The sequence below is a fragment of the Castor canadensis genome, chromosome 13, assembly GCF_047511655.1.
Source record: "Castor canadensis chromosome 13, mCasCan1.hap1v2, whole genome shotgun sequence".
Lineage (NCBI taxonomy): Eukaryota > Metazoa > Chordata > Mammalia > Rodentia > Castoridae > Castor > Castor canadensis.
Window position 1 is genome coordinate 44,773,603 of NC_133398.1, and position 63,410 is coordinate 44,837,012.

At 36.7% G+C, this 63,410-nt stretch overlaps 1 protein-coding gene across 4 annotated transcripts; it reads left to right on the forward strand.

Annotated features, from left to right (window-relative positions):
* The first annotated feature begins 15,954 nt into the window (after nt 1–15,954).
* C9orf72 (C9orf72-SMCR8 complex subunit) lies at nt 15,955–60,077 on the forward strand. Of its 4 annotated transcripts, none has more exons than XM_074051672.1 (11): nt 15,955–16,039; nt 23,342–23,829; nt 24,919–24,978; nt 38,342–38,437; nt 39,210–39,274; nt 40,649–40,721; nt 42,428–42,544; nt 47,347–47,582; nt 56,960–57,044; nt 57,984–58,093; nt 58,210–60,077. In XM_074051672.1, exons 2-11 carry the CDS (start codon nt 23,386–23,388, stop codon nt 58,394–58,396), a joined length of 1,473 nt encoding a protein of 490 aa, XP_073907773.1. In that variant the 5' UTR covers nt 15,955–16,039; nt 23,342–23,385; the 3' UTR covers nt 58,397–60,077. The 4 variants fall into 4 exon arrangements, with proteins under 4 accessions (XP_073907773.1, XP_073907772.1, XP_073907774.1 ...); XM_074051671.1 differs by lacking the exon at nt 15,955–16,039 and adding an exon at nt 16,217–16,285; XM_074051673.1 differs by lacking the exon at nt 15,955–16,039 and adding an exon at nt 16,217–16,285 and having other exon boundaries at nt 56,960–57,017.
* The last annotated feature ends 3,333 nt before the right edge of the window (nt 60,078–63,410 follow it).

The window sequence follows — 63,410 nt, forward strand, 5'->3', positions numbered from 1 at the left end:
AATCATCAAGAGAATGCTACTGTGTCCCAACGATTAAAGTTATATTATCAAGAAAGAAAGAATACAGCAAGGATAGCCAGATAATTCACAAAATGAAAAGTTCAGTCCTCATTTATCTTTATTTTTAATAATTCCATTTGTTCGAGTATGTTAGATCACAAGGTCAAAATGTTACCCTTTGTGCTGACTTCTCATGTAAATTACAAATAAGTTTTTATGATAATGATTTGTAGGGTAAGCCATTCATCTTCCTGACAGAGCTACCTACAAAGAAGCAATTACTTTACCTCTGATATGGATTTCATAAAAGGAATGGTTTCTATATTCTTTGATTTAAAAGGCTTAAAATCATATATGCAACATAAAATTCCAAAGCAGGAAAACTAATCCTGTTAGCTGTCAAGATAGTGGCTACTTCTGGTGAAACGAGTCAGGGTCATGCTGGAGAAGGGGCTTTAGGGTCCCTCCTTGAGAAAGAGAAGCTGGCAATGTTATTTTTCTTCACTTGGATGGTGATTACCTAGATGTATTTACTTTGTGCTAATTCACTGAGCTGTGCACCTATGAAGTGTGCACTTTTCTTTATATGTGCTGTATTCTTCAATTTTAAAAGATGTTTACAAAAAGGAATGCAACAGACATAGGGCTTCCTATAATATATTAGTTGTTCACCTCCCCCCTCCAAAAAAAAGGAATTTATTCTCCCTTCAGGTAAACTGAACTAGCAGCTTTAATGTCACATTGACTATGGGGTTAATGTTGACCCTAAGAACATCAATCTTGATTTTCTCCAAAGTCATTGTCAGTTCTCTGGCATTATCAAAATGGAATACATTTCTATATAAATGATGATTTCTAGTCATTCTCAAAGAATAGCAAACACTAAGCATGAGTATGAGAAATATTGATCTTGTGTTGTAATGATGTTTCTATTGATGTGAAATAGTTTCTACAAAATTATAGAGTTACTGTCCTAACATACATAATTGGTCCTGGAATTGCGCTGTTTGGAAGACACCTGTGTTAGCTTTCCATCATCATAACAAAATACCTGAGATAACTTATTTATAAAGAGAAAAGGGTTATTTTGGCTTATAGTTTTGGAGGTTCCAGTTCATGAATGGTTTGACTCACTGCTTTGGGCTTTTGACAAGGCAGCATATCAGGGTGAAAATGTGTGACAGAAAACTTACTTCATGACCAGAAGCAGGGGCCAGGGTCTCATTATCCCCTTCAATGCTTCCAAATTCCTAAACATCTCTCATAAGGTTCTACTTCTCAAAAGTTCCTTCCTAATAATGACACCCTAAGGACCAAACCTTTAGTACAGGTGCCTTTGGGGGAAGTAAAGATCCTAATTATTTTCTTCATTAAGTTTATAAGTATGGATGCTGGATTCCCATCTCAGGACAGGTTAGTAATGTTGGATCTGGGGGATCAGAAGACAAAATGAGCCATCCCCCATGAGAACACTGTGGGCCCCACATCCTATAAAGGGATAGACAGTTTCACAAGTTATGGCCCCCTAAGGATGCCTCAAAATGCCACAAGGCTGATAAGCAGGAGGCTTTCGCAGAACTGTGTATACATTCCTGCAGAGATATATTAAGAGACCACTCCACTCCTGACTCCTGCACCTCTCCTCCCCAACAGAGTGTGTTCCTACCAAGATATGTCAAAAGGCCACTCCACCCCTGACTCCTAACTCCTCTCTCCCAACAAAAAGGACCAAATAAAACAACAGTAAGCCACCGGTTTCCAGGCTCCATTGCGCTGCTCTAGGTGTGGTTTTCCTTTCTCTCTAATAAATCCTACTTGAGTGCTGACCTTATCATCTCATGAGTCAGTTTGCCGCCTCACTGGCCAACTCTTTGGCTAGTGAAGGAAAGGACCTTTGCCACCAGCCTGCAACACTAAGGACTAGGAAGTCAGTAAATATTACCCTCTACCTATGCATGGTACAGAATAGAGGAAAATTCTGCAAATGGGCAGAGGTGATGAGAAGGGGATGAGGCAGAAGCAGACATATGTCCCTAGGAACCAGTCGAGCTGGGGACACTAAGAACATTTTTTGAAGTGCTAGCACCTAAAAACATATTGTGGACATTAAATTGATCCATGTGCTAAGTTTGCTTCCTTCACTACTAACTTTAGGTAGTGACTGTTAAAGATGAAACAAAGGCATAAGTGAGTAGACTTGTGTCAATGTGTAAGGGCTGGTATTCCCTGAGAAGAACTTCACTTCCCTGCAGTGTAGTGCCCAAAATGTCTGTTTTTAATGTCTTTGTTTAAGTCCCTGGAAGATATGAATGTTCTTGGAAAAATAAGTCTTTGCACACTTAATTAACTATCTTGAAATGAGATTATCCCACATTATCCAAGTGGACCCTAAATTCAAATACCATTGTCCTTCTAACAGACAGAAGAGAAAGTGATGTGCCATTGGAGTCTCAGAGATTGAAGTGATGCACCCACAAACCAAGGATACCTAGGACTGTGAAGTGTCACAGAAAGCAACAGGCAAGGAAAAGTTCTTTCCTAGAGCTCCCAGAGTGTGGGAAGACCTGTTAACACCTTGATTTGGACTTCTGTCCTCCAAAACTGTGAAAGAATAAAATTCTGCTGTTTGAAGTCACCAAGCTCATGGTAATTTGCTACACCAGCCCTAGAAACTAATATAACTCATAAATTTATCTTTAGCAACATTATTCAACAAGAAGCAGACAACTACCTCCTGACTGAAAAACACTCATACTTTGGTCAATTCTGGAATTTATTTCGTGCTCTGGGTGGCAAGTGGCAGTTTATCTCCCCAGAGAAACACAGAAGTTAGAGATGGTATGAGGGAAGAGCCATTTTCCCCACTCCCTTACTCAGGGAATCCTCTTACAGTAAGGGTATAATTATACCCTCCAATTCTTTCTTAACCTCTAAGTTATGACATTAAGTTAGTCACTGTAGAAATGTGATAGATTTCCACAAGTATTATCTAGCATATAATAACTTGTTTCTAAATTTTGAAAGAAATCTAATAATAGCTAAGTAAATAATGAAAGAAAAATGCTCTAGATCAGAAGAGACAGAAGTCCCATTGGCTGAACCAGTCCAGAAAGACTTCAAAGGAGGCAAAACTATAAATAGGTCTTCGATGTCATATATCGTGTACTTTATCAGGGTTGGAACTCAGGGCTTCATGCTTGCTGGCAGGCACTCTACCACTGGAGCCACACTCCCAGCCCCTTTGATGTCATATAAATGAAATATTTTCAAAAAAAGTTCTGCTTCAACTAGAACTTCCTTGAATATATTGATTTGTTCCATTCAATTATCGAAAAGTGAATAGTCCAGCAAAATTAGATTTCCCCCAATAGCCTTTTGTTCTTTTTTAAAATTAGTACTCAGAAATAAGAATTGGATCAAAACTTACATTTTTTAAAAAAAAATCTCACTTCTGTATTTTATTCCTTTCCAGTTTAAAATTTTATGTCATCTCAGAAGCTTCTCCCTTTGACAGCTGTCACAAATGTTTGCTCTGCATGGATTGAATCAGAAGAGAAATTGTAAGTTTCTGTTCCTGTCTTACACTTACAAAGGGGTTTCACTTTGTAAATGTTCTTTGGGTCACAGGAAACAAGCAGCATTGAAAAAAGAAACATGAACTCAAAGGAGTCATTAAGTCACCAGTCTCAGGATTGGAACATGGAATACCTGAATGACCTCTGTGACACAGATAGCTCACCCTCAAACACTGCCCTGACAGGAACTTCCTGTCACTGCTATGTGGATGCAGCTCTGTCACAGGTTCTTATGTTGAGATGAAAAATCTCATATCTTCAACACACTGAATGTACAGCCACCTCAGAACCCTCCAGACAAGACAAATTTATGTCACATGACTTAACCAATCACCCTGGAAGAGTCACCCAGCCTTGCATTACTGCAGTGAGGATGTAGGGAGAGGTGGCAGGAGAAGGAAGGAGATAATGTGTTTTGTTGTTGTTGTTGTTGTTTGGTTTTAAACTTTTATTGCTATTGGCACAAAAACAGATATGAAGACCAGTGGAACAGAATAGAGGACCCAGATATGAGTCCACACAGCTATGCCCACCTTATTTTTGACAAAGTCACCAAAAACATACAATGGAGAATACCAGCCTCTTCAACAAATGTTGCTGGGAAAAGTGGTTATCTGCCTGCAGAAAACTGAAATTAGATCCATGTTTATCACCCTGTACTAGTATCAACTCAAAATGGATAAAGGACCTTAATATCAGACCTGAAACTCTGAAGCTAGTACCCAAAAGAGCAGGAATACTCTGGAAGTAATAGGTATAGTCAAGGACTTCCTCAATAGAACCTCAGCATCTCAGCAACTAAAAGAAAGGATGGACAAATAGGACTACATGAAATTAAAAACTTCTGCACAACAAAAGAAATGGCCTCTAAACTGAAGAGACCACCCACAGAGGGACAAAGGACAAAGGACTGATAACCAGAATATACAGGGAGCTCAAAGAACTAAACTCCCCCAAAATCAATGAACCAATAAAGAAGTGGGCAACTGAACTAAACAGAACTTTTTCTAAGGAAGAAATCCAAATGGCCAAAAAACACATGAAAATATGCTCACTATCCCTGGCCATAATGGAAATACAAATCAAAACCACACTAAGATTCCACCTCACCCCTGTTAGAATAACTATCATCAAAAACACCACCACCAGCAAACGTTGGCAAGGATATGGGGAAAAGGAACCCTCATACATTGCTAGTGGGAATGTAAGCTAGTATAACCACTTTGGAAAATAGTATGCAGGCTTCTTAAAACACTAAACATAGATCTGCCATATGACCCAGCAATGCCACTCCTAAGGATATACCCAAAGGAATGTGATTCAGGTTATTCCAAAATGCACACACATTTATATTGCAGCACTATTCACAATAGCCAAGTTATGGAAACAGCCAAGATGCCCCACTACTGATGAATGGAGTAAAAAAATGGGGTATTTATATACAATGGAATTTTACTCAACCACAAAGAAGAATGAAATTTTTTCACTTGCAAGTAAATGGATGGAACTGGAGAACATCATCTTAAGTGAAGTTAGCCAGGCTCAGAATGCCAAAAATCATATATTCTCCCTCATATGCAGACTTTAGATCTAAAACAAATGCAGTAATATTATTGGACATGGGTCACATGCTAAGGGGAGGATACATACAGGAGGAACAGAGAAAGGTAGGAAACCCAAAACTTTGATGTGCCCACTGCAGAGGAGCTAATATAGTAACCTTAAAACAACAGAGGTCAATATGGGAAGGTGACTGGGAAGTAGTGAAGAGGTCTGGTAGAGGTGAATCAATTTGTGTTGTAATACACATGTGCATGAAGCAATGCTAGGAATCTCTCTGTATAACTATCCTTATATAACTATGTCTTTCTTATTATTGCTTATGTCTTCTCTTCAAAAAAATTGAAGAGGGCAAAACAGGTTCTGCCTGGAAGCGAGGGGGGTTGGGGGAAGAGGGAAGAGGTGGAAGGCAGGGGGGAGAAATGGCCCAAATAGTGTATGTACATATGAATAATTGAATAAAAAAATAAACAAACTTTTATCAATTTTGCATTTAAAATTAATTAGGTAGAAATTTTGGATATTGGAAAATAGGATATTAGAGTGTTTTATATTACATGTATGATATTACATGTATCTTATTAACCAAATGCACTTGACCATGTAGAATGGTTAATAGAATAATCACTGTCTTCTAAGTCTATACTCTAAAGGATTTCAGCAGCCCCCAATAGCATAGACCTAGATTGCTCAAAGAAACAAAATTTGATAGTGATAAACAAGAAACAAGTCTACTTCTCTTCCACTAGAGTTATGGCTACATCAAAATAAGGTGTCTGAATGCTTGTCATGGAGAATAAGAATTATTTTGAATAGAGTGCTGTCACTTAAGTTAGTAATATCCCCAAGCAAGTTTTATGGCTCTGTAAGAGAAGAATTAGCCTACTCATTTGGGAATTTAGTGGTGTTTGGAATGCAAAAAGCAACAATGAGACTGGAAATGGATTGGCTTTGGGGCTTGTTCTGCTTTATAAATAATAATGAACCTTTCCCAACATGCAGTAATGGGAAATGCAGAAAAAAAATCTGTCCCTAGAGTACAAAATTACCTCATAAACCAATTTGCATTTTCCACTCCAAGCATATTTTTTGAAGTTCTACTTAGAGAACAAAAGCTGCTGTATGATAATTAATTTTAACAAGCACTTGGCAAACTGAGGTGGGCAATGTGCAAACTGCCCTACACTGAGCAAGAATTTGAAATATAATTTTTACAGACTTTTCCCACATTATCTAAGTATTTAAAATTATCTGGACTGCAGTTCTATTCGTTTTTTATTCTTCATTTGGATTCTTTTTTTTTCTTCTAATTCTACTTGAATACATAGGCAGTTTGTAAAACCTCAACAAATGTGAGAAATAATTAGCTTGTGGAGTAGCAAAACAAGACCAGTCTTAGTATTTGCTATTCATTAAACAGACCACTTGGTTTTCTTCCTTTCTTTTCTGCTCTACATTCAGAAAAGAATAGTACACATCTCTTGACTTGTAATGTACAGTTAATTAGAGAGGAAAGTGCCTTAGAATTAGAGACTTATGTCATTTTCTGTGCAGTATCTTCAACCATTTCCTAAAGCACTATTTGGTAAAGGTAACTGACAGTCTTGAGATGTGATCTGCAATGTTCAAATACTATTTCTGTTTTATGTCCCTGAACATATAATATGGGCAAACAATGAGTCATTTCTGAGAAAGAAAATACATTTTGAGAGAATTAATACTATGATTTGAATGTAGTAACTTGCCTCCCACCTATCCATCTAGTTTGTTTGTTCCATACTAAATTATGGATGCATGTCTCCATGTCTATAATTTGTGAAGTTTTAGCAAATCTTAAATATGGCAAATTAGACATTCTATAATTTTTCAGGTAACTTGCTTAAGATGAATATCTCTACATATTTTGAGATGAAAAATAATGACCTAGCAACCCATTCATTCTTATGTTATTGAAAATAGACTTAACTACCTTTGACTCGGTTCCCTGATAACAACTTGTCAAATTCTAATATAAAGGTAATACTTATAATCTTTTATAACCAAATCTTAAACTGATCATAAATGCCTTTGATACAATTGCAGGTTTTAAACATGTGTCTGAATTTCTTATTCACTTTGCTTAGCAGTATATAAAATGTCTAATCTAGAAACTTGATGATTAAGTGGCCTGTTGTTTCATCACTTAAAACCTGCAGCTATGTTCAAGTTAAACTTTTCTTTATTAACATCACTTGGAGCATGTGCCATATTTAGAGCTTAGTAAAACTTTGCAAAGTGAAATCTATACATGGATTAGAGATTTTATTAATTTATTATTGTTTCTGATGAGAACTTTCTTAATTTGAATTGTATTCAACATTTATTGAGAATTAGCATAGGCAATCATTATACTCAGAGGCAAAGGGCAGACAAAAGTGAATAAAACAAGGTCCCTGCCCTCAGGAAGTTCTCAGTCTAATGAGGAGGTAGACTTATACATACCTTATTTTGACAGAAGCACTCATCTGGTCACTGTCTTACAAAGATATTTGCTACATTCATTCATCAGTTGTAGCACTGCGATGAACATCAGTGTACAGGTGTCTCTATTGTATCCTAACTTATGTTCCTTTAGATATATGCCCAGGAGCAATAACACTGGATCATATGGCAGTTCTATCTTTAGCTTTTTGAGGAATCTCCATACTGCTTTCCACAGTGGTTGTACTAATTTGCATTCCCACCAACAGTATATAAGGTTCCTTTTTCACCACATCCTCACCAGCATTTGTTGTTACTGCCCTTGAATATGGCCATTCTAACTAGATGAAACCCGAGTGTAGTTTTGATTCCCATCTCTTTTATAACCAGGGAAATTGAACACTTTTCATGTATTTACTGGCCACTTGTACCTCTTCCTTTGAGAATTCCTCTTTGATTCATGTGCCCATTTCTTCATTGGGGTGTTAATTCTGAGTTTTCTAGTTCCTGTAGATTTTAGATATTAGTCCCTTATCAGATGAATAGCAGGCAAAGATTTTCTCCCATTCTGTGGGCTGTCTCTTGAGTCTGGTGACTGCTTCTTTTGTTGTACAGAAGTTCTTTAGTTTGATGCAATCCCATTTGTTCATTCTTTGTCTTAGATACTGAGCCTTTTGAGTTCTACTTAGGAAGTTATTCCTTATACCTATATGTTCCAGTGTATTTCACTCTACTTCCTGGAGTTGTTTCGAAGTTTCAGGTCTTATATTAAGGTCTTTAATCCACTTGAGATGATTTGGGTACAGGATAAAAGACAGGGATTAGTTTCAGTATTCTACATGTGAATATCATTTTCCCAGCAATATTTGTTAAAGAAATTGCCTTTTCTCCATCATATCTTTTGAGTTCCATTGTCGAAGATAAGTTGGCTGTAGCTGCATGGGTTTATGTCTGAGTCTTCTGTTCTAATCCATTGATCTTTCTGTCTGTTTTTGTGTCAATACCATGCTGTTTTTATTGTTATGAGCTCTGTAGTATAGTTTGAAGTCACATGTTGTGATACCTCCAGCATTGGACTTTTTGCTCAGAATTGCTTTAGCTATTCGAGGTCTTTTTTGTTTCTATATGTATTTCAGAATTTATTTTTCTATTTCTGTACAGAATGTCCTTGGAATTTTGGTAAGGATTGCATTAAACATGTATATTGCTTTTGGTCATTGCTTTATGGCCATTTTCACAATGTTGATTCCACCAATCTAAGAGTGTGGGAGATCTTTCACAATGGAGTATTATTCGGTCATAAGGAATAATGACATGTAGTTTGAAGGTAAATGTATTCAATAAGAGGACATCATGGTAAGTGAAGTAATCCAGGCTCAGACAGACAAAGGTCACATGTTTTCTCTCATATGTGGAAGATCAATTCAAAAGATAAACATATACACAAGAACAAGCATGATCATATACAAACTCATAGGTAGAACATGTTTTTAATAGTAGTACTACTCTATGGAACCTGGGGAAAGAAGAAAAAGAAAAGAGAATGATAGAGCATCAGTAATATTGGAAAACACAACATCTGTGAAGGTAAAGGAGATAAGGATATATATAGAAAACTATTGAAAAACGGGATGTGGGAGGTAAAGGGAAGTTGTAAAGAAGAATAATGTAAGGGGTGGAATGGACCAAAGTAAAGTATACCCACAGTGAGGATCCATTGAGAAACCCCTTTGAACATCAACTTAAATATTAATAATTAAAGACATGACTGTAAAATAGGTATAGTGTCGGGCGGGGGGGAGTACTAGTGGGAGGAGAGAGGGTGAAAAAAAGGAGATTAAGGTGAGGGTATATGGTTGATGGACTTCATGTACTTACATGAAATAGAACAAAGAAACCTCTTGCAATTGCTTCAAGTGGGGAGGGGAGAGGGTTGTGGAAGAGAGATGATGGGGGTAATCCAACCAATGTACAATATATGCCTAATCAGAACTGTCACTATGACTCCCCCTCCCATATAATGAATACATCCTAATAAAAAAATTTTGCCTAGCAAGCACAAAGCCTTGAGTTCAAACCCCAGTGCCACCAAAAAAAAAAGACACAAAAAATTTATAATAAAAAAGAAACAAAAATAAAACAACAACAACAACAAAAAGTGGTTGTTGGCTGCAGATTTGCCCCAAACTAAAAATGTAGCCTTGGGCAAATCTCTTTTCCCTGCCTTCTAAATATCTTCATCTCTAACCGAGGAACTGGGAATAGATTTATTTAACAATCAGCAATTGAGCATCTAACATATGGTAATAGTGTCCAACCTTATAGAGCAACTACATGGGGGCAGGTATTAGGGTAAATACTTTCCAGGGATCATCTCACTTAAACCTCAAATCAATCCCATTTTCAAGAGGAAGAAATTGAGGCTGATTCACCCAAGATTACAAAGTGGTTAAGGCAAAATTTAAGTCTAGGTTAGCTTAAGTCCAAAGTTATGCCTTTAAACTCTTCATTGTGTCACTATGATAATCTGTAATAACTTCTATTAGATCTATCAATATTAGATGATCATTATTTACTCTAAAAATGTGAAGTGTAAATATAAAGAGTTTGGTTTTTGGATTACTAGTGGAAGTTAAGGGTGCACAATAGCTTATTTTTTTTCTAGTTAAGGGTGCACAATGAAAAGGTCAGTTAGAGATGAATCAACTTGGGATGTAACACATTTGTACATGGAAGCAATGCTAGGAATCTCTCCATATAGCTATCCTATCTCAACTAGCAAAAACACTTTGTCTTTCTTATTATTGCTTATACTTTCTCTGCCTGGAAGGGGGGGGAGGGAAGTAGGGGGGAGAAATGGCCCAAACAATGTATGCACATATGAATAAACTAATAAAAGATCAGCTCGAAACATTAAAAAAAAAAAGGGGGTGCACAATGGAATGAGTCATTGGTTCGAACTGGAAAAAATCAGGAAGGCAGCAGATGGCTCTAGTTAATAAAATTTCCTTACACGAAACTGAAAGTTAAGGGAATTTGAGGATGAATGAAATAGGTGAGCAATAACAGAGCAGTCAGCATTCATGGATCTGCAAAAGCAAAAGGAAAATGCAATAGAGAGAAGTCTTGAAAGCCAACAGGAACAAGATTGTAAAATGGAGGCCTCATGATAATGACCCTAGATAGTAGAAAATGGGAAGTACCAGGTCCCCGTAGCTCACGACTGTAATCCTAGCTACTAAGGAGGCAGAGATCAGAAGGATCTGGGTAAATAGCTCCCAAGACCCTATCTTTAAAATACCCAACCCAAAAAAGGCTAGCAGAGTGGCTCAAGAGGTAGAAAACTGCCTAACCAGTGAAGATCCTGAGTTAAAACCCAAGTGCCCACAAAAAAATAAAAGAAAAGAAAATGGGAAGCAACTAAAAGCTGAAGAACATGAAAGTGAAATAATAATTATCCTTTGGTTTGGAGTTTATTGGTTTGCTTTGTTTTGTTTGCAATAAAAATAATTTGCAAGGTTACCAAATATAAAATAAACATATAAAACTAGCATTGCTGAATTTCAGCCACAATTAGAAAATGTTATCTTCAGAAGAAACGATTTTTAGTAACACATTAAAATATCACTTGGAGCCAGGCACCAGTGGCTCATACCTGTAATACTAGTTACTCAGGAGGCAGAGATCAGGAGGATCGAGATTTGAACGCAGCCCAGGTGAATAGTTCACAAGACCCTATCTCAAAAAACCCAAAATAAAAAAAGGGCTGGTGGAGTAGCTCTAGGTATGGGCCTTGAGTTCAAGCCGCAGTACCACAAAAAAATATACCAAACTTGGAGCTACTCCAGTGGCTCAGGCCAAAAAAAAACAAGAACTTGAAAGAATCTCACAAAATTTGTGAAGTAACTTTTCAAAGAAAATTATAAAACCTAATTAATGGTAATAGGAAAAGTTATAAGTAGAGAGCTCCACCATGCTCATAATGGAAAAACAACAAAATGGATCCATATATCCAATGCAACTCCAATAAGAATATCACAAGTTACTTGTGAAAGTTTGCAAAGAGTACTTATATCCATATGGAAGAGAAAGGGCCAAATTTGCCAAAATAATTTTAAAGTAGAGAAAGGGTAGATGTCAAATCCCAGCAGATGTCAAAATATTTCAAAAACTAAATGATTTTAAATTGGCCCAGAGATATTAGTTGTGCTTATTTTCTATTTCTTTATTGAGATAAACAAACAGGAGGGAGAAGGTTGGGGTATAGTTAGCAAGCCATCCTAGCAAGCACAAGGCCCTGAGTTCAAACACCAGTACCACCAAAAACAAGAAAGGAAGTAGGGAAGGAAAGAGGGAGGGAGAAAGAAAGAAAGAAGGGGGGAAGGAAGGAAGGAAGAATAGGGAGCAGGGAAGAGGGGAGATAGGAACAGGGATAAATTAATGACAAAAGAGATGTAAGCTCCCCCACAGCTCTCTTGCCTACTGAGTGACAGAGTGACCCTGAGTCACTGATCCTGGGTGACCCTGAGAGACAGAGTGACCCTAACTCTTAAATACAGGCAAACTATTTTCAAAAAATGCAGTTGCTTCATGGGAGCCTGATCTAAAGATAACTAATACTTCTGAGTAACTGGAGCAAAGTTTCAATCAGTTATCTGGCATTTGCAAATCACCGGATGTGCTAAAAAGCAAAGGAACCAACGGATAAGATTGTAAGCATATAGCCTTACGTCTCAAATAATGTGTTCAAATAGCGTGTGACAAAGTTGAGAAGCAGTTATTTCATACCACACAGGAAATAACTAAAGAATCTACTTACAAAGCACCACACACCAGTGAGTACAATAAAGTACAAATATAAGTGCAAAAATGTTGAGAGTTGCAAAGAGAGGGGAAAGGTTGGCAGAATCACAGGAAGACTCTCTGAGTTGTATTGGGGAAGTGTGTGGCTGGAAGAGAGTCGTTGTTGAGAGTCTGTCTCCTCTGCACAGGTTGTCTGTGACTCAGGGGTACAGGATAGCACCAATACCATCAGTGCGCACTGTTGATTGCATCTAAAGCTCATCAAATTACGACCAGCCTATCAATGTACAAGTGCAAATCCTCTCTTTCTTTAAAGGAATTACAGTTTCAAAATCTCTCCTCCTTTCTGAGTGACCTTGTCTAAGACTTAGGAAAGTGATGATTTTGTTTTCCTAATCCCTGTTCTCTTTCATAGTGTGTATTTTATGACGTGCAATGGACTAGGTAACCATCCTGCCCTCTGGGATTCCAGTTTGGACTGTATGTCATTCACAAGTGATGCTTGGAAGGTACAGAGCACCAACATAGAAGAAACAGGGGCTACGCTGACTGAGAAGTATATCGGCTTATTGTTTATAGAATCATGACTCCCAGGAGGAGCTGAAAGTAAATATACATATTGGATTCTAATGACATTCTCTTACAGGGGTGCTGCTGACATTGTGAATTGTTGGAACTGCAAAGTGTTGGCTCCTGGCAATATACGTCATTATGTCACACTGGCTTACAGAATTAATTACCTTTTTATAGTCAGGAACCAAGATACACCTCAGTTGGGTGTTGGTTCATTCATATTCCAACCAAAAGGCAATGTACCGTAAGTGCATATTGATAAGTCTGCAATGATTAAGCCACATAAAAGAAATGAATTGAAACGCACTGTGGTTTATATGGCAGTATTCCTCATCCATGTCCGACATGAGATCATTCACATGCTAGTCACAATTAAATCTAATTTGCTGTAATCTTGGTAAATGGGAGCTAATCAACAAGTTTTCGGCTCCAGCTCTGCAGCAGCACATACCACATTTCTGAAATATATTAATAGAGAAGATGAAGAAAAGGCTTCCTGAGAACTTGTATTTGTGATGCAGTAGGAAGGTTCTTTGGATTCTGATATAGTATGAATTAGAATTGTAATTCATTTTATAGTTTAAAAGGCTTATAAGTCATTTCTTATTGCTTCTATTATCCTGAGTAGTTACTAACATTGAGATTAGAGTCATCACTTCTTCAATGTACTGATCCTAGCTTGCACATAAGCCTCACAACCCTGTGAGAAATTATTGTGCATGCCATTTTGCAGGTGAGAAAACTGAGGCAAAGAGAAGCTAAGAGGGTTGGAGATGTGGCTCAAGTGGCAGAGTGCCTGCCTAGCAAGACTGAGGCCCTGAGTTCAAATCCCAGGACTGTCAAAAAAAAATCCTAAAGAGAAGCCCAAATTTTCATAATTAATCAAAAGCAAAGACAATACTCATACCAGCTCTGATCTCAAAACCCAATCTCTTAACCTGCTTTCCTATTCCCCTAGTTGGAGAGCCTTTTTTGTGTGATTATTACTCACATGTGGATAGTTCAAAAATTCTATAGAGCGTTTTTAAGGGTGTTATTTTGGTTGGAAATGGGAGTCTGTGGATCTTGTTTGAAGAGATATTTCTATATATAAAGAAGTCTTGCTAACTTACGTTCAATTAGATGCTAGTTATTTGGGGTGGTTTGTTGGGGAAGTTGAAGGGTAAGAGTTAAAGATCTTCCAAGCCAATCTTTGGTGAGGCTAATATGGATCATACTACTAAAGACTTAACACAATTTTTTCTTTGGTTTGCTGAAGAAAGGATGTGTGTTAGAATATTTGTTCTCCTATTTTGCACCTTCAAGAAACACAAATATTATGGACCACCATACTACATTATAACTATTGGTTCCCCCTGATTTTTAAATTTTCACTCCAGTCCAATGAAGTCATACAATTCGCTGTACTACTACATCAGTGACTAAATAATCAATTAGATGCGCAGGATGGGATTCACACCCATTGATCCACACAAAACATCATGCAAAATACTAAGTTTTATATGATAACTTGCATCTTATTTCTTATGGTCATGTATAATTTTAGGTCTTGTGGTGTGTTTCATTACTTTTCTGTTATGAAATAGTTGTTCTAAGGTTCACATTGCACAAAGCCAGAAACCTGATGGACACAATGAAAATTATTTTGTTTGTTGGTAAAATTTTGAAGTAAAACCATTTTAGGAGCTGTATTCTTCCTCAGGCATGTATTCCAGGTTCCAATCTTACTCTGAAGTGGAGGTGTTAGTATTAACTACCTCAGGTATTACCTGAGATGGGCTATCATCAACCTGGTTTACTTTGGACCAAACTGATGTCCTCAGCTCCCAGTGGTCCTGAAATTGCACAAAACTGACCTAAATCAACTAAGCAGGAGAGCCTGCGTAAATAATTTACTCTCTAAACTCCAATTATCTCCTCTGTAAAATGGAGATGATAATATCAATATCCTAAAGATGTCAACAGGATTAGGTGTAATACTTTTTTATGGTGTGTAAAGTGTACAACATGACGTTTTGATATATTGATTACCACAGTCAAGCAAATTATCTGTGTGTGATACTACCTAACTTCTACTTCCTTGACAAATTTCCAGAACAGAACATAATATTAATTATAGTCCGCATGCTGTAGACTTGTTTGTCTGATGTAACTGCAAATTCCTACCCTTTGACCTACAGCTCCCCATCCCCCACCGCCAGCCTCCCATTCACCATTCTACCGTTTCTACGAATTCGAATTTCGATTCCACGTACAAATGAATCTATATGAACTGAGGGGCATGGTACAAAAGAGTAATTATCTGGTTAATAAGCATAAAACAGTGTGTAAAGGTCTATTTCCGCGGAGGGTGTAGACTCATGAGAAGCATTTTGTGTATTTATTCTTCCCTTCTGTGAATGATAAAAACGCGTTTTACGATTTTTAACGTTGAAAAATGTCAAGTGCTACAAATATGTAATGAAAAAATTGTAATATACACATTTACAAGAATATCATAAAGCACATCAAACGTAGTGGTACATTTTTTTTCCAAGGATTAAAACATCACACACATTGTGCAATTAGCAAAAATGACGTTTACAAAAACTGCGGTGACGCGGAGGGATGGAGAGGGGGGATTACATCATTGAGCTTGGAGAGGAGTTACAACAGTAACTCCTAAATTAAAAATAAATTCATTCGTTCATCAAATAATTGTTGAGCACCCACTACCTTACCTGCAAGCAAAAGCAAAACTATTTTAAAATATTTATTCCTTTTTTGGTGCCAGCTTGTTTTCCGATTACTGACAGCACCACCTAGGTAAGTAGGCGCACGCAGCAAAGACGTTTTTTCAGACCTGCAAGTCCTCCCGCCGCCCGCTCCGCCCCTTTCACTGGCCTCGTGCGCCAATGTCATCGCTAAGTGAAAACGTCTGGACGCAACCTACGATGCCCCGTCAGGAAATGAAGGTGCGTAACGCACGCAGTAACAAGTTCCGCCCACATGAAAGATGGCGATCGGAGCGTCAGCCGCCCGGGTTTTCACCTCTAAAGGGCGGAGGTCAGGAGGTGTGCGTCTAGGAGGTGCGTATTTTCTGTTTCTCCGCCCTTCGCGCCCTCCACTTGTTCGCTAAGCGTGAGCAAGAAAAGACCGGAGAAAGATGAACCCAAGGCTGGAAACCAACGCGGCGGCGAGGCGCCTCGGGAACAACCGGGATGAGCGAGGGGCGGGGCAGGGGGCGGGGTCAGGGGCGGGACCGGGGCGGGGCGGGCTGCGGTTGCGGTCCCTGCGCCCGCGGCGGTGGCGGAGGCGCTGGCGGCGACGAGTGGGTGAGTGAGGAGCCGGCGGGCCAGCGGGCGGATGTTTGGGGTCAGACTGCAGGGACGCCGCCGGGGTGGCAGCGGGGTTTGTCCTCGGGGCTCCACTCGTTCTCTCGCTAACCCCTCTCTTCCGTGACCAAAGCCGCCATCGGGTTTTCCAGCCTGGCGAGCAGTGGAGTTGCCCGCATCTGGGGCCCGGGCTCCGGCAGGGCTGGGGATCAGTCAGGCCTGTTTCCCGCTTGCTTTTCGCCCGCATTCCCCGGCCCAGCTCCTTCCTGGGGACCCATGGGGAGCCCGCCGCGAGCGCCGCCACAGCGAGCTGGCGAGGACCAGCCTGAGGCGCCCGGGGGCCTGCCCTGGCCGGGGCGCCCGAGGCGGCGGCGCGGACCTTCTGCCAGGGTCCCGGCGCGGGTGGGATGCGGCGGGGAAAGGCGAAGTTTGTAAGAAGTGCTCGTGGCTCCTAGCTCTGCAGCCGGGCCAGGCGGGGCGGACTCGCCTTCTGTGGGACATGACCCGGTTGCTTCACTGCCTGAGATTGCACACACTTAGCAAAGGAAGTGACCATTGCGAGTTGGGCATCATTTTCCTGATGGCAATCAGTTGCAGAAAGAAGTGCACTGATTGCATGTCTGTGTCTGCACGGGGTCTGTCTGGTTTCGGTGAGCTCCGCCGCGTCTTGTATTCAGGGAAAGGAGGGAAGTCCTTTCACGCGCCTGGACTTCGTTAGGCTCTAGGGGAGCTGCACGTCCCCTGTGGCAGGGGGATAAATTCCTGTTCATACTGTTCCCATCCATCACCAGTGATGGAAAGTAAGGCTCACAGTCTGTCTGACATTACTCTTTACTTTGTACAAAAGCTTCAAAGCAGGACGGGAAGATAATGTTAGGATCCATAACCAGCTTTGGAAAACTTTTAACAGAATGTCAGAACATCACAGAAAAAAGACTATAATATATGGGCTATTAATAATACAGAATCAGAATATTTGAAATACTGTGGCCCCGACTCACTTATCTTCAGGGGATATGTAAGACCACCCCAGAGAAGTCTGAAACCACAGATAGTACCTATATATGCTGTGAACCCTAAGTATGCCATCAATTTTCCTTTACATACACATTGGTGATAAATTTGAAGTTATAAGTTAGGCATAATAAGAGATTACTGCCCACAACTAATAATAAAATAGGACAATTGCAACGAGATGCTGAAATAAAAGTTAGGTGAGCTTTGTCTCAAAATGTCTTACTGTATTTTCACCTTTGTTAAGTAAAATAAGGGTTACTTGACCACAAGAATTTTGATACCTGGGCAGTTGGATCTCATAACCAAGAGGACTGCCCAAGTGACTAATGGGTGGGAAGTGGATATAGCATGCACATCGTGGACAAAAGGATGCTTCACACTCATGGAGCAGACAGCGTGAGAGTTCATCACACTACTCACAATGGTGTGCTATTTAAAACTCATGAATTCTTCTCTTCTGGAAGTTTGTATTTAATATTTTGGACCGAGGTTCACCACAGGTACTTGAAACTGCAGAGAGTAAAACTGTGAATAAGGGGGGACTATGGTATGATGTTGGTGTTACACAGGCACTGTTGACCAGCACCTTCCTCCAACCCTGCCATTCTAGAAAACTCTGAATCGGTTGGAAACTGCTTCATAGTGACTGCTTTTTGTACATATGAAACAAAAAGGAGAAAAATTATAGACCACTTGTAGATTGTGCATTAAGCCAGCAATCATCTGCTCCAGGAAACATTTGCCTACAACTTAAGAAGTGGATAAAATAGTCACTTTATTTGGCTATGTTGGTAGTCTAGTATTTGCTTTCAGAGAAATAAGCTTAAAAAAAAAAAGACAGTGGCCTCTTCTGTCTTTCAAGCCTGTTTTGAGCTTCGTGTTAGTTGAACAGTTCCAAAGGGTGAGAAATTAGTCTGCCTGTTTGAGAAACTTGTATCTCTGAGAGAGGATCCGATAGGGATACCATGAGCTGAACATCATTTCTGAATCTTGCCTAGTGTTGAAAACTTAGAACATGTTAAAAGAGTCTGGTGTCCTTAAAGTGGTCCTGTGTAGACCTGGTTTTGCAAGGTAGGCTTGTTTAGAACCCTGCTTCTCTAAGGGCTGAGAAAAACAAAAAGCATTGCTGCTAGAAGTGAGGGTCCTTTCAATGGTAGAATTCTGATTCATAGTAGCAGTAAGTCAATCAGCTTTCTAAATCCAATCAGGAAAGAGGTGGCTGATTTTTAGCAAAGTTTTAAAAGAAAAGAAAAAGCTCAAACTTGCCAGTCTACTAACAGTTTTAACAGATGTGGATTAATTAGTCATATGTCACAGATGTTGGATAATTTTTAGAAAGTGTATTGGGTATTCCCTCATGAACCCTGTGCTTTGTTTACAGGAGTGGCAAGCCACCATCTCACCCAATTTGGATCCTGGCTTCCCTCAAAAGACTCTGAGCTAATGTTTGATAACCTTCTGGAGTAGCCAATACTATATATATTTAAGATGCATACATAAAAGCCTGTTGGTTTTTGAACTGATTCCTCATTTGTTATATGGATTTTCCTCACCAAAGATGGCAACTTCAAGTATTAGTAAAATTGTTTTTACAAACTTTCTTAATAATAATGCTCTGTGCTGTTTTATTTCTTAGGTTATAGTAGTTCCCCCTTATTCGTGATTTGCATTTAGCCACAGACCAAAATATTAAATGTAAAATTACAGAAATAATTTGTAAGTTTTAACACATCATTCTGAGTAGCATGATGAAATTTTGCACCTTTTTGCTCTGTCCTACTCAGGACATGATTCAACCATTTGTCCAGCATATCCTTGTCCAGTGTATCACCAGTATATATGCCACCTGCTTGTTAGTCATTTAGTAACCATTATAGATATGAGGTTGACTGTCTCAGTACTACAGTACTAGTACTCAAGTAACCCTTATTTTACTCAATAAACCCAGGTACAGGAGTAGTGATGGTGGCAATTTGGATGTGCCAGAGAAGACATAAAGTCCTTCTTTTAGGTGAAAAGATAAAAGTGCTCAATAAAGAAAGAAAAATAACCTATATGCTGAGGTTATTAAGATATATGGTAAGAATGAATCTTCTGTCTGTGAAATAAATTATGCTGTCTTGCTGTCGTGCTTCAGATTACAAAGCTAACCCCATAGTGTGTGATAAGTGCTTAGTTAATGTGGAAAGACATTAACTTTGTGGATGGAAGATATAAAGAGAAAACATTCCAACTTCTGACAGTGTGTTACACCAAAAAAGCATTAAGCTTGTACAAAGACTTCAGCAAAAGTTCATCTGAAATGTGTGATAAGTCATTTACGGCAAGTAAGGCATGGTTACACAGGTTCAGGAATGTGTTTGGACTGAAAAATGCAAAAATTACTGGAGAAGCTACAAAACCAGTTTGTGGAAAAGGAGTTACTTAACATGCTTGATGAAGAAGTAGAAAAGCACATTGAAGGCCACTGGGAAGTTTTAGCAAATGAGGAATTGGAAGAACTTACTTAGTAATCTTAAGAGAAAGAGGAAGAAGAAATTGAAACAGAGCCAGCAATGTAGACATTTCTGAAGTTTGACAAAGGGTATCAAATTGCACATTAAAGGACAAAGTTATAGAAAGCAGTTCTTGGATAGAGCATTGCATTAAAGTCACCAAGAGAATTATAACCTCTACAGCAACATTTTGATGAGCTAAAAGAAAAAAAGGTCAACAACTTCCAATTACAGTGTTTGTCCAAAAGATTTAAAAACGTTCAACCATGCAGGATCTTCAGCCACAATATTGTCTACTCCTACCATCTAACCATCAATGTTAGAGCTAAATGGTCACCTGAAGCAGATAGTCCTCCTCCTGATGTATCATCACAAGGTCAATAGTAGTAGCCTATAGCTAAATCACAGGGCATATGGTACTCACCTCACTTTTTCAATGTGTAGGCACTATATTGTCCCCCATCATTGAAGGAAGAAGAAGGGTGAGTACAATACAATAAGATATTTTGAGAGACCACATTCACATATTACAGTATGTTATAATTATTTATTTTCTTATTGTTAATCTCTTACTATGCCTAACTTATAAACTAGACTTTATCATAAGTATTCATGTAAAGAAAAAATAACATACATAGAGTTAGGTACTATCTGCAGTTTCGGGTTTTTAGTGGTGGTCTGAGAACATGTCCCCAAGGTAAAGGGGCAACCACAATATTTTTTTGGCAGCGTTTACAGCTAAACAATTGAACATGATCCTTACCTTTCATTTTCTTTCTGATTGTGAAACGAAATGTAGTTAGTGGTTGACAATAGCATAATTTTCACAATCAGGTAAAAAGTTTCCCCATAATTCAGATTTTGCTCTAGGGCTCAATTCTGTTTTAGGAAGAGCTTTTATTTTCAGTGTAATGGCCGAATGTTTGACTTGTTTCCTTTATCCAAAAAGAAAGAATAAAAGAAAGATGTTTACAGTATAATTTTAAGGTGGTGTGTTTACTTAATTTATCACCTTGGGCTCCAGTTTGCTGTTGTTAATGATGACAGCAATAGCATCATTACAGTTTCAATTCAAATTATTTTACTGTGTTTCATCACTGTAAATTGGTTGTTTCAATTGTATCCAAAACAGTGGATATTTTTAACAAGCTGTACAATTTATATTTACTGTGGTCTCTTAAGACAATTGACACATGAAAAAGTAAATTGTACCTAAATGAATTTCTAGAATTAAAAATGCACTTGTAATCCTGTCTTTGTGTTAAACGATTTTGCATGTACTTAAGGTAAAGCGTTCTGCCAAGCTCTGTATGCCTATTCACAATACAAAAAAAATTAACTTAGTAAGCCCAAAACATGAAAGCATTTGATGTCCCCACTCCAGAGGAACTAATACAGAAACCTTAAAGCAACAGAGGTCAACAGGAGAAGGGGATCAGGAGCCAGTGTAAAGATCAGTTAGAGATGAATCAGCTTGGGATGTAACACATTTGTACATGGAAGCAATGCTAGGAATCTCTCTATAGCTGTGCTTATCTCAACTAGCAAAAACACTTTGTCTTTCTTATTATGCTTATGTCTTCTCTTCACCAAAATTAGAGATAAGGGCAGAACAGGTTTTGCCTGGAAGCGAGGGAAGGGGGGGGGGAGCCGGGGGGGGGGGGGGGGGGCGGGGGGCAGAAGTGACTCAAACAATGTATGCACATGTAAATAAATGAATAAAAAATAAATTGATTTTTTAAAAATTCACCTAGTGCTCTAAAAATAGAAGCCATTGCTTTTCATCAGACTATGAGCTATCTTGACAAGATATAGATAAAAAAAATTTTTAAGTAAAATGGTTTACATAGACATAAATTTTGTTATAGATAAAAATGGTAGTTCCCAAAGTAATCATATAAAGACAGGTGTATCATAGTTCACCTATAAGCTTCCTTCCCTCCATTTTTTTTTCCTTTGGTGGTACTGGGGTTTGGACTGGGGGCCTAGTGGGCTAGGCAGGCGCTCTACCACTTGAGCCACTGCCAGCCCTCCATTATCTACAAAAAATAGATTCCACAATTTTAGATTGCTTAAATTGTCATAAGTTTTTTCACTTTTAAGTTTCTAATTACAAGACTTCAATTACAGTATTTGCAAGAATGATTAGTTTTATACGAATACTACATAGGCTGTATCCTTTCAGAGTGATTATATTTGTGTTTAAGATATACAAGTTGAACCCTGGATTCTAACTTTGCTGTAAACTTGTTTGCTCTTCCTCGTATGCCTGTTTTCTCAGTAGAATGAAAGTTATGAGCAAGGTACATCTATCCCTTTTATTCTCAATGTGTTCTAAATAACTAAAGCTTTTTCATATTAGCCACTTAGTAAAGAACTCTGTTAACATGATAAAATACTATACTGCTGCTGGGTGCCAGTGGCTCATGCCTATCTATAATCCTGGCTACTCAGGAGGCAGAGATCAGGAGGATTGCGGATCAAAGCCAGCCAGGGCAAATAGTTTGCAAGACCCTGTCTCAAAACAAACCTTCACAAAAAAGGGCTGGTTGAGTGGCTAAAAGGTGTAGGCCCTGAGTTCAGACCCCAGTGCTGCAAAAAAAAGTTTTTATATGTATCTTTCTTGACTAACATATTAAATGTATTTGTCTTTATGTTTCAGTGTCATTTTAAACAGCAGTATTGGACTTCAGTGCCTGATACCCAGAGCTCATTGAGAGTATGAGAGTAATACAAGTCTGTTATGGCTGCAGACTTGTGGTTCCTTGTTTTATGTTTTTGCTTTTTTATCTTATATTCCTTTCCTTCCCCTCCCTTCCTTTTCTTTCTCTTTTTCTTTTTCTCTCTTTTTCTTCTTTCTCTGTCTTTCTAGCAGGTTTAATGTATTCCTGCTGTCAGGTGTTGCTTTAGTTTTCTAGTAATATCATAAAGCAACACAAGCTAGATGGCTTAAAATAGCAGCAGTTTATTTTCTCACAGTTCTGCAAGCTAGAAATCTACTACCAAGGTGTCAGCAGGAAGATGATCCTATGATCCTCTGGAGGCTGTAGCAAAGCCTCCTTCCTTGCCTGTTTCACTTTGGGTGGTTACCAGTAATCCTTGGCTCTAGTTGCACATTTTCTGCCTTTTGTTTTCACATTCTCTTTCCTTTGTGCCTGTGTATCTCCAAATATCTCTCTTTATAAGTACATCAGTCATTGGAATAGGATGCATTCTAATCTTGTATGGTCTCAACTTAATTACATGTTTTTAAATATGTCACATTTACATATACAGAAGGTTAGGATTTGAACATACTTTTTTGGGAACATAATTCAACCCACAAGTGTCACTATCTCCAGCTGTCCCCTTCCTATTTTGCAGTTCTTGAGTTACAGTGGTTTAGGATCTAAATATCCAATCATACTAGAATTGCACATAGATGAGATATTTGAGACCAGTGATGGTCTATTCTGTGAGTGTTTTTTTGTAAATTATTTGGGGTTTAGAATGATGTCTTTAAATTTGCTGAACCTAATTACTGGTGGTGTTTGTCCTTGTTTAGGCATCTCTGGAGCATTTGAATAATGTGAGAGTTGGGATGCAGTGATGTCGACTCTCTGCCCTCCTCCATCTCCAGCTGTTGCCAAGACAGAAATTGCTTTAAGTGGTGAATCTCCTTTATTAGCAGCTACTTTTGCTTACTGGGACAATATTCTTGGTCCTAGAGTAAGGCACATTTGGGCTCCAAAGACAGAACAGGTACTTCTCAGTGATGGAGAAATAACTTTTCTTGCCAACCATACCCTAAATGGAGAAATTCTTCGCAATGCAGAGAGTGGAGCTATAGATGTGAAGTTTTTTGTTTTATCTGAAAAAGGAGTAATTATTGTTTCATTAATCTTTGATGGAAACTGGAATGGAGATCGGAGTACTTATGGACTGTCAATTATACTTCCACAGACAGAACTTAGTTTCTACCTCCCACTTCACAGAGTTTGTGTTGATAGATTAACACATATCATTCGGAAAGGAAGGATATGGATGCATAAGGTAAGTGGATTTTGAGCTTATTAATCATGCTGACCTGGCCATTTAAAGTTTATTTTGTGATACATTTATATCTAATTTTTAGAAACTATTCATTTAACACCATGCAATAGGTAGTATTTATTTTGTCTGTTCTGTTAGATACAAATCGATCTGGTCTGAAGTCTGTAATCTTCACAGTAACCATGGAAGGCAGTTCATGGTGGCTCTATGTTAGCAAACCACAACTTAAAGCTTAAGAGAAACTAAGAAACGTAGAGTCTGGATTTGTCTCAGAAGCTTTGATTTTAAAAACTTTTAATATTCCAGTGCATGATCCTGCCTTTCACTTACTACCAGGTGTAGGTATAACAGTTCAAAACAATTGTTTGTTAAGCTGTCAGCCATGTAGTCTTACTTCTTTGTTCCCTTTTAACTTCTTTGTTAACCTCTCAAATTTGAAAAATGATGAGGTTGGGCCAAATGGTTTTAGGAGATATTCCTTTTAATTTTGCAGATTAAACTAGAGGCAATTATTGTTGTCCCTCAAATCATATAGTTTAATGTATAATGACATTTACACCTCAGTATACTTTTGGCATATCTAAAGAACAATTTTAATTCTCCTTCCTACTTTCTGGTTTAATACCACCCTGAAAGTCTATTAAATCATTACTAATTTTATAAGGCTTCTAACTGATTATGAGAAAATATCACAACTTTTAATAGAGTAGGTTTTTACTATATTTGCAAATTTACCTCATTTCTCACTTGTTTATGAATGTTACTTAAAATCAGCAAGTTCCATTCCATATTCCTCAGATAGAACTGGATCTTGTTTAATTTGAAAGGTATATAATTTTCCTTTTTTGAAACTGCAGATTTTACATTGACTGCTGTCTGCTAAGTAAGTTTTTTGTTGTTACTGAAGAATAAAGGGTATTTTAACTATATTTTTCTTATCTTTGAGAGTGTGGGTTTGTTGAGTTCATTTCCTGCCTTCTTCCCTTTTTTTTCCCCCAAAAGTTGAAAGTATTTGTCCTGTGAACTAAATTACACAAGAACACGTCTGCACTGAAAAATGAGCAAGTATCAAATTTTTCTTTTGCTTAGGAAAGGCAAGAAAACGTCCAGAAGATTGTTTTAGAAGGCACAGAGAGAATGGAAGATCAGGTAAAGTACAGATTGCACACTGTCAAATACTATTGTTCCCATAGTGTATGTCCCTATAAAGCCTATGGCTACTATTGTTAAGGCCTTGAAGATACTCGTTTGACAGAGTGAGCCTGCAAATGAACATTGTTGTTATAGAGGTACATAGAATAAACTGGATGAAAAGTTCTATATCTTGCATCTGAAGAGTTAAAACAGAAGAAAATCATAATTGCATCTACAGATTAATATTTTGTTCCCCTTTTTCTGTTCATACAAAAGTTTGAGATTCCTTGTTCATAGTAAGATACAAAGATTGTATCTACAACTTTCTCTAAGATATTGCTTCTCGAACTATTTCCAGAGAAATAGCTGTAAGAGGAGAGTGAGTGTACCTCTAAGGTGTCTTGTCTGCAGATGAAGAAACAGCTCTGAACATTATATTTTTTTTAAATCTTACATTGTTATCTTTAAAACTCTTGCTATATGCTAATAAAAATGTTTTTAAAAACTCTTACAATTAATATTTTATTCCATAATAGATCTATTTGCTTTAATACTGAATTTTTCAGTAGTATTTTTTACCTCATTACCATTTAGACCTCCTGTAACATTAAGTCTTGGAAAAGGTGCCTTGTTTATCCCATGGTTTTGAATGACCTTAGGGAACAGACACTAGAGTTTAAGAAGCACGATTGCAAGGGTATGGCTTCCCTGGTTGATATTAACTGCAGAGCATTTCAGTATTAGGCAGAGAAATTCTTCTGGAAGGGAGTCTTCAATCCATACAGCATTCTTAACTTCACTCATTGCCCTGGCAGGCCGCCTTCCCTTTTGTTCCTCCTTGTAAAACTCCAGTCTTTTGAATGTGATTGCATTGCTTTTTTCTCATTCTTCTTAACATGACTGAGACAGAATGATGCTTTTAAAAATAATTTTCGTGAATACTTATGAGGGGCTGGGTGCAAAGCTTAGTGGCAGAGTAAATACCTAGCATGGACCCAGCCACGGTTTCCATCCTCAGCACCAAAAATTAAAAAATGTGAAAATACAGGAACATCTGCAAGGAAAATATAAAATCCTATAAAATTATATTCCTCATTAAATTATTATGTTTATACTTTTGTAAATAGTTTTCTAGGACAGATGAGATAATTTTGGAGAAAGGTCTGAGACTTTAAGAAAAAGGTTCCTGGGCTTGAGGTGTGGCTCAAGAAGTAGAGTACCTTCCTAGCAAGCACAGAGCTGAGTTCAAATACTAGAACAAAAAAAAAAAATGGTTCCCTGTACCCAGAGATACCCAGTCTTTACTTGCTGATTAATAAGCAGGGTCCCCAGGAATGAAGTGGTTGTCACCAACCTCTAATCTGATACTTGAAGATAAAGAAATTTAAAGCCAAATGAAATTCTGCTTTTAGTGGCATTTTGTTTTGTTTTAAAAAAATCTATACTTGCTAGGTTGAACTTCTACCTGTTTTGTAAAGGATCTTCTTGAAAATGTTACCCTCCAATGTTAGGAGGAAAGTATACTTAGGATAAATGCAGACATGAAAGGGGAAACATTGTCCTGCTGTTAAATTCAAGTTAGAGAAGTGCAAGGAGGAAAAGAAACCTGGGGGATTTTCTTTTCAAGCCTCTTCTGTGTTCCACCTTGTAGGATTTGTTGTTAAGTGTCAGTGAGGCTGTTTCTTAACTTACGGTAGTAACTGAGACCCCATGTCTGAAATACTATATGTGCCTAAACCTAAGGTGAGATATTTTAACAAAATCATCCTTTCTGATAAGGAGGAATTACCTGCTGATTGAATCCTTCCAAATCTCACATTATGTGCTTGGGGATGACACAGTAATCTGAAACAATTTTAGTCGATGCTAGTTTTGAATGCTTATAGCTGTTACCCGATAAAACCACTTAACAGGAAAGGAAATTTAACAAAAATTTAGTCATTGCTGGATTGCATATATTAATTGTAATTGTAAGTGCAGTTCAACAATTTATTTTTTTTAATTTTATAAATCTTAGTTAAATTTAGCCCCTCCATCATTCTCCTTTATCCTCCCTCCCCCCTTCTCTCATTGTTCCATTTTCATACATGAGTATATAATGTTTGCACCATATTCACCCTCCTTCACACTTTCCTTATATCCTGCCCCCTCCCACTGGTATCAACCCCCAGACAGGACCTTCCTGTCCTTTATTTTTGAAAAAAGACATTTTTGTTTGTTTAAGATACTATGCAAGTAGTTTCATTATGATTTTTCAATCTATATTTGTATTATAGCCTGAATTGATTCATCTCCTTCACTTTTTTCTCCTTTATACCTTAGTCCTCTTCTTATGGTGATTTCAACAGATTTTAGTATTCTGTATTCATTGTTAAATAGAAAATACTTAAAGCATATTCATGTTCTTTACTTCCTTCTTTTACTCTCCCGCTCCTATTAATGCCCTCCCCTGTTTTTAATTCTTGTTCTTCCTTGTTTAGGTGTGTGTTCATTGTTCACTGGGATTTTTGCCTTGGTACTATACCTGTACATGCATTGTGCTTAAGTCGATGTAACTGCCTTCCACTGCACTTCCTCACCCTTTTCCCCCCATCCTGTTTTGTTTAACAGTTTTAAGTATGTTTCAATGTGTGTTATTCCTACACAGATGTGATATATTACATTATTATTCCTTAGCTTTCTTTCATTCTTTTCTTCCTCACTTGGTCTTCTCTACGGTTCCACTCTTGGGTACGTGTTCTGTATCTATTTGTATGTATATATAATATTGCTTATGTATGTATTGGGCCCTTATTCCATATAGGAGAGAAAACATGCAGCCTTTGGATTTCTGACCCCACCTAAACTTCATGTAAGATAATGTTTTCCAGTTCCATTCACTTACCAGCAAATGACAAAATTTCATTCTTCTTTATGGCTGAATATAATTCTATTGTATAGAAATTCCACATTTTCTTAATCCATTCATCAGCTCTGGGGCATCTTGGCTATTATTAATAATACTACAGTAATCATGGGTGTACAGGTCCCTTTATTGTAACCTGAGTAACATTCCTTCGAGTAGATTCCTAGGAGTGGCATTGCTGGATCATATGGTAGTTCTATTTTTAGTTTTTTGAAGAGCCTCCATACTGTTTTCCATAGTGGTTTTACTAATTTACACTCACACCAACAACGTATGAGGGTTCCTTTTTCCCCACATCTTTACCAACATTTGTTGTTGTTTGTGTTTTTTTTTTTTTTTATTCATATGTGCATACAATGTTTGGGTCATTTCTTCCCCTTCCTCCACCCTCTCCCTTACCCTCCAGCCCACTCCCTCTCCCTCCACCCCCTTGATACCAGGCAGAAACTGTTTTTCCCTTACCTCTAATTTTATTGAAGGGAGAGTAAAGCAACAATAAGAAGGACCAAGGGTTTTTGCTAGTTGAGATAAGGATAGCTATACAGGGAGTTGACTCGCATCGATTTCCTGTGCATGCATGTTACCTTCTAGATTAATTCTTGATCTAACCTTTTTTCTAGTTCCTGGTCCCCTTCTCCTATTGGCCTCAGTTGCTTTAAAGTATCTGCTTTAGTTTCTGCATTGAGGGCCACAAATGCTATCTAGTTTTTTAGGTGTCTTACCTATCCTCATACCTCCCTTGTGTGCTCTCGCTTTATCATGTGATCAAAGTCCAATCCCCTTGTTGTATTTGCCCTTGATCTAATGTCCACATATGAGGGAGAACATACAATTTTTGGTCTTTTGGGCCATGCTAACCTCACTCAGAATGATACTCTCCAATTCCATCCATTTACCAGCGAGTGATAAACATTCCGTTCTTCTTCATGACTGCATAAAATTCCATTGTGTATAGATGCCACATTTCCTTGATCCATTTGTCAGTAGTGGGGCATCTTGGCTGTTTCCATAACTTGGCTGTTGTGAATAGTGCTGCAATAAACATGGCTGTGCAGGTGCCTCTGGAGTAACCTGTGTCACAGTCTTTTGGGTATATCCCCAAGAGTGGTATTGCTAGATCAAATGGTAGATCAATGTTTAGCTTTTTAAGTAGCCTCCAAATTTTTTTCCAGAGTAGTTGTACTAGTTTATATTCCCATCAGCAGTGTAAGAGGGTTCCTTTTTTCCCCCATCCTCGCCAACACCTGTTGTTGGTGGTGTTGCTAATGATGGCTATTCTAAGAGGGGTGAGGTAGAATCTTAGTGTGGTTTTAATTTGCATTTCCTTTATTGCTAGAGATGGTGAGCATTTTTTCATGTGTTTTTTGGCCATTTGAATTTCTTCTTTTGAGAAAGTTCTGTTTAGTTCACTTGCCCATTTCTTTATTGGTTCACTAATTTTGGGAGAATTTAGTTTTTTAAGTTCCCTATATATTCTGGTTATCAGTCCTTTGATGTGTAGCTGGCAAATATTTTCTCCCACTCTGTGGGTGTTCTCTTCAGTTTAGAGACCATTTCTTTTGTTGAGCAGAAGCTTTTTAGTTTTATGAAGTCCTATTTATCTGTGCTATCTTTTAGTTGCTGTGCTGCTGGGGTTCCATTGAGAAAGTTCTTACCTATTAATTCCAGAGTATTTCCTACTCTTTCCTGTACCAGCTTTAGAGTTTGGGGTCTGATATTAAGCTCCTTGATCCATTTTGAGTTAATATTGGTATAGGGTGATATACATGGACCTAGTTTCAGTTTTTTGCAAATTGCTAACCAGTTTTCCCAGCAAATTTTGTTGAAGAGGCTGTCTTTTCTCCATCGTATATTTTTAGAACCTTTCTCAAAGACAAGTTGGTTACAGTTGTGTGGCTTCATATCTGGGTCCTCTATTCTGTTCCACTGGTCTTCATGTCTGTTTTTGTGCCAGTACCATGCTGTTTTTATTGTTACTGCTTTGTAATATAGTTTGAAGTCAGGTATTGTGATACCTCCTGCATTGTTCTTTTGACTGAGTATTTCCTTGGATATTCGTGGCCTCTTGTGTTTCCATATAAATTTAACGGTAGATTTTTCAATCTCATTATGAATGTCATTGGAATTTTGATGGGAATTGCATTAAACATGTAGATTACTTTTGAGAGTATAGACATTTTTACTCTGTTGATTCTACCAATCCATGAGCATGGGAGATCTCTCCACTTTCTATACTCCTCCTCAATCTCTTTTTTCAGAAGTGTATAGTTTTCCTTGTAGAGGTCTTTCACATCCTTTGTTAGGTTTACACCTAGGTATTTGATTTTTTTTGAGGATATTGTAAATGGAATTGTTTTCATATATTCTTTCTAAGTTTGTTCATTATTAGTGTATAGAAATGCTAATGATTTTTCTGTGTTGATTTTATATCCTGCTACCTTGCTGTAGCTATTGATGGTGTCTAGGAGCTTTTGAGTGAGTTTTTTGGGTCTTTAAGGTATAGGATCATATCATCTGCAAATAGGGATATTTTGACAGTTTCTTACCTATTTGTATTCCTTTTATTCCCTCTTCTTGCCTAATTGCTCTGGCTAGGAATTCCAGTACTATGTTGAATAGGAGTGGGGATAAAGGGCATCCTTGTCTAGTTCCTGATTTTTAGGGAATGGTTTCAGTTTTTCTCTGTTAATTATAATCCTAGCTGTAGGTTTGTCATATATAGCTTTTATAATGTTGAGGTACTTTCCTTCTATTCCTAGTTTTCTTAGAGCTTTTATCATGAAATGGTGTTGGATCTTATCAAAGGCTTTTTCTGCATCTATTGAGATGATCAAGTGGTTTTTGTCTTTGCTTCTGTTAATGTGGTTTATTATGTTTATTGATTTTTGTATGTTGAACCACCCCTGTATTCCTGGGATGAAGCCTACTTGGTGGTGGTGAATGATCTTTTTGATGTGTTGTTGAATTCGGTTTGCCATTATTTTGTTGAGGATTTTTGCATCAACAAAGGAGATTGGTCTATAGTTCTCCTTTTTGGAGGTATCTTTGCCTGGTTTTGGGATAAGTGTAATACTGGCTTCATAAAATGTGTTTGGCAGTTTTCCTTCCCTTTCTATTCCGTGGAACAGTTTAAGGAGGGTTGGTGTCAGTTCTTTAAAGGTCTAATAGAATTCAGCAGAGAATCCATCAGGTCGTGCACTTTTCTTTTTGGGGAGACTCTTGATTGCTGCTTCAATTTCATTTTGTGTTATAGATGTATTCAGTTTATTAATATCCTCTTGGTTCAGTTTTGAATGATCATATGTGTCTAGAAATCTGTCCATTTCTTTGAGATTTTCGAATTTATTTGAATATAGGTTCTCGAAGTAGTCTCTGATTTCCTGGAATTCCATGGTGTTTGTTGTTATCTCCCCTTTTGCATTCCTGATTCTACTAATTTGGGTTTTTTCTGTCCTCGTTTTAGTCAGGTTTGCCAGGGGTCTGTCAATCTTGTTTATTTTTTCAAAGAACCAACTTTTTTTTTCATTAATTCTTTGGTTTTTTGGTTTCTATTTCATTGATTTCAGTTCTTATTTTTATTATTTCTCTCCTTCTATTTGTTTTGGGATTTGCTTGTTCTTGTTTTTCTAGGAGATGAAACATTTCTAGGAGATGTATCATTAGGTCATTGATTTGGGATCTTTCAGTCTTTTAAATATATGCCCTCTTGGCTATAAACTTTCCTATCAGGACTGCCTTTGCTGTATCCTATAGGTTCCGGTAGGTTGTGTTTTCATTTTCATTTACTTCCAGGAACTTTTTAATTTCCTCTTTTATTTCATCAGTGGCCCATTGTTCATTAAGTAGTGAGTTACTCAGTTTCCAGCTGTTTGCATGTTTTTTGTCTTTACTTTTGTTGTTGAGTTCTAGTTTTATTGCACTGTGATCAGATAGAATGCCTGGTATAATTTCTATTTTCTTATATTTGCTGAGGCTTGCTTTGTGCCTTAGGATGTGATCTATTTTGGAGAAGGTTCCGGGGGCTGCTGAGAAGAATGTATATTGTGTAGAAGTTGGATGAAATGTTCTATAGATATCAACCAGGTCCATTTAATCTATTGTATATTTTTGATCTAGTATATCTTTACTGATTTTTTGTTTGGATGACCTATCTGTTGATGATAATGGGGTGTTAAAGTCTCCCATGACCACTGTGTTGGAGTTAATATATGTTTTTAGGTCCTTCAGGGTATGTTTGATGAAATTGGGTGCATTGACATTGGGTGCATATATGTTGATAATTATTATTTCCTTTTGGTCTATTTCCCCTTTTATTAGTATGGAATGTCCTTCTTTATCTCATTTGATCAATGTAGGTTTGAAGTCTACTGTGTCAGAGATAAGTATTGCTACTCCTAACTATTTTCAGGGGCCATTGGCTTGGTAAATCTTCTTCCAGCCTTTCATCCTAAGCCTGTGCTTGTTTCTGTCAGTGAGATGGGTGTCCTGTAAACAACAAATTGTTGGATCTTCCTTTTTAATCCATTTCATCAAAGGGTGCCTTTTGATGGGGGAATTAAGTCTGTTAACATTAAGTATTAGTACTGATGGGTATGTGGTGATTCCTGTCATTAGTTGTCTTAGTTGTTTGAAGGTTTGATTGTGTGTGCCTAAGTTGAGGTTACTCTCTACTTTCTTGCTTTTTCTTTTCCTGTAGTTTGGTGCTGCCTGCCCTTTCATGGTTATGTTGGGTTTCACTTTCTGTGTGCAGAATCCCTTGAAGAATCTTTTGTAATGGTGGCTTTGTGGTCACATATTGTTTTAGTTTCTGCTTATCATGGAAGACTTTTATTGCTCCATCTATTTTGAATGATAGTTTTGCTGGGTAGAGTATCCTGGGGTTGAAGTTAATTTCATTCAGTGCCCGGAAGATCTCACCCCAAGCTCTTTTTGCCTTTAATGTTCTGTTGAGAAGTCTGTTGTGATTTTGATGGGTTTACCTTTGTATGTTATTTGTTTTTTCTTTCTTACAGCCTTCAGTATTCTTTCTCGGGTCTCTGTATTTGTTGTTTTAATGATCATATGCCATAGGGTAGATCTATTTTGGTCTGGTGTGTTTGGTGTTTTGGAAGTCTCTTGCATCTGTATGGGAATAGATTTCTCTAGATTTGGGGAATTTTCTGTTATTATTTTGTTGAATATATTACGCATTCCCTTTGCTTGCACCTCTTGTCTTTCTTCAATGCCTGTGATTCTCAGGTTTGGTGTTTTCATGGAGTCAGTGAGTTCTTGCATTTTCTTTTCACAGGTCTTGAGTTGTTTAATAGTTCTTCGGATTTTCCTTTAATTACCATTTCACCTTCGAGTTCTGAGATTCTGTCTTCTGTTTGTTCTATTCTGCTGGATTGGCCTTCCATTTTGTTTTGCAATTCTGTTTCATTCTTTTTTCTGAGGTTTTCCATATCCTGAGTCATTTCCTCTTTAATGTTGTCTATTTTTGTCCTGAGTTCATTTATCTCTTTATTAATTGTGTTCTTTGTTTCACTTTGGTGTTTATACAGTGCTTCTGTGGTTTCTTTTATTTCTTCTTGTACCTTTTCAAATTCTCTATTTTTGTTGTCTTAGAATTTCTTGAGTGTCTCCTGTACATTTTGTTTGACCATATACAGTATCATCTCTATAAAATTCTCATTGAGTACCTGTAGTATTTCTTCTTTTAGATTATTCTTGTGGGCTTCATTGGGTTCTTTGGCATAGTTTATCTTCATTTTGTTGGAGTCTGGATCTGAGTATCTGTTTTCTTCATTTCTCTCTGGTTCCTATACTTATTTTTTGCTGTGGGGAAACTGGTTTCCCTGTTTTTTTCTGTCTTCCCGTCATTGCCCTTGGTATTGTTATTGTTCCTGTACTTTGTGCAGTTAAGTATTTTCTGGCTTGTAATAATAACAATGGTGAATTTAGAATAGAAGGCTGAGAGGAGATGGGAAGCAAAGAAGTTAAAAAGGGAAGAACAAATAAACAAGTAGATAAAAACAAAGAAACAAAAAGTTTCAAAGATATAAAGGGAGAGATAGTGTACTAATCAACAGTGAGCTGAACAGGCATCAGAGAGACAGGATTGAAAAATAAATAAATCAATGAATAAATGAAAAAATTTTTTAAAAATCTCCAAGTTCAAATGCAATAAAGTTTCAGTCTTAATAATTTTGGTGTTCATCCCTCAGCTTCCAGTCCTGGAGATGGTGTCTCAGAAATAGTTCTGTCATTGTCTCATCAAAGGGGAAAAAAACCAAACAAAACAAAACGACACAAAACAAAAAAAACACCACAAAGTGTCCCAAGTTCAAATGCAATACAGTTTCAGTAAGTTTTTCAGCATGCAGGTGTAGTTAGGTTGTTGTATCATCAAAGGAAGAAAGAAAAAAAGAGTCTGAAGACAGTTCTGTGAATGGCTATCTGCGGCTGTGGCTTGCCTGCCCGCTGCTGTCAGCCTGCTGTTGCTGGAGGCGTTATTTATGCAGATCTCAGGGGTGAGCTTAACACTCACCTGGCCCCTCAGGCTTTGTTTACTTAGAGTTCTCATGGGCATGACCACCACTGCTACAAGCTTTCCCCTTTCCAAGCACACTGGGGGAGGTGACACTGCACCCGCTTTCTCAGGCTAGTATGTTTGTTTACAGTTCACATGGGAATTGGGTCTTCCCCCTCTCCTGTGGAGTTTTCCTCCTGCTGCCACTTTTACAAGCTTTCCCTCTCCTGGTTGCTGGGCATGTGCCGCTGCTCCTGCCTTCTCCAGCCGGCTTGTTGTGAGGGATTCCCCTATCCCGCTCTTCGGCGCTGAGGGCTCCTCGCCCTTTTTGCTACGTGTCTTTTTTGTTATTGCTTATTATTCAGTTTTTTTCTTTTTTCCCAGGTGGGGGTTGGTCTGTCCAGGGGGCTATGCTGATCTGGCCCAGGGCTGTCTGGGAGTACTGCGTGCCTCTTAGCTCACCTTGTGGTCTGTGTCTTCCCAAGCTGTCTGGGTGCTGGTGTCTGGTGGCAGCGCGGGAGCTCTCCTGGTTTTTCCATTTAACATGAAGTGGAGATGCTGTGCACAGGCTGGAGGTGTGGAGGGGTCAAAGTTTTGCCTCTTCTCGGTGGTTTTTCCTGTGAGGTGTGTCTCCAGTGTCTCTCCAAGATTTTATTTTAGGAGGCACGCTTTCTGCTTCCTCCCTCTAGCCGCCATCTTGGAATCCTCAGCCATACAATCTGAAATGTGCACATAGACATATCTCACCATGAGGGACTCTTCACTTAGGTACATCCAACATCAGAATTCAGTCTGGACAGTAGCCCTTTACTGTTCTTAAGTATGGGCGTGGGCCTGATATTTAAAAATTTCCAGAGCATCACCAAGGCAGTGTTTTTCTAGCTGTGTGTGTGACTGCAGCTCCCAGCCAGGGCCTGCAGGAGGTTGTTTGTGTTCTTAATGATAGCCATTCTGACAGGAGTGGGGTGGAATCTTAACATGGTTTTAATTTGCATTCCTTTATGGCCAGGGATGTTGAGCATTCTTCATGTGTTTTTTGGTCATTTGGACTTCTTCCTTTGAAAAAGCTCTGTTTAGTTCACTTGCTCATTTCTTCATAGGGTCATTGATGTTTTGAAAGTTTAGTTTCTTTTGAGCTCCCTGTATATTCTGGTTATTAATCCATTGTCAAATGTATAACTGGGAAAGATTTTTCTCCCATTCTGTGGGCCGCCTCTTCAATCTGGTGACCATTTCTTTTGTTGTACAGAAGATTTTTAGTTTCATATAGTCCATTTGTCAATCCTTTCTCTTAGTTGCTGAGCCATTGGAGTTCTATTTAGGAAGTTACTGCCTCTGCCTATAAGTTCAGTGTATTTCCTACTCTTTCCTGCATTAGCTTCAAAGTTTCAGGTCTTATATTCAGGTCCTTAATCCACTTTGAGTTGATATTTGTACAAGGAGAAAGAAATAGATCTACCTTCAGTTTTCTGCATGCAGATATCTAGTTTTCCCTGCAACATTTGTTGAAGAGGCTTTCTCTTCTCCATTGTATGCATTGAGTGCCTTTGTCAAAAATCAGGTGGGCATAACTGCAAGGATTCACATCTGGGTCTTCTGTTCTGTTCCATTTGTCTTCATGTCTGTTTTTGTGCCAGTACCATTTTGTTTTTATTGCTATGGCTCTGTAGTATAGTTTGAAGTCAGGTATTGTTATAACTTCAGCATTGTTCTGTTTTCTCAATATTGCCTTGGCTATTCACAGTCTTTTGTGCTTCCAAATGAACTCTAGGATTGATTTTTCCCCATCTCAACAATGACTTTAAAAAAGCAAAAACAGTATATTAATTCTGGAGGTTATTATGAATTTTTCAAAGTAATAGAGGTATGGCTCAAGTGGTAGAATGCCTGCCTAGCAAGCGTGAGGCCCTAAGTTCAAACCCCAGTACCACCAAACAATAATAATAATAATAAAGTCATAAAACTGTATTATGCAAAGAGATTTATGGCTTAGAATAAAATTTCCAAAGATAGCATCACAAAGCTATAGTTCTGTAGTATAGTTTGAAGTTGGGTATTGTTATAACTCCAGCATTGTTCTTTTTGCTCAGTATTGCCTTGACTGTCTGTGGTCTTTTGTGCTTCCAAATGAACTTTAGGATTGATTTTTCCATCTCTGAAATGAATGTCATAGGAATTTTGATGGACATTGCATTGAACATGTAGATTGGTCTTGGTAATGTAGCCATCTTCACAATATTGATTCTGCTAATCCATGAGCATGGGAGATCTTTCCATCTTCTGTAGTCTTCTTGAATTTCTTTCTTCTGTGGTTTATAGTTTTCATTTTAGAGCTCTTTCAGTTCCTTTGGTAAGTTCATTCCTAGGTATTTTATTTTTTATGAGGCTATTGTAAATGGAATTGTTTTCCTATATTCTTTCTTAATCTGTTCATGTTGGTCTAGAAAGGCTAATGATTTTTGTAAATTAATTTTAGATACTGCTACTTTGCTGAAGGTGTTTATAATGCTTAAGAAGTTTCTTGTTGTTTTGGGGGTATATTAGGAATAAGTTCAAGTCATCTGCAAATAGGGGTAGTTTGACTACTTCCTTTCCTATTTGAATTCTTTTTATTTCTTCTTCCTGTTTTATTCTGGCTAGGAATTCCAAAACTGTTGAATTTTATAAGAGTGAAGAGAGTGGACACCCTTGTCTCCTTCTTGACTTTAGAGGAAATGTTTTCAGTTTTTCCCCATTTAGTATGATGCACCATAGGTTTGTCATATATAGCTTTATTATGTTGAGGTACATTCCTTCTATTTGTAGTTTCATCAGAGCTTTTATCAACAATGACTGTAAAAAAGCAAAAACAGTGTGATTAATTCTGGAGGTTGCTATGAATTTTTCAAAGTAATAAAACGGGTTGGAGATATGAGCCCAGTGGTAGAGTGCCTGCCTAGCAAGTGTGAGGCCCTAAGTTCAAATCCCAGTAACACCAAAAATAATAATAAAGTAATAAAACTGTATTATGCAAAGAGATTTATGGCTTAGAATAAAATTTCCAAAGGTAGCATCATATTTAAAAACTTAAGTTCTTCATCATAAGGAGATTTGAAAAGTTGGGTTAAGTTACTCAAAAAGGTGACTCTAGGAATGATTAAGATTCTAATTTGAAGATACATATAAGAGTTTGAATAAAATCTTTTCATGAAATATGAGTGAGCAAGTATTATAGAACTAATTAAATAATAGTGATTAAAATATATTTAGCTAAAAAGTGTTAGACATTTGATAATTGCATTTACATCTGTAAAGCTTTACATGTTGAGGTTGGTCATAAATTGATAGAGGGTGATAGTGAATAATGAGGTATTACTCAGATTTCAGACACATTTGTGCTGTAAACTTGATTCTCTAAAGTACATATTTCAAAATTACATTTTGAGATGTAGTAAATAGTAATACTATCTGGAAAGATCTCTAAAGGAAATCCTTCTGTTTTATGAATTCTTAAAATATATGTGATAACTGATTTACATTTGGATAGATTTACATATTTTGAATGGGGAGGTTTTGTACCAATTGAAGCTTAGTGAATTGTTTGGCAAGGATTTCAAAGTCTCTATTTATGCTTGACTTCCTTCATTTTTAAATAAGAATTTTTAGACCTCACTTAAATTTGAGAAGAGATCTTTCCTAAATTTGGCATGGTGATGGAATTGTTACATGTGATAGTAAATGATGAACCATTGATTATGGCTTTTAAAGAAAATTATTCCTCAAAGAATAAAATTGAGTTTAAATTACATGGAAATTCTTTAGAAGTGTTTGTGGAGTATTGGACTTGTTTGGGGCTGTATTTGAACAAGTTACCAAGGATTTCCATCAGAGGGGTGTTATTCTTTGCTTCTATTCTTAATTTTTTATTTCCCAGCTTATTCCATATTATGTAGTTTTTCTTCACTTCATTTTACTTCATTATACAGGGTCAGAGTATTATTCCCATGCTTACTCGGGAAGTCATTCCTGTGATGGAATTGCTTTCATCTATGAAATCACACAGTGTTCCTGAAGAAATAGATGTAAGTTCTATGGGAGCATTGTGTCCCTTTATCAGTGCCCCAGAGTTATTCTACTAGTATGTATATTAGTAATATTCTAGTTTTACTAGCTTGCATTTTGTTATACCATCATTCATATGAAGTATTAGCCACAAACAAGTAGTACGCTTACAATCCTGAATTTTCTGACTAAGCAGGCTGGTTTTTTTTTTTTTTTTCTGTGGTGGGAATGGAACTCAGGGCCTTGCACATGCTAGGCAACTGCTCTACTACTGAGCTATATCCCCAGCCTACAAACAGGCTTTTTTGATCTGTGATAGTTATAGCAAAATTAAATTTAGTTTATTTCACCTTTTTTTATGTTTCCTACTTCCAGTCCTTCTAAAATGCAGTCCTTTTTGAAACAAGTAAATGTGCAAATTAGGGCTGTGGATAGACATTTACTTCACTAATTTAGTTTCCTTAATGGTTTGTTGAAATTTTAAATTTTGTAATTATGCATGTTTAGAGATACCCTTGCAAACTATTCTTACTGCTGTCTTTGTTATTAAGGTTGGTCTTCTAGTTTTGACAGCTCAGAAAGGGAAGTTTTAAAAATTGTTGCTTAACCTGCCTAACCAGCTTTTATTCTGAAAGGTTATGGTGGTGCACAGAGATTGTTTTATGGGTATTCCTGATGCTTAGAAATGAGGGCATTGTGTTATATTGAGTCTAGACTTCAGAAACTTATGTATAAAGTGTTCTTTTAATGCTGTGTGACAGCAGGACTAATTTTTTTTTTGTTACACCTTAGATAGCTGATACGGTACTCAGTGATGATGATATTGGTGACAGTTGTCATGAAGGCTTTCTTCTCAAGTAAGAATTTTGTTTCTTCTCCAAAATGCTGGTGGAAGTGGATATAGATTGCATGCTTGCCCATGACAAGATTTGGAAGGAAGAAAATATTAGAGTCCATACTTACTCAGATTATTCTAGGAACAACATTGCATATTTGAACTGTTACTTATATGTGTGTTGTTTTTTCATTAGTTATTCCTGTAACATATCCAATGTCATTCCTTTCATAATTTAAAGAGGCTAAGTCTCCATAGTGCCCCGACAAGAAGTCTTGGTCCTTTGTTTGGTTTTGGTTCCCTCTTTTACTTCTCATTTAAGCTAAAGCAAGAAACCTTTCAAATTAAGTTGCATTATAGATGGACTTAAGTTATGTAGGCCTAGAAATGGAAGTTAATCATATTTTTTCATCTAACTGTGGGGTTTAGTGCTAGGATTCTAAAACCAAACTTGCCTGGATCACTGCTATATATAACCTTGGGCAAGCTACCTGAAGTTTCTGTGCCTCCATTTTCTCATCAGTAAAATGGTAATGATAATAGTACCTACTTTATAGAATTGTTGTAAATATTGAGTAATAAATAATATAAAGCACTTAGAGCAGTGTCTGGTGCCAGATGACAGTGGCTCACACCTGTTATTCTAGCCACTCAGGAGATAGAGATCAGGAAGGTTGTATTTGAGGCCAGCCCAGGCAGTCCCTATTTCAAAAATACCCAACACACACATACACACACACACACACACACACACACACACACACACACACGGACTGGCAAAGTAGTTCAAGTGGTAGAGTACCTGCCTAGCAAGCACGAGGCCCTGAGTTCAAATTCCAGCACCACCAAAAAAAAAAAGAAGAAATAGCTATTTATTAGGTCCCAATGTTTTGTCCCACTTAGTAAGTGCTATACATGTATTATGTCATCTTCTATTTTAGTGTTTCTTTACATTTGTAGATTGTCATGAACATTTTTTTAAATGAGAAGTGAAAGACTAAATATTCACTTTTATGTACATTCTTTTCATTTAGGCCCATGATGGAATATCAGAGGTGTGAGTGTTCAACTTAAAAGTCTTAATTGCTTGAATCAGAAGCACTTTAGTCCTGAATCTGCTCCTGTCAGCAATTCATACATTTTATTTTTTACTTTAAATAAATCATTAACCTCCCTACACATAAGCTATAAAATGATAATTTAGTAACTGGATTGTCTTAAGACTCAAATGACAATCTATAAAAGGCCTCTAGAAATGCAAAGTTTTATATAAATAAAAGATAGCTTTGATGTTCATCATGTAAAGCTGTTCTAGTTATGTCATACTCAGTCACTTTCTTTAAGTTTGTGAAGTCATTTTACAGCCAGTGTTTTCCATGTTTTCTTGAACCTACAGTGCCATCAGCTCACACTTGCAGACCTGTGGCTGTTCTATTGTAGTAGGTAGCAGTGCAGAGAAAGTAAATAAGGTAATTCATTTTGTATTCCAAACTATGCCTGGCTTTTAATACTACCAACGTATCATGGATTATCATTTAAATGTTCCATTGCTCTTGAAATATTCTAATTGTATAAGGAATCAATATAGTTTCACCAAATTACTGTGAACCCTGTGGCAAAAATGAGTTTGAAATAAACTTTTAATAGAAATTCGATAACTCATAAATACCAGCCTCAGTTTATATAAATGGTTTTGAGAAAAGTTTAAAATAAAATATTTTATGTCTTCTATCTCCCAATTTTATCTTTAAAAACATATAAAGATAGCCACATACCTTTGATCCTATCTCTAAAGAAATATTGTTTGATCATTCATCTTGACTTCATTATTTTGGTCTTCCCCCACATCTAACCATGTAGGGTTGCTACTAAATGGACAGTGGAGGTTATGCTTTAGTCAGTAATGTTTTGACTACTTCCTTCAGTGCTACATGCATTAATTAGCAATTAATGAATAGTTATATTTCCAAGCACTCAGTAATAAACTAAGGAATTTTGCACTTTTCTTTACTGACCGTTAATTAGGAAGCATCCAGAAATAAGTGTATATGTATATGTCAACTTAAGGAAACATAATTTTTTCTTAAGTTCTACATGGAAAATATGGGGGGGGGTGATTGTTTACTTAACAAAGATATTCATTGTTTTTACTTCTTTAATAAGGTACCCTGTGTACTTCTTGAACTTTAATTTGTCAAAATTATATTTATCATACAACTATTTATGAAATTAGTATGCCTCTTTCATTATATTACATCTAGGGACTAGTGGTTTTATTTATTATTTTTGTTACACCAAAAAAGTAGCTTTCCATATGTGACCCTGAAAGCTTTAGGGTTCTATGGAAGATCTTTTCAGTCAGCTTTATGAAGGGAGAAATACTGTATGGTTGGAGCAGTGTTTATTACATATGTATTTCCTTATCCATTATCTTTAGGTTTATCTTGCCTTTTATCTTTTTAATGTGAGAGAAAAGTTGCTATTACTCTAGTTGAAAAACACTACTTTAACATATTAACTCTGAATATAGTCTGAATTCATAGTTATATGGCTTTTTATTCTTCCTAATAGAGCTTTAGGTCAAATCCTGTTAGAATCAGATTTCTAAGCTCCCACAAATGGTTTACTTATTTGAGATCAAATTTGATACATTAATTCTCTTTCTGTTGAAGAGTTTGGCAACTCCTTGATAATCATTATAAAGAGATTTACATAGAGAACTGTTCCAACAGAAACTAATTCTGCCTAATTTAAATATATTTCATTTTCTTTGAAGTTGTTTGCTTGCTTAAAAAAGAGTTGTTACTGGGTAAATATACAGTCAATTATTATAAAAGGTTATTATTTCCACTGAAATTAGGTATCCCTGATTAAATAAGTTTGAGAAAGGCTGCATATTTTAACATTGACCTCAAGAGTCACAATATGTATTCAGATATTACAGATTTTGCAATATAAGCAATTACTTTACAAAGTATTTCTTAAACTGGGCCACCAAAAAAACTTTTTTAAATAATATGTTATATGTAATGGACAATTCCAGATGACTAAGGAACACTTGGTACTCAGGATGTATTTTATGGACAGTAACAAAAATTTCTGTTTAAATTTCTTCCATAAGCAAACCAGGGGTCTTTTTACTTCATATTTAATGCCACACTCTTTTCTTTTGTAGATAGTGAGAACATTATGCCTTTTTCTGACTCCAGCAGAGAGAAAATGCTCCAGATTATGTGAAGCAGAATCATCATTTAAATATGAGTCAGGGCTTTTTGTACAAGGCCTGCTGAAGGTACACTTCCCATTTGTCACAAGAGAAACCAATTTTAAAAAATAATTTGTGAGACTCTTGGTCAAAATACTTCAGATATCAGCATTTCATGCATTTCATGTTTATATACCCAGGGACTGACTTCCTTTATAGAGTTGTGAGCATGGAGTGTATGTCTTACAGATTTATACTTAGTATCATCAGTGAAACACCATGGAATATCTTTTATTGTCCAGGTGGTTCCCTGTGACTATGTGTCTAGCCTCAGGATTTAAAAAAAAATACATGCTTGAATCAGATTGTATCACTCAATAGGAAATTGAATAGGAATATTCAATAGGAATATTTCTTTTTTACTGAGCAGACTTGAATTTTTATTTTACCATTTTGTGTTTTACTACCATATTCATTTAAGATTTTAAAACATCTTTAGAAGTGTGTAGGAATTGAGAAATTCATATATGTTCCTATATATATATATATATATATATATATATATATGGGGGTTACATCTATGCACATATATTGTACACATAGTAGAAAAAATTGTATTCGTTTAACTGAGTTTACTTTTCAAGAAACAAAACAGATAAATGTAAATTAGCAATTATCTTTAATAAATAAGGAGAAATAATTGTTCATTTTATTTAATCTATTATTGGTGTCTCAATTATAGTCAAAGACATGAAGAAATAGCTTTCCTAAGCATTGTGTGATTCTCTTATAGCAAATGCTTTCTTTAGGATGGAGACATAGCAAAGTAAAAGAAAATATGTAATTGTTACAAGATAGAACGAACATACCTCAGCATAGGAGAGGTTGCATATGAAAACCTACAACCAACAACGTACTAAATAGGTAAAAGCTGAAGTCATTCCATCTAGCATCAGGAACAAGATAAGAATGTCCATTTTCACTGTTCTTATTCAATCTAGTATTGGAAGTCAGCCAGAGCAAGAGAAAAAAAGCAAGAAAGCAAGAGAAAAAAAGGCATCCAAATAAGAAAGGAAGTAAAATTACTCCTGTTTTCAGATGACTTTATTTTGTGCATTAAAAAAATCTAAGGGCTCCCAGGAAACTGTTAAAACTGATAAGCTAAGTAGGGATGCAAAATCAACATAAAGAAATCAGTAACATTTTTTGTATACCATTAACAAAATTGCTGAGAATGAAATCAAGAAAACAATCAATTCATAATAGCTACAAAAAGAAAATACCCTAGGAATTAACTTAACCAAGGAAATGGATGATATCTACAATGAAAATTATAAAATATTGATGAAAGAAATCAAAGATGACAATGTTCATAGAGTGAAAGAATTAATGCTGTTAATCCATACTACCCAAAGCAATGTATAGAATTATTGCAGTTCCTCTCAAAATACAGAATACTTTTTTCAGCCTTTACAGAAATAAAACACTCCTAAAATTTGTATGGAACCACAAAAGACACTGTTTGGGTCTGGAATATTCCCCAAGGCCTCATGTGTTGAAGGCTTTATTCCCAGCTAGTGGTGCTATTGGCAGGTGGTAGATACTTTAGGAGGTGGAGGCTTAGTTGGATGAAGTAAGTCACTAGGAGCATGCCCTTGAAGAGTATGTTGGGGCCCCGGCCTGTCTGCTTCCCCACCCTCCCACCTTGTCATAGACCCAAGACAATGGAGCCAGCTGGCCACAGATTGAAACCTCTGAAACTGTGAGCCAAAATAAATCTTTCCTCCTTTTAAGTTGATTTTCTTAGGTATTTTGTCACAGCAGTGGAAAGCTGGCTAACACAGACCCTAGATGGCTAAAGCAATCTTAAGCAAAACAAACACAACTATAATACCTAGTTTCAAAACATACCACAAAGCAGTAGTAACCAAAAAAGCATGATACTGTCATAAATACAGGCACGTATACCAGTGGAATAGAATTGAGAGATATAAATCCTTGTATTTACAGCCAACTGATTATACCAAGAATATACATTGGAAAAAGGAAAGTCTTCTTTAATGAGTACTTCTGGGAAAACTAGATATCCATAAGTAGAAGAATGTAAACTATATTGCTATCATCATATACAAAACCAAGTCAAAATGGATCAAATAATTAAACATGCAATCCTAAATTATAAAACTATTAGAAGAAAACAGGAAAAATGTTTCAGGACATTGGTTTGAGCAAAGATGTTTTGAATAAGACTTTAAAAGCACAAGCAACAAAAGCAAAAATTGACAATGAGACCACATCAGAAAAGTCAAGAAAGTGAAGAGACAGCCTACAGAATGGGAAAAAAATATTCATGAACTATTCCAGAATGTATGAGAACTCAAAACAACTCAACAGCAAAAAAGAAAGAAAGAAAAGCCCTTCCAAGGAATCTATTTTAACATGACCTGATACATATAGGCTGGTGGAGTAGCTCAAGTGGTAGAGCACCTGCCTAGCAAGTGTGAGGCCCTGAGTTCAAACCCCAGTCCTGCCAAAAAAACAAGAGTAAAATAAAGACATTTTAAAAATAATAATGTATACAAATGACCAACAAATATATGAAATACTGTTGAACATCAGTAATTACTGGGGAAATACGAATCAAAACCACAATGAGGATATCATCTCACCCCAGTTAGAATAAGTATTATCAAGAAGACAAAAACAACAAATTTTGTTAAGGATATGGAGAAAAGAGACTTGTCATACATTGTTGGTGGAAATGTAAATTAATATGCCATTATGGAAAACAGTGTAGGGATTCCTCCAAAAACTAGAAATAGGGCTGGCAGTGTAGCTCAGTGGTGGAGCGCTTGCCTAGCATGCACAAGCCCCCAGGCTTAATCCCCAGCATTGCAAATAAAGAAACAAAAGCTAGAAATATAACTGCCATATAATCCAGCAGCCCCACTACTGGGTATATACTCAAAGAAAACGAAATTGGTATGTGGAGGAAACATGCCCTTACATGTTTATTGCAGCATACTCAACAATAGCCAAGATTTGAATAAATCTAGATGTCCATTGATTGATCAATAGATAACATGTGGTATATATACACAACGAAATATTATTCAGTCATTAAAAAAGAATGAAATTCTGTCATTTACTGCAACATGGATGAAAACTGGAGGACATTGTGTTATGTGAAGTTATGTGAAATAAGCCAGACACAGAAAGACAGATACTGCATGTTCTCACTCATATGTGGAAGCTAAAAAGTTGATCTCATAGCAGCAGAGAGTAGAATAGTGGTTACCAGAGCTTGGGAAATATGTAGGGGAGAGGGAATGGAGAAGGGGGTTAGTGTTTTTAGAGATAAAGTTGCCTAGGAGGAATATCTATGACTGACAATAATCACTTGCATATTTCAAAATATCTAATAGAGAGGAATTAGAATATTTCCAACAGAAGGAAACGATAAGTGTCTGAAGTGATAGGTATGCCATTCTAATTGTATCATTACACTTTGTATATATTCATATGTACTGAAATTTCATACTGTACCCCATAAGTATGTACTGTTACTGTTTTAGTTAAAAATAAAAACATTTAAAAAATAAAATAGTTGCAAGTTAAAACTCAGCTCTTAGGGTCTGGGGATGTAGCTCAGCATTAGAGTGATTGCCTAGTGTGCACGATGCCTTGGGTTCAGACCCTGGTATGATAAAAATTAAAAATAAATAAATGTTTTAAAACCCAGCTTTGGGGTTTCAGATAATGCACCTGCTCTGAGCTCAGAACAATAGTGTTTATATATAGAAACTGAAGGAAACACTTTTCTAACTTGAATTTACAAATCTGAAAATTATATTTCTTCCTGTAAAGACATAATAAAATGCTTAGTTTATTTCCTCAGCATTCTCTCATTTAACTATGTAATTTTAGTCATGAAAGAGACCTATACCTGTACCAGATGCATAGTGGAAAACTTGAAACTATGGTTTAGTAAACTTCAAGAGTTCTCCATGCAAATCTAAATTATCTAGCTTTTCCAGAAAATACCTTGACTTTATACAAAGATGATTATCACAAAGTTAAAAAATGTAAACAACCTGTGTATTCTGTTCTGTTCATGGCACATGGCACAGTACCTCCTTCACAGTAGATATTTGTTACATGGTAACTGGCTACCTAGCTGACTAGAGACAAGTAAATGCTTTACTTACAAAAATACAGATTCATGTAGGCATAAAAGAACAGAAAAAGAAAAAGTCAATCACAATTCCACAATCCATCATTTCATAAATAATAACTAATGTGTTTTCTAGTCTTCATTTTCTTTTGTGTGTCTTCATTGCCCCCCACCACCATTGGATTATGCTCTGCATGTTCTAATCTTCTGCTGTCGTGATATTTTGAAAGCTTCTCAGTACAATGGAGTTTAGTAACTATTTTTAGCAGTTAAATAATTAAATAGTTAACATAGTTTTTACTACCACTCCTCTTTTTGAATGCTTAGGTTCTTTCTGATGTTTTGCTATTAAGACCAATATGACACTCTTGTCACTAAGATTGGACACATAATCATAATAACTTTCATAGAATAAAATAAAAGCCAGGTTTTATTTATTTGTTTGTTTGTTTTGCAGTGTTAGAGATTGAACCCAGGGCCTCCCACTTGTGCTAAGCCCCCAACTGTTTTGCTTATATTTTGTCTTTGAGATGGGGTCTTGCTGACTTTACCCAGGCTGACGTTGAACTCTCGATCCTCCTGCCTCCACTTCCTGAGTAACTGGAATTGTGTGCATGTGCTACCATACCTAGCTAAAGCCAATTTTCTTGAATTAAAAAAAGGTTGTTTATATCATTTGGCATGTGGACACTAAGTTTGTCTTTCACTCTGATAGGATTCAACTGGAACATTTGTACTACCCTTCCGGCAAGTGATTTATGCTCCATACCCCACCACGCACATCGATGTGGATGTCAATACAGTCAAGCAAATGCCACCATGTCATGAACACATTTTTAATCAACGTAGATACATGAGATCAGAGCTGACAGCATTCTGGAGAGCCACTTCAGAAGAGGACGTGGCTCAAGACTCCATCATCTTCATAGACGAAAGCTTCACTCCTGATTTGTATGTAATACTCTGCCTTTTGGCCAAACAACATGAAACTGTCTTTTATGAGTAAACAAGTTATATTTAAAAGAAATAATGATGCTTGAAGAAACATTGAAACAACTATTTTTTCTTAAGTGTTCACTTTTAAGATATAATTATGCTTCTCCTAAAGTTAAAGGTTAAAATTAGCCCTTAAAATAAATAAATATTTATTTAACAAATGCATATGTTGAGCTCTTAGGCACTTTACTGAGTGCTGGTGTTAATGACGGTCAGTCAGATAGCCCCAGGACCTACATTGCTTATAATTTAGTGTGTAACAGATTTATTAACTAAATGAAACCAAAACCCTGGTACCACCAAAAAACAAAATTTAAATTAAGCCATAGTAATTTGATGTTTTTTTTCTTGTATATGAATATAAAATATAGCAAAACTATTGCCATATAGTAATATAACATTCTTTTACTTTGCATTTTATATCATTCATTTCTTACCAGAAAGTGTGATCAGTAAACTAAAAATTAATAATTAAATGGTGATTATCTACTAATTCAGAAAAAGAATGACTATTATCATAAAACTTCAAGAAAACAGTTGAATGATGTTTTGAAGTCTAAAAGAGAATTGTAGTATGCTGTTATGGGTCTCTTGAATCAAAAGTACCTGAAATAGTCCTGATACATAGAATGTGTTCAGAAATGTTAACTGTAATAATCCAGGTTTAAGGGTGTAAGCAGCAGTAAAACTGAAGTGAGCAACCCTTTCCTGTGTGTGTAAGGAAAAAACTGAGCTGAGGTGATACATGTGGACTCGAACAGCCACAGTAAAATGTTGACAGAAGCACTGAATGGGGACATGTTGTCAGGGGAACCCTGCATCACGTGCGGAAAGGTGGCTTCATCAATACGGATCGTTCCCAGTTCTCCAGGGTCCTTGTTGGCTACTTAGAAAGTTTGAGAGAAGTCATGTCTGAAAATAAAATGGTCAAATTGGAATTTGACATATTGGCAAATTTGGTACAATTTGTAGATGTTCTTTTTTTCTTTGTTTTTTGCAGTACTAGGGTTTGAACTTAAGTCCTCAGGCTTAGCTCAAGAAGTTCTTAAAATTAGTGTGTATCTTCAAGCATTTTCTTTTTTTCTGAAGTACTTAATGTCTTTTTCTCGTTTTTAGTTGGTTGCTTGGGATGTCTTTTGCGGGAACTTAGTGAACTTTAGAAAGAATTTTCAGCCATTTACTATTTTTGTGTGTTGTTTATATAAGTTGGTTTTGCTGATTTGACAAACTGATCAGTCGGCTTTTATTTTTCTGATCTTAACAAAATGTCATGAATTCTTAAATTTTTCCAAGTGTTTCCAAAGTAAATTTTTTCAACATAATTTTATCAAAAATATTTGAACCACAAGATCATGTGTTAACTTTTTTTATACACTGATTTTACTATTTAGTAATTTTTGGTTTTGTTTTTAAGTGATATTGGGAATTCAAACTCAGGACCTTGCACTTGTTAGGCAGGTGTTCTACTGCTTGAGCCACGCCCCCAGCCCTTTTTGCTTTAGTTAATTTTTAGGTAGGGTCTTTTTTTGGGGGGGGCGGATTAAAGACAATTTTTTTTTCTATACCTTCCAAAATCTTTACTGTATTTATTTTTTAAATTGTTTATTCATTTATTCATATGTGCATATATTATTTGGGCCATCTCTTCCCCCTACCCCCTTCGCTTCCAGGCAGAATCTATTCTGCCCTCTTCTCCAATTTTGTTGAAGAGAAAACATAAGAGTTAAATAAGAAAGACAGCATTTTTGCTAGCTTGAGATAAAGATACCTATACAGAGAGAGTCCTAGCATTGTTTCCATGTACATGTGTATTACAACCAAAATTGGTTCATCTCTTCCAGACCGCTTTACTACTTCCCAGTCACCTTCCCACAGGTGGCTTCTGTCAGTTTCAGATTACCTTATTTGCTCCTCTACATTGGGCACATCAAACACTTTCAAAGTTTTAGGTTTCCTTCCCTGTCCCTATTCCTCCTGTATGCATTCTCCCCTTAGCGTGTGACCCATGTCCAATAATATTACTGCATTTGTTTTAGGTCTAAAGTCCATATACGAGGGAGAATATACCATTTTTGGCCTCCTGAGCCTGGCTAACTTCACTTAAGATGATGTTCTCCAGTTCCATCCATTTACTTGCGAATGAAAAAATTTCATTCTTCTTTGTGGCTGAGTAAAATTCCATTGTGTATAAATACCCCATTTTCTTAATCCATTCATCAGTAGTGGGGCATCTTGGCTGTTTCCATAACTTGGCTATTGTGAATAGTGCTGCAATATAAATGGGTGTGCATTTTGGAATAACCTGAGTCACATTCCTTTGGGTATATCCTTAGGAGTGGTATTGCTGGATCATATGGCAGATCTGTGTTTAGTGTTTTAAGAAGCCTGCATACTATTTTCCAAAGTGCTTGTGCTAGCTTACATTCCCACTAGCAATGTATGAGGGTTCCTTTTTCCATATCCTTGCCAACATTTGCTAGTGGTGGTGTTTTTGATGATAGTTATTCTAACAGGGGTGAGGTGGAATCTTAGTGTGGTTTTGATTTGCATTTCCATTATGGCCAGGAATAGTGAGCATTTTTTCATGTGTTTTTTGGTCATTTGGATTTCTTCCTTAGAAAAAGTTCTGTTTAGTTGCCCACTTCTTTATTGGTTCATTGATTTTGGGGGAGTTTAGTTCTTTGAGCTCCCTGTATATTCTGGTTATCAGTCCTTTGATATATAGCTGGCAAATATTTTCTCCCACTCTGTGGGTGGAGACCATTTCTTTTGTTGAGCAGAAGCTTTTTCGTTTTATGAAGTCCCATTTGTCTATGCTATTAGTTGCTGAGCTGCTGGGGTTCAATTGAGAAAGTTCTTGCCTATACATACTAGTTCCAAAGTATTTCCTACTCTTTCCTGTATGAACTTTAGAGTTTGGGGTCTGATATTAAGGTCCTTGATTCATTTTGAGTTGATACTAGTATAGGGTGATAAACATGGATCTACTTTCAGTTTTTTGCAGACAGATAACCATTTTTCCCAGCAACATTTGTTGAAGAAGCCAACTTTATCATATATTTTTCGCGCCTTTGTCAAAAATAAGGTGGGCATAGTTGTGTGGATTCGTATCCGGATCCTCTATTCTGTTCCACTGGTTTTTGTCTGTTTTTGTGCCAGTACCATGCTGTTTTTATTGCTATGGCTTTGTAATATAGTTGAAGTCGGGCATTGTGATACCTCCAACATTGCTCTTTTTGCTGAGTATTGCCTTGGCTATTTGCAGTCTCTTGTGATTCCAAATGAATGTTAGGGTAGATTTTTCAATCTCTGTGATGAATGCCATTGGGATTTTGATGGGAATTGCGTTAAACATGTAGATTGCTTTTGGTAGTATAGCCATTTTTCACTATGTTGATTCTACTGATCCATGAGTACGGGCGATCGTTCTGCCTTCTGTAGTCTTCCTCGATCTCTTTCTTCAGGGGTTTGTAGTTCTCCTTGTAGAGGTCATTCACATCCTTTGTTAAGTTTACTCCTAGGTATTTGATTTTTTTTTTGAGGCTATTGTAAATGGAATTGTTTTCCTATATTCTTTCTCAATTTGTTCATTACTGGTATGTAGAAAAGCTAATGATTTTTGTCAGTTGATTTTGTATCATGTCACCTTACTGTAGCTGTTTATGGTGTCTAGGAGTTTTTGTGTAGAGTTTTTTGGGTCTTTAAGGTACAGGATCATGTCATCTGCAAATAGGGATATTTGGACAGTTTCTTTACCTATTTGTATTCCTTTTATTCTTCTGCTAGCCTAATTGCTCTGGCTAGGAATTCCAGTACTATGTTGAATAGGAGTGGAGATAGTGGGTACCCTTGTCTCATTCCTGATTGTAAGGGAAATGTTATCAGTTTTTCACCATTAGGTATGATGTTGGCTGTAGGTTTGTCATGTATAGCCTTCACAATGTTGAGGTACTTTTCCTTCTATTCCTAGATTTCTTAGAGTTTTTATCATGAAGTGGTGTTGGATCTTGTCAAAGGCTTTTTCTGCATCTATTGAGATGATCAAATGGTTTTGTCTTTGCTTCTATTAATGTGCTGTATTACATTTATACATTTGCATACGTTGAACCACCCCTGCATCTCTGTGATGAAGCCGACTTGGTCGTGGTGAATGATCCTTCTGATGTGTTGTTGGATTTGGTTTGTCATTATTTTATTGAGAATTTTTACATTGATTTCATTAAGGAAATTGGCCTATAGTTCTCCTTTTTGGAGGTGTCTTTGGTTTTGGGATGAGTGTAATACTGGCTTCATAAAATGAGTTAGGCAGTGTTTCTTCTCTTTCTGTTTCATGGAACATTTTAAGGAGGGTTGGTATTAGTTCTTATTTAAATGTCTGATAGAATTCAGCTGAGAATCCATCAGGTCCTGGACTTTTTTTTTTTTTTTGGGAGACTATTGCTGCTTCAGTTTCATTTTGTGTTACAGATCTATTCAGGTGATTAATATCCTCTTGGTTCAATTTCGTATGGTCATAAGTATCTGGAAATCTGTCCATTTCTTCAAGATTTTCAAATTTATTAGAATACAGATTCTCAAAGTAGTCCCTGATGATTTCCTGGATTTCCGTGGTGTTTGTTGTTATCTCCCTTTTTGCATTTCTGATTTTACTGATTTGGGTTTTTTCTCTCCTCATTTTAGTCAGGTTTGCCAGGGTCAATCTAATTTTTAATTTTTTCAAAGAACCAGCTTTTTGTTTCACTGATTCATTGTATTTTTTTGTTTGTTTGTTTGTTTCCATTTCATTAATTTCAGCCCTTATTTTTATTATTTCTCTTCTGCTTGTTTTGGGATTTGCTTGTTCTTGTTTTTCTAGGAGTTTGAGATGTAGTATTAAGTCATTGATTTGAGATCTTTCTGTCCTTTTAATATATGTACTCATGGCTATAAACTTTCCTCTTAGGACTCCCTTTGCTGTGTCCCATAGGTTTCAGTATGCCATGTTTTCATTTTCATTAACTTCCAGGAACCTTTTAATTTCCTCTTTTATTTCATTAATGACCCATTGATCGTTGAGCAATGTGTTGTTCAGCTTCCAATTGTTTGCATGTTTTTTACTGTGTTTTTGTTGAGTTCTAGCTTTAATGCATTATTCTCAGATAGAAAGCATGGGATTATTTCTGTTTTCTTATATTTGTTGAGGCTTGCTTTGTGCCCTAAGATATCAGTTTTGTAGAAGGTTCCATTGGCTGCTGAGAAGAATGTGTATTGTGCAGATGCTGGATGAAATATTCCATAGACATCAGCTGGGTCCATTTGGTCTATAATGTGATTTAGTTCTAGAATTTCTTGATTGATATTTTTGTTTGGATGACCTATCTATTGGTTATGGGGGGTATTAAAGCTCCCACTACCACTGTGTTGGAGTCTATATATGTTTTTAGACCTTCAGAGTATGTTTGTTAAAATTGGGTGCATTGACGTTGGGTGCATGTATGTTGATAATTGTTATTTCCTTTTGGTGTAGTTCCCCTTTTATTAGTATGGAGTGTCCTTCTTTATCTTGTTTGATCAATGTAAGTTTGAAGTCTACTTTGTCTGAGATTAGTATTGCTACTCCTGCCTGTTTTTAGGGGCCCTTGGCTTGGTAAATCTTCTCCCAGCCTTTCCCCCTAAGCCAGTGCTTGTTTCCTGTAAGGGTCTCCTGTAAGCAACAGATTGTTGGATTTTCCTTTTTAATCCAGTTTGCCAAACGGTGTCTTTTGATGGGGAGTTAAGTCCGTTAACATTCAGTGTTAGTATTGATAGGTATGTGGTGATTCCTGTCGTTTAGTTATTTTTATTGTTTAAGGGTTTGATTGTGTGCAGCTGAATCAATGTTACTCTCTTCTTTCTTGTCTTTTCTTCTCCTGTAGTTTGATACAACCTGTCCTTTTATGGTTTTGTTTGCTTTCATTTTCTGTGTGCAGAATTCCTTGCAGAATCTTTTGCAGTGGTAGGTTGGTGGTCATATAGTGTTTTAGTTTCTGCTTATCATGGAAGACTTTATTGCTCCATCTATTTTGAATGATAGTTTTGCTGGGTAGAGTATCCTAGGGTTGAAGTTATTTTCATTCAGTGCCCGGAAGACCTCACTCCATACTCTCCTTGCTTTTAAGGTTGCTGTGATTTTGATGGGTTTACTTTGTATGTTATTTGTTTTTTCTCTCTTAAAGTCTTCAATATTCTTTCTCTATTCTCTGTGCTTATTGTTTTAATGATAATATGTCATGGGGTAGTTGTATTTTGGTCAAGTCTGTTTGGTGCCCTGGAGGCTTCCTGTACCTGAATAGGCATTGTTTTCTCTAGATTTGGGAAATTTTCTGTTATTATTTTGTTGAATATATTACAAATTTCTTTTGCTTCCACCTCTTCTCCTTCTTCAATGCCCATGATCCTGAGGTTTGGTCTTTTGATGGAGTCAGTGAGTTCTTGCATATTCCTTTCACAGGTCTTGAGTTGTTTGACTAATAGCTCTTCAGTTTTTCCTTTAGTTTCCATTTCATCTCAAGTTCTGAGATTCTGTATTCTGCTTGTTCTGGTCTGCTGGAGTGGCCTTCCATTGTGTTCTGTATTTCTGTTTCTTTTTTCTGTGGTTTTCCATATCATGGGTCACTTCCTCTTTAATATTGTCAATCTTCATCCGTAATTCATTTATCTCTCTACTTACGGTGTTCTCTGTTTCACTTTGGTGTTTCTTTAGGGCTCCTATGAGTTCATTTATTTGTTTTTGTGTCTTCTCATATTCTTTATTTTTTTGTTGTCTTGGAATTTCTTGGGTGCCTCTTGTACATTTTGTTTGACCATGTCTAGTAACATCTCCATGAAATTCTCAGTGATTACTTGCAGGATTTATTCTTTCAGGGTGTTCTTGTGGGCTTCATTGGGTTCCTTAGCATAGTTTATCTTTGTTTTATTGGAGTCCAGAACTGGATATCCATTTTCTTCATTTCCCTCTGAATCCTTTATTAATTTCTCTTGGGGGAGGAGAATGGTTTCCATACCGTTTTTGTTTTCCCATTGCTCTAGTTGGTGCTGTTTCTGTCCCTGGTCTGTGTATAATTTAGTATTAACTAACTTATAGTAGTAAAACTAACAAAACAAAGAAAGCAAGAGAAAAAAAAAAGAAAAGAAATCAACAGGGAGAGGTGGTAGACAAACACACAGGGAAGAAAACAAACAAACACATTTAAAACTTTCCAGGATCAGGAATAATAGAACTTCAGTATTAGTAGTTCTGGTGTTACACCTTCAGCATCTAGTCCTGGTGTTGGTATTTTAGCAGAAACTCTGTCTTAGTCTCGCCAGGTGGCTGGGGAGACTTGCCAGTTTTTTTTCCATCTTTCAGCAGCAGCTGCTTAGTCAGCTCCTCCCTCAGTGAGTTGTGGCTTGTCCTTAGGTTCCAGAGATCAGCTCTGTGGTTCACCAGCCATTCTGCTTTTGCCTTGCCCCCTTCCTCTGGGGTAAGGTCAGAAATCTGTCAGCCGGTTCCCTGCTTTAAGCGTGTTATGTTGGTTTGCTGATTGTTTTTCAGTTTTGCAATGTCGTTTGACTTTGGATGTTGTTCACTGGCTCAGGAGATGAGCTTTGTGGACCACTCTCTGCCCTATTTCAGGCAGCAGCTTATCATCCGCCCACTGTTGGCCTAGACCACTTAAGCCTCCTGCTTGGCTGGGATGACAGGTGTTTAACACCACACCTGGCTTACTAGTTGAGATGGGGTCTCAAGAACTTTTTGCCCAAATGGCCTCCAGCCATGATCCTCCCAATCTTTTCCTCACAACTATCTGGGATCATAGGTGCAAGCCACCACACCCAGCCTCTATTTAGTGTATTTTAAAAAGTATTTGACATGTTTAAATGTGGCGGGAGGGCTGTTTTTTGGTGCTGGAAATTGAAGCCAGGGAGTCACATATGCTGAACAAATGCTCTACCACTAACAACATCTCCAGCCCCTTATTTTTAACTCTAACTTTTAAACATAATTTCATTTACTCCCAATACATTACAATTCAATCACTGAAAATGTTCTTTTTTAATATTGTGCTTTATCCAGTTCTCTTGTTATCAAGATGCTCACTCAGTGAAAACAGATCCAGAATAGTGAACTTACATAGTCCCAAAACCCAAGAAGTGGTGCTATTAGTGCCTGGCCAGTAGTTGTGAAATGTTGGATTTTTACCCTTCTCAGTTTCTTTCTCTAGTTTGGTATGCTCATTCCTAAGACTAAGCTTGAGATACTCTCCTACTTATTTCTGCACACACCAGTCCTCTTTCTCTGCTACTCCTATCAGTTACATGATGATCTCTACTGTTTCCAGACCTTCTTCATTTATATTACTTTATTGAATGTTACTACCTCTGTGAGCTGAAATATAATAGCCTAGGAAAGATGCAAGAGAAAAGATGAAGTGCGGGTGGGGCCTGGCTAAAAAGGAATCTTGTTTATTTTTGCACCTGCTGTGTCGTAAGTGCCATGTTTGAAACAGATATCTCAGTAGGTGTTTTGTCTTGACTTCTCACTCTGGTGGTTGCCAGAATAGGTACAGTGTCTTTAGTTCCTGATTCATATTACCTGCAGATGAGTCTCTTGATGCAATCCCAGAGGTCCTGCTGTGGCCTTTATCATGGGGGGTTATTCCTTAATCCCACTCATTGTTCCTCGCATTTGTTTTTGGTTTGTCTTGGGTTTTGGTGGTAGTGTTAATGTGGTTTTTTTTTCTGTTTTGGGGGGGTTTTTTGAGATGGCAAGAATTGGTAACTATATTAATTGTCTAAAATTCTCAACATTTTTTTGTAAGATACAATTTCTAAAATAGATTGATAGATCTACATACCCTTCCTGGGGACTGCTTATACACCTTAGAAAAAAAGAAATTATATTTTAACCTGACAAACACTAGTAATAAACAAATATATCCTTAAGTTAAAATGAATACGTGTGTATACATATTACTTAATCCCACCCAGATAGCTCTTAGCATTTGTCCTCAATTTGATTTGGTTTTGATGTAGTATAAGTGTGTTTATTTTTGTTGTTGATGTTTTTGTGTTTTGTGGGGGTTTAGTAGCTGGCAAGAATTGGAAACTATATCTATTAGTTCCCAATTAAACAATATATTGGTGCTGAGGATTATGCTAAGCATGCAGTCTATCACTCAACTACACCCCCGATATGTATTTTTCTGTCTCCAGATTTGTAATCTGTAGTCTTACAAATATGTTTACATGAGTTTAACTAATTGATTGGAGTAAGAGTGTGGAAAGTGTCCTGTATACTCATTTTAACATTTGCACTTTTCTTTGCTTTATAGGAATATTTTCCAAGATGTGCTGCACAGAGACACTCTCGTGAAAGCCTTCCTGGATCAGGTAAATACGGAACCAAATATTGTCAGAGTAAGTGATATGACATGTTTTCTTTTAAAATATGTCCCACAGTGCTTATCTAAAACACAACATAGAATTAAGTTCTTATTTTTAGAAATGCCTATGGCCTTTCTGAAGTCTCTGCATTTTTCTTTTGAATTATTAATGACAAATAGCCTGTACATTCACAATTAAAAAGTATACAGTACCCACTTCAAATATCCAGTACTTTAATTTCAAGTACTACCTGGTAACTCAAGTGTTTTTCTTTTGTTTTGTTTTGTTTTGTTTTGTTTTGTTTGTAAAGGAGGTGGGGTTTATTTGTCTTAATTGAGCCAAAAAGTATTTTTAATACTTAGTAACATCTATTTAAATAATACCATATTGTCTCATTCTTTTTAAAAATACCTACTTAGTTACATATTTGAAGAAAATGATAGGTTATATGGGACTTCTTAAAGAAATCAGAGCTTTGTTGTAGTATTCTGGGGATCTGGCCAGGAAACTGTGTCATAGATGTAGCTTTGAAATAATGATATCCTTATGGTAACTTGAAATTTTGGATCCAGGTTTATGTGGTCTGTGACATATTGCAAAGTTCAAGGATAATTCATAGTCATGTAATTCCATGTTTCTCAAGCTGGAATAAAATCTCTCCATCTCTCTTCCCTTCTCTAAGCACACAACATGATGTAACTAACATAATGATTTTTTCATTATAAAATAAACATGGATACACTTTTATGTAGAATGCAAAAATTGAGTGCATTTGTAAAGATAAAATAGAAAGCTTCAAAACCTGTCTGGTTGCTTCCAGACCTCATGCTGCCACCTCCCTTGCAGGGCATCAGTGAAGATGGCTCTCGTGTGCCGTCTTCTTTCTACAGGTACTGTCAATGCTGTCATGGAAACATGCTATATAAGAGGATAGGAAAAAAGTATATATTGAAATGGCTCATCTTTCTGCAGGTCTTTCATTTGAAACCTGGTTTATCTCTCAGGAGTACTTTCCTTGCACAGTTTCTGCTTGTCCTTCACAGAAAAGCCTTGACACTGATAAAATATATAGAAGATGATACGTGAGTAAAACTCCTCTACAGAAGAAAACCTTTCTACATTATGGTGTTTTTGTTGTTGTTGTTCCCTTGGACGTTGCCTATTTTATAATGTTCATTTGTTTTTCCATTATTTGTAGGCAAAAAGGAAAAAAGCCCTTTAAATCTCTTCGGAACCTGAAGATAGACCTCGACTTAACAGCAGAGGGCGATCTTAACATAATAATGGCACTAGCTGAGAAAATTAAACCAGGCCTACACTCTTTTATCTTTGCAAGACCTTTGTACACTAGTGTGCAAGAACGAGACGTTCTAATGACTTTTTAAATATGTGATTGGTTAACTATATTTCATCACAATCACAATTGCTGTTAAAGTAGCTCAGTGGTATGGGAAATACCATTTCCCCAGATCATTCCTCCAGGTCCCACTCAGCAATTACAGTTAAAGTTAGTTACACTACAGTTGTCCCAAGAGGTCTGTACAGGGATGTCAGGTACATTGTTATATGGAATGTCTCTTTTCTTAGATTTTTCTCTTAGGGATTTATGTTTACAATTATAATAAATACTGTTGCTATCTTTTAAAGATATAATAATATGATATACACTTGACCACAACTGTTTTTTTTTTAAATTTATGATTCATGGTTTACATGTATCAAGGTGAAACCCGAGTTAGCTTCTACAGATGTGATACTAGTTGATTTTCATATCTTTTGGTGTTCCATGCTATGTGGCATTACTGTAATAGTTTTGCAAACAACTGAAAGAGCATTTAAATTTTTTGTTCTGTACAAGAAAGTTAGTTTGAATGCAGGTTAAGTTTTAGGAAAAAGACATTAATCCATTAATCAAGCAGATTTTTAATTGAACTTGTTAGATCCTATTGTGTAGTCTTAGTCATTAGGATTCAGGCTGTGAAGAAATGTCAAGCTATTGTGTGTAAACCCCAATTAGGGTTTCCGACAGTCTGTGTTTTTTTGTTTATTGTTGTCCGTATTCTATATAACTGAGCTCTGTCCAAGAAAATACAGGAAATTAGGTTTTGTTCTACTAAGTTGTTGCCTACTTTTTAAATTCATTTTCATTATTTTTGAGCCAAATTGAAATGTATACCTCCTGTGCCTTTTTTTTTCCCTTGGAAAATATAATTTCTTAGAAGAAACTCAGATTTCACCGGTCAGTCATTTCCATCTTGTTTTCCTCTTGTAGAGTCTACTGTGTACCTGTTTTTTAGTCTTTGTTACTCTGAGATTATAAAATACACTAGAGAATACCATAATAGATCTTCTTTCAACATCAGAAAACAGATTCCTATCTTCTTCCTCCTTATATTTCTACCCATATTTTTGAAGTGGTTGCCAGGTTGTCTGCATCACATAAGAACAGCAAGAGAAACTTTACTGAAATGCTATTTTTCTAGGTGCTATTTTGGCAGAACTATTTTAGTCTGTTTCTTTTGTTTCCTTAATGTGTTTGGACCATTTTGCTGGCTGCAAAACAACTAATTGACATAATTCTGTGCTAGAGTAGTGTTGACATAGGCATATATACAAGCACAAATAATTATTTTTATTTAAAACTAGAAGACCAGGAAAGGGAAAATACAAGAAAGGGATAAAAGTTATAGGGTTCTTTGCCCTCACCCACCACATTTAACAAAAAAGACATGTTCTATTCTGAAAGGTCATAATAGCTTTCACATCATGAATCAGAAAAATGTAGACATCTTAATTTTTAGGCACACGTTGGCCAAGGTGACAGACGTACTACGTGTAGGTCAGTCATGAAAATGTATAGATGCCACCTTGTAGTGTCCGTACTCAGCGCTTTTTATACAACAGATTCTTACTGAAGTGCTGGCTGTTTATTTTCTCTGGCTGGGTTATTGTATTGTTCTATAGAATGTAAGTTGTACAGTAAAATAAGTTATTAAAGCATGTGTAAACATTGTTAATATCTTTTGTCCTGGATGGAGAATTTTGAATAAAATATCTTTGAAGTTTTGTCTCTTAGTTATTTTTAAGGAAAAACTCTGCTACGATACTGGAAGCCTGATTACCTTCCTGTTGAGCTAATGGTTATGCTGGATCTAAACTTTTTTTAAATAAATTTTCTCTTTTGAAAGAAAATATATTTAAAGTTCCCATATGATGCTGGAATCTTATGTTTGCTTCTTCCCAGATTGCAATTTGATTTTTCAAATTATATACTTAAGATCATTTCCTCTTTTTCAGTGCTAGGGATAAAACCCAGGGCCAGCGCTTGCTCAGCAAAGTGCTCTGTCACTAAACTGCATCCACAGCCCTTGTCTTTTTGTGACAGGGTTTCACAACGTAGCCCAGGCTGGCCTTGAACTCTCAGTCCTCCTGCCTCAGGTTCCTGCTGGAATTGCAAGCATGTGCCACCATATCTGACTAGATAAATTCTTTTTTTTTAATTCTTGTTATAGTGATAGTAATATAACCTAAACAGAAGTTATTTGTTCCAGGTATCTGATACATATGTATACAGTAAAAGTGCAGTGAATCTAAATGTTTTCACATGGAAAGCAAGAAATAAAATACAGCCAGGCACAGTGGAGATCAGGAGTATCACAATCAAGGCTAGTCCAGGCAGAAAGTTTTCAAGACTCCATCTCAATAATCCAGGTGTGGTGGGACACCTTGTGATCCCAGCTACATGGGAAGTCTTAGGTAAGAGCATCACTGTCTGAGGCTACCCCCAGGCAAAGAAGAAAAAAAGAAAACCTGAAGACCCTGCCTACAAAATAACTAAAACAAAAAAGGATTGAGAATATGACTCAAGTGGTAAAAACACTTGCCTAGCAATCACAAGACCCTGAATTCAAATCCCAGTACTACCAGAAGAGGAGGAAGAACTAGGATTGACATTTTCACTCTGCAAAAAAATTGCATTCATAAATATAGCAGTTATTAAAAATAGAACTGCCATATGATCCGGCAATACCCCTCTGAGGGATATACCCAAAGGAATATGTTGGGTTACAGTAAAGACACCAGCACACTCATGTTTATTGCAGCATTATTCACAATAGTTAAGCTATAGAAACAGCCAAGATGCCCCACTACTGATGAATGGATTAAGAAAATGTGGTATTTATGTACAATGGAATCTTAGTCATAAAGAAGTATGAAATGTTGTTTACAAGTAAATGGATGGAACTGGAGAACATCATCTTAAGTAAAGTTAGCCAGGTTCAGAAAATCAAAGGCTGTATGTTTTCTCTCATATGTGGAAGATAGATACCATGCAAATACAAGCAATATTATGAAAAACAGGTCACGCTAAGAAAAGGTCACTATGGGAGAATGAGTATAAAAGAAGGAAGTTAAGGTAAATGTGGTTGATGTACTTCCCATACAAGAATGAATATATTTTTAAACCTGTTGAAGTCATCATAAGAAGAGGGCTAGGGTAGAAAAGAGAAAAATAGGATGAAATAATTCAGGTTATACTGCATATATACATGAATAATGAAACCCCCTGTATAGCTATCTTCCATAAACAAAAATGTTTTTCAAAAACGGAGAACAGGAAGGTAAAACGGTCTTGTCTGGGGTTTGGTACCAGTGGGGAGGGGGGCGGGATATAAGGAAAGGATGTAGGGGATGGAAATACTATGTACTCATGTATGAAAATAGGAAAAGGATACCCACTGAAACTATTCTAAGAAGGTGAGTAAGGGGGATAAAGGAGAATGCTGGAGGGAGCGAATTTAAGATACATTGTAAGAACTTTGGAAAATGTCACAACATACCCCCAGTACCACAAAGATAGATAGATACATAGATAAAATAGATATAAATGATAGATTAAATAAATGATAGATACATAGATGATAGATAGAACAGCTGTGTTGAAAGATTTCTTTAAAACAAGACTAATTTGTTGCATCATTATGTTCAAAGAGAAGGGCTGGGGATACAGCTCAAAGGTAAAGCACTTGCCTAGCGTGTATTAAGCCTTGGGTTCAATCCCTAGAACCTATCAAAAAAAATCCTCCAAGAAGAACCCAAACCTTCATCTTAAGACTAAAGTAAAAATAAGACCATTATTTCTGTAGTGTTTCTGTGGTTCTGTGAGTCAGAAAGATAGTGCATGCCACACTTTTTGTAATGCTATTTTGGTTTTGCTATGGCATTGTGCAAATTAATAGTTCTCCTATAATCTTTTTAAAGAATGTAGTTTAAAGTAACAAAGACAACCACCTACAATTAGCACACGCTATCTACTGTACTTTTTAGTTCATCATTTCGATAACACTCTCAGGCCAGCATTTTCATTTTAAATGGCGAGGGAACTAGAGCTTAAAGAAGTATAATCTGCAGTCCATTGTCACACAGCTGGTCAAATCAAACTCATTCCCACAGTTAAAGTAGTTTCTATGCAGCATAATACCTACCAACCACAGTTCTTCCATGTAGCAGGTATTCAGTGTGGCAGGTACTCATCTCCTCAAAGGGAGATGAAGGACACAAGTATTATGTGTTGCTTGAACCTCTGGTGTTCTTTTTTAAATTGTTTCTTATTTTTAATTTTTGTATTAACTTGCATTAATTTTACATCTTAATGTGATTCAGTGTAATATTTCCAAACATGAATACAGCATACATTGATCAAATTCAACCTCCTTTATCCACACTCTTTCCATCCTCTTAATCATTATTCTATATTCAGGTCATTTTTCAGTTTCCACATATGAGAGAAAATATTCAGTATTTCTCTTTCTGTGCCTGACTTATTTCACTTAACATAATGTCCTCCTGTTCTAGTTCCAGCTCTGATTTCATTCTTTATAGCTGAATAATCACCTGTGTATAAATACCATATTTTCTTTATCCATTGTTTACATTTACCAAGGATGATAACTAGGTGAGTACTATGTGGACAACTTAGCTATTGTGAATAGTGCTACAATAAACATGAGTGGACATGTATCTCTTTGGTTTGCTGATTTCATTTCCTTGGCTGTATACTCAGAAATGGTATAGCTGGATCATACAGTGATCTATTTTTAGTTTTCATATTTCATTTTCATAGTTTTGTATTTTTCATTCTAGTATTTCATATTTCATAGAACTTTCATATTCTCCATAATAACTATACTAATTTACATTCTGTTAGCTTGTGTCACTATGACAAAATACCTGAGAAAATTAGCTTTAAGGAGAAAAGGTTTATTTTGCTAACTGTTTCAGAGGTTTCAGTCCCATTGCTTTGGATCTGTGGTAGGGCAGAACATCATGGTAGGGAGTGGGTGGAGGAGCAAAAGTGCTCACTTATGGCAGCCAGAAAGTAAGAGGTAGGTGCTGGGG

Coding starts and splice junctions, on each gene's coding strand:
- C9orf72 (XM_074051672.1), top strand. CDS start 23,386: ATGTCGACTCTCTGCCCTCCTCCATCTCCAGCTGTTGCCAAGACAGAA. Junction 38,438..39,209: donor GTGTTCCTGAAGAAATAGAT/GTAAGTTCTATG, acceptor GTTACACCTTAG/ATAGCTGATACGGTACTCAG. Junction 57,045..57,983: donor CGGAACCAAATATTGTCAGA/GTAAGTGATATG, acceptor ATCTTTCTGCAG/GTCTTTCATTTGAAACCTGG.